This window comes from Ranitomeya imitator, chromosome 3, assembly GCF_032444005.1.
Source record: "Ranitomeya imitator isolate aRanImi1 chromosome 3, aRanImi1.pri, whole genome shotgun sequence".
Taxonomy (NCBI): domain Eukaryota; kingdom Metazoa; phylum Chordata; class Amphibia; order Anura; family Dendrobatidae; genus Ranitomeya; species Ranitomeya imitator.
In genome coordinates this window covers 78,515,617-78,587,705 of record NC_091284.1, presented here as the reverse complement: position 1 = coordinate 78,587,705, position 72,089 = coordinate 78,515,617, and positions in this window count along the sequence as shown.

The following is a 72,089-nucleotide window of genomic DNA, read 5'->3' as shown; positions in this document are numbered from 1 at the left end:
AGAAACCAAAAAAAATAAAATGATTTTTTCAGGGAGAATTTAGAAACCAAATAAAAAAAAAAATAGGCTTTCTATGGCCCACTGAGTGAGAGATGGCACACACAGGAGTCAGGAGTGGCACACAAGCCCAGAGGCCAATATTTATCTCCCACTGATTGATTTATTGATTTTTTCAGGTAGAATTTAGAACCCAAATCAAACAAAAAAATAAATAGGCTTTCTATGGCCCACTGAGTGAGAGGTGGCACACACAGGAGTCAGGAGTGGCACACAAGCACAGAGGCCAATATTTATCTCCCACTGATTGATTTAGTGTTTTTTTCAGGTAGAATTTAGAACCCAAATCAACCAAAAAAATAAATAGGCTTTCTATGGCCCACTATTTGAGAGAGAGATGGCACACCCAGGAGTCAAGACTGGCACACAAGCAGAAAGGGCAATATTAATCTCCCACTGATTTTTTTTTTCAGGGAGACTTTAGAAACAAAATAAAATAAAATGATTTTTTCAGGAAGAAGTTAGAAACCCAAAAAAATAAAATGATTTTTTCAGGGAGAATTTAGAAACCAAATAAAAAAAAAATAGGCTTTCTATGGCCCACCGAGTGAGAGATGGCACACACAGGAGTCAGGAGTGGCACACAAGCCCAGAGGCCAATATTTATCTCCCACTGATTGATTTATTGATTTTTTCAGGTAGAATTTATAACCCAAATCAAACAAAAAAATAAATAGGCTTTCTATGGCCCACTGAGTGAGAGATGGCACACACAGGAGTCAGGAGTGGCACACAAGCCCAGAGGCCAATATTTATCTCCCACTGATTGATTCAGTGATTTTTTCAGGTAGAATTTAGAACCCAAATCAACCAAAAAATTAAATAGGCTTTCTATGGCCCACTATTTGAGAGAGAGAGAGATGGCACACCCAGGAGTCAAGACTGGCACACAAGCAGAAAGGGCAATATTAATCTCCCACTGATTTTTTTTTCAGGGAGACTTTAGAAACAAAATAAAATAAAATGAATTTTTCAGGAAGAATTTAGAAACCAAATAAAATAAAATGATTTTTTCAGGGAGAATTTAGAAACCAAATAAAAAAAAAATAGGCTTTCTATGGCCCACTGAGTGAGAGATGGCACACACAGGAGTCAGGAGTGGCACACAAGCCCAGAGGCCAATATTTATCTCCCACTGATTGATTTATTGATTTTTTCAGGTAGAATTTAGAATCCAAATCAAACAAAAAAATAAATAGGCTTTCTATGGCCCACTGAGTGAGAGATGGCACACACAGGAGTCAGGAGTGGCACACAAGCCCAGAGGCCAATATTTATCTCCCACTGATTGATTTATTGATTTTTTCAGGTAGAATTTAGAACCCAAATCAACCAAAAAAATAAATAGGCTTTCTATGGCCCACTGAGTGAGAGATGGCACACACAGGAGTCAGGAGTGGCACACAAGCCCAGAGGCCAAAATTTATCTCCCACTGATTGATTTATTGATTTTTTCAGGTAGAATTTAGAACCCAAATCAACCAAAAAAATAAATAGGCTTTCTATGGCCCACTATTTGAGAGAGAGAGATGGCACACCCAGGAGTCAAGACTGGCACACAAGCAGAAAGGGCAATATTATTCTCCCACTGATTTTTTTTTTCAGGGAGACTTTAGAAACAAAATAAAATAAAATGATTTTTTCAGGAAGAATTTAGAAACCAAATAAAATAAAATGATTTTTTCAGGGAGAATTTAGAAACCAAATAAAAAAATAAATAGGCTTTCTATGGCCCACTGAGTGAGAGATGGCACACACAGGAGTCAGGAGTGGCACACAAGCCCAGAGGCCAATATTTATCTCCCACTGATTGATTTATTGATTTTTTCAGGTAGAATTTAGAACCCAAATCAACCAAAAAAATAAATAGGCTTTCTATGGCCCACTATTTGAAAGAGAGAGATGGCACACCCAGAAGTCAAGACTGGCACACAAGCAGAAAGGGCAATATTAATCTCCCACTGATTTTTTTTTTTCAGGGAGACTTTAGAAACAAAATAAAATAAAATTATTTTTTCAGGAAGAATTTAGAAACCAAATAAAATAAATTGATTTTTTTCAGGGAGAATTTAGAAACCAAATAAAAAAAAATAGGCTTTCTATGGCCCACTGAGTGAGAGATGGCACACACAGGAGTCAGGAGTGGCACACAAGCCCAGAGGCCAATATTTATCTTCCACTGATTGATTTAGTGATTTTTTCAGGTAGAATTTAGAACCCAAATCAACCAAAAAAATAAATAGGCTTTCTATGGCCCACTGAGTGAGAGATGGCACACACAGGAGTCAGGAGTGGCACACAAGCCCAGAGGCCAATATTTATCTCCCACTGATTGATTTATTGGTTTTTTTCAGGTAGAATTAGAACCCAAATCAACCAAAAAAATAAATAGGCTTTCTATGGCCCACTGAGTGAGAGATGGCACACACAGGAGTCAGGAGTGGCACACAAGCACAGAGGCCAATATTTATCTCCCACTGATTGATTTAGTGATTTTTTCAGGTAGAATTTAGAACCCAAATCAACCAAAAAAATAAATAGGCTTTCTATGGCCCACTATTTGAGAGAGAGAGATGGCACACCCAGGAGTCAAGACTGGCACACAAGCAGAAAGGGCAATATTAATCTCCCACTGATTTTTTTTTTCAGGGAGACTTTAGAAACAAAATAAAATAAAATGATTTTTTCAGGAAGAAGTTAGAAACCAAAAAAAATAAAATGATTTTTTCAGGGAGAATTTAGAAACCAAATAAAAAAAAAAATAGGCTTTCTATGGCCCACTGAGTGAGAGATGGCACACACAGGAGTCAGGAGTGGCACACAAGCCCAGAGGCCAATATTTATCTTCCACTGATTGATTTAGTGATTTTTTCAGGTAGAATTTAGAACCCAAATCAACCAAAAAAATAAATAGGCTTTCTATGGCCCACTGAGTGAGAGATGGCACACACAGGAGTCAGGAGTGGCACACAAGCCCAGAGGCCAATATGTATCTCCCACTGATTGATTTATTAATTTTTTCAGGTAGAATTTAGAACCCAAATCAACCAAAAAAATAAATAGGCTTTCTATGGCCCACTGAGTGAGAGATGGCACACACAGGAGTCAGGAGTGGCACACAAGCCCAGAGGCCAATATTTATCTCCCACTGATTGATTTATTGATTTTTTCAGGTAGAATTTAGAACCCAAATCAACCAAAAAAATAAATAGGCTTTCTATGGCCCACTGAGTGAGAGATGACACACACAGGAGTCAGGAGTGGCACACAAGCCCAGAGGCCAATATTTATCTCCCACTGATTGATTTAGTGATTTTTTCAGGTAGAATTTAGAACCCAAATCAACAAAAAAATAAATAGGCTTTCTATGACCCACTGAGTGAGAGATGGCACACACAGGAGTCAGGAGTGGCACACAAGCCCAGAGGCCAATATTTATCTCCCACTGATTGATTTATTGATTTTTTCAGGTAGAATTTAGAACCCAAATCAACCAAAAAAATAAATAGGCTTTCTATGGCCCACTGAGTGAGAGATGACACACACAGGAGTCAGGAGTGACACACAAGCCCAGAGGCCAATATTTATCTCCCACTGATTGATTTATTGATTTTTTCAAGTAGAATTTAGAACCCAAATCAACCAAAAGAATAAATAGGCTTTCTATGGCCCACTGAGTGAGAGATGGCACACACAGGAGTCAGGAGTGGCACACAAGCCCAGAGGCCAATATTTATCTCCCACTGATTGATTTATTGATTTTTTCAGGTAGAATTTAGAACCCAAATCAACCAAAAAAATAAATAGGCTTTCTATGGCCCACTATTTGAGAGAGAGAGATGGCACACCCAGGAGTCAAGACTGGCACACAAGCAGAAAGGGCAATATTAATTTCCCACTGATTTTTTTTTTCAGGGAGACTTTAGAAACAAAATAAAATAAAATTATTTTTTCAGGAAGAATTTAGAAACCAAATAAAATAAAATGATTTTTTCAGGGAGAATTTAGAAACCAAATAAAAAAAAAATAGGCTTTCTATGGCCCACTGAGAGAGAGATGGCACACACAGGAGTCAGGAGTGGCACACAAGCCCAGAGGCCAATATTTATCTCCCACTGATTGATTTAGTGATTTTTTCAGGTAGAATTTAGAACCCAAATCAACCAAAAAAATAAATAGGCTTTCTATGGCCCACTATTTGAGAGAGAGAGATGGCACACCCAGGAGTCAAGACTGGCACACAAGCAGAAAAGGCAATATTAATCTCCCACTGATTTTTTTTTTCAGGGAGACTTTAGAAACAAAATAAAATAAAATGATTTTTTCAGGAAGAATTTAGAAACCAAATAAAATAAAATGATTTTTTCAGGGAGAATTTAGAAACCAAATAAAAAAAAATAGGCTTTCTATGGCCCACTGAGTGAGAGATGGCACACACAGGAGTCAGGAGTGGCACACAAGCCCAGAGGCCAATATTTATCTCCCACTGATTGATTTATTGATTTTTTCAGGTAGAATTTAGAACCCAAATAAAACAAAAAAATAAATAGGCTTTCTATGGCCCACTGAGTGAGAGATGGCACACACAGGAGTCAGGAGTGGCACACAAGCCCAGAGGCCAATATTTATCTCCCACTGATTGATTTATTGATTTTTTCAGGTAGAATTTAGAACCCAAATCAACCAAAAAAATAAATAGGCTTTCTATGGCCCACTATTTGAAAGAGAGAGATGGCACACCCAGAAGTCAAGACTGGCACACAAGCAGAAAGGGCAATATTAATCTCCCACTGATTTTTTTTTTTCAGGGAGACTTTAGAAACAAAATAAAATAAAATTATTTTTTCAGGAAGAATTTAGAAACCAAATAAAATAAATTGATTTTTTTCAGGGAGAATTTAGAAACCAAATAAAAAAAAAATAGGCTTTCTATGGCCCACTGAGTGAGAGATGGCACACACAGGAGTCAGGAGTGGCACACAAGCCCAGAGGCCAATATTTATCTTCCACTGATTGATTTAGTGATTTTTTCAGGTAGAATTTAGAACCCAAATCAACCAAAAAAATAAATAGGCTTTCTATGGCCCACTGAGTGAGAGATGGCACACACAGGAGTCAGGAGTGGCACACAAGCCCAGAGGCCAATATTTATCTCCCACTGATTGATTTATTGGTTTTTTTCAGGTAGAATTAGAACCCAAATCAACCAAAAAAATAAATAGGCTTTCTATGGCCCACTGAGTGAGAGATGGCACACACAGGAGTCAGGAGTGGCACACAAGCCCAGAGGCCAATATTTATCTCCCACTGATTGATTTAGTGATTTTTTCAGGTAGAATTTAGAACCCAAATCAACCAAAAAAATAAATAGGCTTTCTATGGCCCACTATTTGAGAGAGAGAGATGGCACACCCAGGAGTCAAGACTGGCACACAAGCAGAAAGGGCAATAATAATCTCCCACTGATTTTTTTTTTCAGGGAGACTTTAGAAACAAAATAAAATAAAATGATTTTTTCAGGAAGAAGTTAGAAACCAAAAAAAATAAAATGATTTTTTCAGGGAGAATTTAGAAACCAAATAAAAAAAAAAATAGGCTTTCTATGGCCCACTGAGTGAGAGATGGCACACACAGGAGTCAGGAGTGGCACACAAGCCCAGAGGCCAATATTTATCTCCCACTGATTGATTTATTGATTTTTTCAGGTAGAATTTAGAACCCAAATCAAACAAAAAAATAAATAGGCTTTCTATGGCCCACTGAGTGAGAGGTGGCACACACAGGAGTCAGGAGTGGCACACAAGCACAGAGGCCAATATTTATCTCCCACTGATTGATTTAGTGTTTTTTTCAGGTAGAATTTAGAACCCAAATCAACCAAAAAAATAAATAGGCTTTCTATGGCCCACTATTTGAGAGAGAGATGGCACACCCAGGAGTCAAGACTGGCACACAAGCAGAAAGGGCAATATTAATCTCCCACTGATTTTTTTTTCAGGGAGACTTTAGAAACAAAATAAAATAAAATGATTTTTTCAGGAAGAAGTTAGAAACCCAAAAAAATAAAATGATTTTTTCAGGGAGAATTTAGAAACCAAATAAAAAAAAAATAGGCTTTCTATGGCCCACCGAGTGAGAGATGGCACACACAGGAGTCAGGAGTGGCACACAAGCCCAGAGGCCAATATTTATCTCCCACTGATTGATTTATTGATTTTTTCAGGTAGAATTTATAACCCAAATCAAACAAAAAAATAAATAGGCTTTCTATGGCCCACTGAGTGAGAGATGGCACACACAGGAGTCAGGAGTGGCACACAAGCCCAGAGGCCAATATTTATCTTCCACTGATTGATTTAGTGATTTTTTCAGGTAGAATTTAGAACCCAAATCAACCAAAAAAATAAATAGGCTTTCTATGGCCCACTGAGTGAGAGATGGCACACACAGGAGTCAGGAGTGGCACACAAGCCCAGAGGCCAATATTTATCTCCCACTGATTGATTTATTGATTTTTTCAGGTAGAATTTAGAACCCAAATCAACCAAAAAAATAAATAGGCTTTCTATTGCCCACTATTTGAAAGAGAGAGATGGCACACCCAGAAGTCAAGACTGGCACACAAGCAGAAAGGGCAATATTAATCTCCCACTGATTTTTTTTTTTCAGGGAGACTTTAGAAACAAAATAAAATAAAATTATTTTTTCAGGAAGAATTTAGAAACCAAATAAAATAAATTGATTTTTTTCAGGGAGAATTTAGAAACCAAATAAAAAAAAAATAGGCTTTCTATGGCCCACTGAGTGAGAGATGGCACACACAGGAGTCAGGAGTGGCACACAAGCCCAGAGGCCAATATTTATCTTCCACTGATTGATTTAGTGATTTTTTCAGGTAGAATTTAGAACCCAAATCAACCAAAAAAATAAATAGGCTTTCTATGGCCCACTGAGTGAGAGATGGCACACACAGGAGTCAGGAGTGGCACACAAGCCCAGAGGCCAATATTTATCTCCCACTGATTGATTTATTGGTTTTTTTCAGGTAGAATTAGAACCCAAATCAACCAAAAAAATAAATAGGCTTTCTATGGCCCACTGAGTGAGAGATGGCACACACAGGAGTCAGGAGTGGCACACAAGCCCAGAGGCCAATATTTATCTCCCACTGATTGATTTAGTGATTTTTTCAGGTAGAATTTAGAACCCAAATCAACCAAAAAAATAAATAGGCTTTCTATGGCCCACTATTTGAGAGAGAGAGATGGCACACCCAGGAGTCAAGACTGGCACACAAGCAGAAAGGGCAATAATAATCTCCCACTGATTTTTTTTTTCAGGGAGACTTTAGAAACAAAATAAAATAAAATGATTTTTTCAGGAAGAAGTTAGAAACCAAAAAAAATAAAATGATTTTTTCAGGGAGAATTTAGAAACCAAATAAAAAAAAAAATAGGCTTTCTATGGCCCACTGAGTGAGAGATGGCACACACAGGAGTCAGGAGTGGCACACAAGCCCAGAGGCCAATATTTATCTCCCACTGATTGATTTATTGATTTTTTCAGGTAGAATTTAGAACCCAAATCAAACAAAAAAATAAATAGGCTTTCTATGGCCCACTGAGTGAGAGGTGGCACACACAGGAGTCAGGAGTGGCACACAAGCACAGAGGCCAATATTTATCTCCCACTGATTGATTTAGTGTTTTTTTCAGGTAGAATTTAGAACCCAAATCAACCAAAAAAATAAATAGGCTTTCTATGGCCCACTATTTGAGAGAGAGATGGCACACCCAGGAGTCAAGACTGGCACACAAGCAGAAAGGGCAATATTAATCTCCCACTGATTTTTTTTTCAGGGAGACTTTAGAAACAAAATAAAATAAAATGATTTTTTCAGGAAGAAGTTAGAAACCCAAAAAAATAAAATGATTTTTTCAGGGAGAATTTAGAAACCAAATAAAAAAAAAATAGGCTTTCTATGGCCCACCGAGTGAGAGATGGCACACACAGGAGTCAGGAGTGGCACACAAGCCCAGAGGCCAATATTTATCTCCCACTGATTGATTTATTGATTTTTTCAGGTAGAATTTATAACCTAAATCAAACAAAAAAATAAATAGGCTTTCTATGGCCCACTGAGTGAGAGATGGCACACACAGGAGTCAGGAGTGGCACACAAGCCCAGAGGCCAATATTTATCTCCCACTGATTGATTCAGTGATTTTTTCAGGTAGAATTTAGAACTCAAATCAACCAAAAAATTAAATAGGCTTTCTATGGCCCACTATTTGAGAGAGAGAGAGAGATGGCACACCCAGGAGTCAAGACTGGCACACAAGCAGAAAGGGCAATATTAATCTCCCACTGATTTTTTTTTTTCAGGGAGACTTTAGAAACAAAATAAAATAAAATGATTTTTTCAGGAAGAATTTAGAAACCAAATAAAATAAAATGATTTTTTCAGGGAGAATTTAGAAACCAAATAAAAAAAAAAAAAAGGCTTTCTATGGCCCACTGAGTGAGAGATGGCACACACAGGAGTCAGGAGTGGCACACAAGCCCAGAGGCCAATATTTATCTCCCACTGATTGATTTATTGATTTTTTCAGGTAGAATTTAGAATCCAAATCAAACAAAAAAATAAATAGGCTTTCTATGGCCCACTGAGTGAGAGATGGCACACACAGGAGTCAGGAGTGGCACACAAGCCCAGAGGCCAATATTTATCTCCCACTGATTGATTTATTGATTTTTTCAGGTAGAATTTAGAACCCAAATCAACCAAAAAAATAAATAGGCTTTCTATGGCCCACTGAGTGAGAGATGGCACACACAGGAGTCAGGAGTGGCACACAAGCCCAGAGGCCAATATTTATCTCCCACTGATTGATTTATTGATTTTTTCAGGTAGAATTTAGAACCCAAATCAACCAAAAAAATAAATAGGCTTTCTATGGCCCACTATTTGAGAGAGAGAGATGGCACACCCAGGAGTCAAGACTGGCACACAAGCAGAAAGGGCAATATTATTCTCCCACTGATTTTTTTTTTCAGGGAGACTTTAGAAACAAAATAAAATAAAATTATTTTTTCAGGAAGAATTTAGAAACCAAATAAAATAAAATGATTTTTTCAGGGAGAATTTAGAAACCAAATAAAAAAAAATAGGCTTTCTATGGCCCACTGAGTGAGAGATGGCACACACAGGAGTCAGGAGTGGCACACAAGCCCAGAGGCCAATATTTATCTTCCACTGATTGATTTAGTGATTTTTGCAGGTAGAATTTAGAACCCAAATCAACCAAAAAAATAAATAGGCTTTCTATGGCCCACTGAGTGAGAGATGGCACACACAGGAGTCAGGAGTGGCACACAAGCCCAGAGGCCAATATGTATCTCCCACTGATTGATTTATTAATTTTTTCAGGTAGAATTTAGAACCCAAATCAACCAAAAAAATAAATAGGCTTTCTATGGCCCACTGAGTGAGAGATGGCACACACAGGAGTCAGGAGTGGCACACAAGCCCAGAGGCCAATATTTATCTCCCACTGATTGATTTATTGATTTTTTCAGGTAGAATTTAGAACCCAAATCAACCAAAAAAATAAATAGGCTTTCTATGGCCCACTGAGTGAGAGATGACACACACAGGAGTCAGGAGTGGCACACAAGCCCAGAGGCCAATATTTATCTCCCACTGATTGATTTAGTGTTTTTTTCAGGTAGAATTTAGAACCCAAATCAACCAAAAAAATAAATAGGCTTTCTATGGCCCACTATTTGAGAGAGAGATGGCACACCCAGGAGTCAAGACTGGCACACAAGCAGAAAGGGCAATATTAATCTCCCACTGATTTTTTTTTCAGGGAGACTTTAGAAACAAAATAAAATAAAATGATTTTTTCAGGAAGAAGTTAGAAACCCAAAAAAATAAAATGATTTTTTCAGGGAGAATTTAGAAACCAAATAAAAAAAAAATAGGCTTTCTATGGCCCACCGAGTGAGAGATGGCACACACAGGAGTCAGGAGTGGCACACAAGCCCAGAGGCCAATATTTATCTCCCACTGATTGATTTATTGATTTTTTCAGGTAGAATTTATAACCCAAATCAAACAAAAAAATAAATAGGCTTTCTATGGCCCACTGAGTGAGAGATGGCACACACAGGAGTCAGGAGTGGCACACAAGCCCAGAGGCCAATATTTATCTTCCACTGATTGATTTAGTGATTTTTTCAGGTAGAATTTAGAACCCAAATCAACCAAAAAAATAAATAGGCTTTCTATGGCCCACTGAGTGAGAGATGGCACACACAGGAGTCAGGAGTGGCACACAAGCCCAGAGGCCAATATTTATCTCCCACTGATTGATTTATTGATTTTTTCAGGTAGAATTTAGAACCCAAATCAACCAAAAAAATAAATAGGCTTTCTATTGCCCACTATTTGAAAGAGAGAGATGGCACACCCAGAAGTCAAGACTGGCACACAAGCAGAAAGGGCAATATTAATCTCCCACTGATTTTTTTTTTTCAGGGAGACTTTAGAAACAAAATAAAATAAAATTATTTTTTCAGGAAGAATTTAGAAACCAAATAAAATAAATTGATTTTTTTCAGGGAGAATTTAGAAACCAAATAAAAAAAAAATAGGCTTTCTATGGCCCACTGAGTGAGAGATGGCACACACAGGAGTCAGGAGTGGCACACAAGCCCAGAGGCCAATATTTATCTTCCACTGATTGATTTAGTGATTTTTTCAGGTAGAATTTAGAACCCAAATCAACCAAAAAAATAAATAGGCTTTCTATGGCCCACTGAGTGAGAGATGGCACACACAGGAGTCAGGAGTGGCACACAAGCCCAGAGGCCAATATTTATCTCCCACTGATTGATTTATTGGTTTTTTTCAGGTAGAATTAGAACCCAAATCAACCAAAAAAATAAATAGGCTTTCTATGGCCCACTGAGTGAGAGATGGCACACACAGGAGTCAGGAGTGGCACACAAGCCCAGAGGCCAATATTTATCTCCCACTGATTGATTTAGTGATTTTTTCAGGTAGAATTTAGAACCCAAATCAACCAAAAAAATAAATAGGCTTTCTATGGCCCACTATTTGAGAGAGAGAGATGGCACACCCAGGAGTCAAGACTGGCACACAAGCAGAAAGGGCAATAATAATCTCCCACTGATTTTTTTTTTCAGGGAGACTTTAGAAACAAAATAAAATAAAATGATTTTTTCAGGAAGAAGTTAGAAACCAAAAAAAATAAAATGATTTTTTCAGGGAGAATTTAGAAACCAAATAAAAAAAAAAATAGGCTTTCTATGGCCCACTGAGTGAGAGATGGCACACACAGGAGTCAGGAGTGGCACACAAGCCCAGAGGCCAATATTTATCTCCCACTGATTGATTTATTGGTTTTTTTCAGGTAGAATTAGAACGCAAATCAACCAAAAAAATAAATAGGCTTTCTATGGCCCACTGAGTGAGAGATGGCACACACAGGAGTCAGGAGTGGCACACAAGCCCAGAGGCCAATATTTATCTCCCACTGATTGATTTAGTGATTTTTTCAGGTAGAATTTAGAACCCAAATCAACCAAAAAAATAAATAGGCTTTCTATGGCCCACTATTTGAGAGAGAGAGATGGCACACCCAGGAGTCAAGACTGGCACACAAGCAGAAAGGGCAATAATAATCTCCCACTGATTTTTTTTTTCAGGGAGACTTTAGAAACAAAATAAAATAAAATGATTTTTTCAGGAAGAAGTTAGAAACCAAAAAAAATAAAATGATTTTTTCAGGGAGAATTTAGAAACCAAATAAAAAAAAAATAGGCTTTCTATGGCCCACTGAGTGAGAGATGGCACACACAGGAGTCAGGAGTGGCACACAAGCCCAGAGGCCAATATTTATCTTCCACTGATTGATTTAGTGATTTTTTCAGGTAGAATTTAGAACCCAAATCAACCAAAAAAATAAATAGGCTTTCTATGGCCCACTGAGTGAGAGATGGCACACACAGGAGTCAGGAGTGGCACACAAGCCCAGAGGCCAATATTTATCTCCCACTGATTGATTTATTGGTTTTTTTCAGGTAGAATTAGAACCCAAATCAACCAAAAAAATAAATAGGCTTTCTATGGCCCACTGAGTGAGAGATGGCACACACAGGAGTCAGGAGTGGCACACAAGCCCAGAGGCCAATATTTATCTCCCACTGATTGATTTATTGATTTTTTCAGGTAGAATTTATAACCCAAATCAAACAAAAAAATAAATAGGCTTTCTATGGCCCACTGAGTGAGAGATGGCACACACAGGAGTCAGGAGTGGCACACAAGCCCAGAGGCCAATATTTATCTTCCACTGATTGATTTAGTGATTTTTTCAGGTAGAATTTAGAACCCAAATCAACCAAAAAAATAAATAGGCTTTCTATGGCCCACTGAGTGAGAGATGGCACACACAGGAGTCAGGAGTGGCACACAAGCCCAGAGGCCAATATTTATCTCCCACTGATTGATTTATTGATTTTTTCAGGTAGAATTTAGAACCCAAATCAACCAAAAAAATAAATAGGCTTTCTATTGCCCACTATTTGAAAGAGAGAGATGGCACACCCAGAAGTCAAGACTGGCACACAAGCAGAAAGGGCAATATTAATCTCCCACTGATTTTTTTTTTTCAGGGAGACTTTAGAAACAAAATAAAATAAAATTATTTTTTCAGGAAGAATTTAGAAACCAAATAAAATAAATTGATTTTTTTCAGGGAGAATTTTGAAACCAAATAAAAAAAAAATAGGCTTTCTATGGCCCACTGAGTGAGAGATGGCACACACAGGAGTCAGGAGTGGCACACAAGCCCAGAGGCCAATATTTATCTTCCACTGATTGATTTAGTGATTTTTTCAGGTAGAATTTAGAACCCAAATCAACCAAAAAAATAAATAGGCTTTCTATGGCCCACTGAGTGAGAGATGGCACACACAGGAGTCAGGAGTGGCACACAAGCCCAGAGGCCAATATTTATCTCCCACTGATTGATTTATTGGTTTTTTTCAGGTAGAATTAGAACCCAAATCAACCAAAAAAATAAATAGGCTTTCTATGGCCCACTGAGTGAGAGATGGCACACACAGGAGTCAGGAGTGGCACACAAGCCCAGAGGCCAATATTTATCTCCCACTGATTGATTTAGTGATTTTTTCAGGTAGAATTTAGAACCCAAATCAACCAAAAAAATAAATAGGCTTTCTATGGCCCACTATTTGAGAGAGAGAGATGGCACACCCAGGAGTCAAGACTGGCACACAAGCAGAAAGGGCAATAATAATCTCCCACTGATTTTTTTTTTCAGGGAGACTTTAGAAACAAAATAAAATAAAATGATTTTTTCAGGAAGAAGTTAGAAACCAAAAAAAATAAAATGATTTTTTCAGGGAGAATTTAGAAACCAAATAAAAAAAAAAATAGGCTTTCTATGGCCCACTGAGTGAGAGATGGCACACACAGGAGTCAGGAGTGGCACACAAGCCCAGAGGCCAATATTTATCTCCCACTGATTGATTTATTGATTTTTTCAGGTAGAATTTAGAACCCAAATCAAACAAAAAAATAAATAGGCTTTCTATGGCCCACTGAGTGAGAGGTGGCACACACAGGAGTCAGGAGTGGCACACAAGCACAGAGGCCAATATTTATCTCCCACTGATTGATTTAGTGTTTTTTTCAGGTAGAATTTAGAACCCAAATCAACCAAAAAAATAAATAGGCTTTCTATGGCCCACTATTTGAGAGAGAGATGGCACACCCAGGAGTCAAGACTGGCACACAAGCAGAAAGGGCAATATTAATCTCCCACTGATTTTTTTTTCAGGGAGACTTTAGAAACAAAATAAAATAAAATGATTTTTTCAGGAAGAAGTTAGAAACCCAAAAAAATAAAATGATTTTTTCAGGGAGAATTTAGAAACCAAATAAAAAAAAAATAGGCTTTCTATGGCCCACCGAGTGAGAGATGGCACACACAGGAGTCAGGAGTGGCACACAAGCCCAGAGGCCAATATTTATCTCCCACTGATTGATTTATTGATTTTTTCAGGTAGAATTTATAACCTAAATCAAACAAAAAAATAAATAGGCTTTCTATGGCCCACTGAGTGAGAGATGGCACACACAGGAGTCAGGAGTGGCACACAAGCCCAGAGGCCAATATTTATCTCCCACTGATTGATTCAGTGATTTTTTCAGGTAGAATTTAGAACTCAAATCAACCAAAAAATTAAATAGGCTTTCTATGGCCCACTATTTGAGAGAGAGAGAGAGATGGCACACCCAGGAGTCAAGACTGGCACACAAGCAGAAAGGGCAATATTAATCTCCCACTGATTTTTTTTTTTCAGGGAGACTTTAGAAACAAAATAAAATAAAATGATTTTTTCAGGAAGAATTTAGAAACCAAATAAAATAAAATGATTTTTTCAGGGAGAATTTAGAAACCAAATAAAAAAAAAAAAAAGGCTTTCTATGGCCCACTGAGTGAGAGATGGCACACACAGGAGTCAGGAGTGGCACACAAGCCCAGAGGCCAATATTTATCTCCCACTGATTGATTTATTGATTTTTTCAGGTAGAATTTAGAATCCAAATCAAACAAAAAAATAAATAGGCTTTCTATGGCCCACTGAGTGAGAGATGGCACACACAGGAGTCAGGAGTGGCACACAAGCCCAGAGGCCAATATTTATCTCCCACTGATTGATTTATTGATTTTTTCAGGTAGAATTTAGAACCCAAATCAACCAAAAAAATAAATAGGCTTTCTATGGCCCACTGAGTGAGAGATGGCACACACAGGAGTCAGGAGTGGCACACAAGCCCAGAGGCCAATATTTATCTCCCACTGATTGATTTATTGATTTTTTCAGGTAGAATTTAGAACCCAAATCAACCAAAAAAATAAATAGGCTTTCTATGGCCCACTATTTGAGAGAGAGAGATGGCACACCCAGGAGTCAAGACTGGCACACAAGCAGAAAGGGCAATATTATTCTCCCACTGATTTTTTTTTTCAGGGAGACTTTAGAAACAAAATAAAATAAAATTATTTTTTCAGGAAGAATTTAGAAACCAAATAAAATAAAATGATTTTTTCAGGGAGAATTTAGAAACCAAATAAAAAAAAATAGGCTTTCTATGGCCCACTGAGTGAGAGATGGCACACACAGGAGTCAGGAGTGGCACACAAGCCCAGAGGCCAATATTTATCTTCCACTGATTGATTTAGTGATTTTTGCAGGTAGAATTTAGAACCCAAATCAACCAAAAAAATAAATAGGCTTTCTATGGCCCACTGAGTGAGAGATGGCACACACAGGAGTCAGGAGTGGCACACAAGCCCAGAGGCCAATATGTATCTCCCACTGATTGATTTATTAATTTTTTCAGGTAGAATTTAGAACCCAAATCAACCAAAAAAATAAATAGGCTTTCTATGGCCCACTGAGTGAGAGATGGCACACACAGGAGTCAGGAGTGGCACACAAGCCCAGAGGCCAATATTTATCTCCCACTGATTGATTTATTGATTTTTTCAGGTAGAATTTAGAACCCAAATCAACCAAAAAAATAAATAGGCTTTCTATGGCCCACTGAGTGAGAGATGACACACACAGGAGTCAGGAGTGGCACACAAGCCCAGAGGCCAATATTTATCTCCCACTGATTGATTTATTGATTTTTTCAGGTAGAATTTAGAACCCAAATCAACCAAAAAAATAAATAGGCTTTCTATGGCCCACTGAGTGAGAGATGACACACACAGGAGTCAGGAGTGACACACAAGCCCAGAGGCCAATATTTATCTCCCACTGATTGATTTTATTGATTTTTTCAAGTAGAATTTAGAACCCAAATCAACCAAAAGAATTAATAGGCTTTCTATGGCCCACTGAGTGAGAGATGGCACACACAGGAGTCAGGAGTGGCACACAAGCCCAGAGGCCAATATTTATCTCCCACTGATTGATTTATTGATTTTTTCAGGTAGAATTTAGAACCCAAATCAACCAAAAAAAATAAATAGGCTTTCTATGGCCCACTATTTGAGAGAGAGAGATGGCACACCCAGGAGTCAAGACTGGCACACAAGCAGAAAGGGCAATATTAATTTCCCACTGATTTTTTTTTTTTCAGGGAGACTTTAGAAACAAAATAAAATAAAATTATTTTTTCAGGAAGAATTTAGAATCCAAATAAAATAAAATGATTTTTTCAGGGAGAATTTAGAAACCAAATTAAAAAAAAATAGGCTTTCTATGGCCCACTGAGTGAGAGATGGCACACACAGGAGTCAGGAGTGGCACACAAGCCCAGAGACCAATATTTATCTTCCACTGATTGATTTAGTGATTTTTTCAGGTAGAATTTAGAACCCAAATCAAACAAAAAAATAAATAGGCTTTCTATGGCCCACTGAGTGAGAGATGGCACACACAGGAGTCAGGAGTGGCACACAAGCCCAGAGGCCAATATTTATCTCCCACTGATTGATTTATTGATTTTTTCAGGTAGAATTTAGAACCCAAATCAAACATAAAAATAAATAGGCTTTCTATGGCCCACTGAGTGAGAGATGGCACACATAGGAGTCAGGAGTGGCACACAAGCCCAGAGGCCAATATTTATCTCCCACTGATTGATTTATTGATTTTTTCAGGTAGAATTTAGAACCCAAATCAACCCAAAAAATAAATAGGCTTTCTATGGCCCACTGAGTGAGAGATGGCACACACAGGAGTCAGGAGTGGCACACAAGCCCAGAGGCCAATATTTATCTCCCACTGATTGATTTAGTGATTTTTTCAGGTAGAATTTAGAACCCAAATCAACCAAAAAAATAAATAGGCTTTCTATGGCCCACTATTTGAGAGAGAGAGATGGCACACCCAGGAGTCAAGACTGGCACACAAGCAGAAAGGGCAATATTATTCTCCCACTGATTTTTTTTTTTTCAGGGAGACTTTAGAAACAAAATAAAATAAAATTATTTTTTCAGGAAGAATTTAGAAACCAAATAAAATAAAATGATTTTTTCAGGGAGAATTTAGAAACCAAATTAAAAAAAAATAGGCTTTCTATGTCCCACTGAGTGAGAGATGGCACACACAGGAGTCAGGAGTGGCACACAAGCCCAGAGGCCAATATTTATCTCCCACTGATTGATTTATTGATTTTTTCAGGTAGAATTTAGAACCCAAATCAACCAAAAAAATAAATAGGCTTTCTATGGCCCATTGAGTGAGAGATGGCACACACAGGAGTCAGGAGTGGCACACAAGCCCAGAGGCCAATATTTATCTCCCACTGAATGATTTATTGATTTTTTCAGGTAGAATTTAGAACCCAAATCAACCAAAAAAATAAATAGGCTTTCTATGGCCCACTATTTGACAGAGAGAGATGGCACACCCAGGAGTCAAGACTGGCACACAAGCAGAAAGGGCAATATTATTCTCCCACTGATTTTTTTTTTTCAGGGAGACTTTAGAAACAAAATAAAATAAAATTATTTTTTCAGGAAGAATTTAGAAACCAAATAAAATAAAATGATTTTTTCAGGAAGAATTTAGAAACCAAATAAAAAAAAATAGGCTTTCTATAGCCCACTGAGTGAGAGATGGCACACACAGGAGTCAGGAGTGGCACACAAGCCCAGAGGCCAATATTTATCTTCCACTGATTGATTTAGTGATTTTTTCAGGTAGAATTTAGAACCCAAATCAACCAAAAAAATAAATAGGCTTTCTATGGCCCACTGAGTGAGAGATGGCACACACAGGAGTCAGGAGTGGCACACAAGCCCAGAGGCCAATATGTATCTCCCACTGATTGATTTATTAATTTTTTCAGGTAGAATTTAGAACCCAAATCAACCAAAAAAATAAATAGGCTTTCTATGGCCCACTGAGTGAGAGATGGCACACACAGGAGTCAGGAGTGGCACACAAGCCCAGAGGCTTTTTCAGGTAGAATTTAGAACCCAAATCAACCAAAAAAATAAATAGGCTTTCTATGGCCCACTGAGTGAGAGATGACACACACAGGAGTCAGGAGTGGCACACAAGCCCAGAGGCCAATATTTATCTTCCACTGATTGATTTAGTGATTTTTTCAGGTAGAATTTAGAACCCAAATCAACCAAAAAAATAAATCGGCTTTCTATGGCCCACTGAGTGAGAGATGGCACACACAGGAGTCAGGAGTGGCACACAAGCCCAGAGGCCAATATTTATCTCCCACTGATTGATTTATTGATTTTTTCAGGTAGAATTTAGAACCCAAATCAACCAAAAAAATAAATAGGCTTTCTATGGCCCACTGAGTGAGAGATGACACACACAGGAGTCAGGAGTGACACACAAGCCCAGAAGCCAATATTTATCTCCCACTGATTGATTTATTGATTTTTTCAAGTAGAATTTAGAACCCAAATCAACCAAAAGAATAAATAGGCTTTCTATGGCCCACTGAGTGAGAGATGGCACACACAGGAGTCAGGAGTGGCACACAAGCCCAGAGGCCAATATTTATCTCCCACTGATTGATTTATTGATTTTTTCAGGTAGAATTTAGAACCCAAATCAACCAAAAAAATAAATAGGCTTTCTATGGCCCACTATTTGAGAGAGAGAGATGGCACACCCAGGAGTCAAGACTGGCACACAAGCAGAAAGGGCAATATTAATTTCCCACTGATTTTTTTTTTTTCAGGGAGACTTTAGAAACAAAATAAAATAAAATTATTTTTTCAGGAAGAATTTAGAATCCAAATAAAATAAAATGATTTTTTCAGGGAGAATTTAGAAACCAAATAAAAAAAAAATAGGCTTTCTATGGCCCACTGAGTGAGAAATGACACACACAGGAGTCAGGAGTGGCACACAAGCCCAGAGACCAATATTTATCTTCCACTGATTGATTTAGTGATTTTTTCAGGTAGAATTTAGAACCCAAATCAAACAAAAAAATAAATAGGCTTTCTATGGCCCACTGAGTGAGAGATGGCACACACAGGAGTCAGGAGTGGCACACAAGCCCAGAGGCCAATATTTATCTCCCACTGATTGATTTATTGATTTTTTCAGGTAGAATTTAGAACCCAAATCAAACATAAAAATAAATAGGCTTTCTATGGCCCACTGAGTGAGAGATGGCACACACAGGAGTCAGGAGTGGCACACAAGCCCAGAGGCCAATATTTATCTCCCACTGATTGATTTATTGATTTTTTCAGGTAGAATTTAGAACCCAAATCAACCCAAAAAATAAATAGGCTTTCTATGGCCCACTGAGTGAGAGATGGCACACACAGGAGTCAGGAGTGGCACACAAGCCCAGAGGCCAATATTTATCTCCCACTGATTGATTTAGTGATTTTTTCAGGTAGAATTTAGAACCCAAATCAACCAAAAAAATAAATAGGCTTTCTATGGCCCACTATTTGAGAGAGAGAGATGGCACACCCAGGAGTCAAGACTGGCACACAAGCAGAAAGGGCAATATTATTCTCCCACTGATTTTTTTTTTCAGGGAGACTTTAGAAACAAAATAAAATAAAATTATTTTTTCAGGAAGAATTTAGAAACCAAATAAAATAAAATGATTTTTTCAGGGAGAATTTAGAAACCAAATTAAAATAAAATAGGCTTTCTATGGCCCACTGAGTGAGAGATGGCACACACAGGAGTCAGGAGTGGCACACAAGCCCAGAGGCCAATATTTATCTCCCACTGATTGATTTATTGATTTTTTCAGGTAGAATTTAGAACCCAAATCAACCAAAAAAATAAATAGGCTTTCTATGGCCCATTGAGTGAGAGATGGCACACACAGGAGTCAGGAGTGGCACACAAGCCCAGAGGCCAATATTTATCTCCCACTGAATGATTTATTGATTTTTTCAGGTAGAATTTAGAACCCAAATCAACCAAAAAAATAAATAGGCTTTCTATGGCCCACTATTTGAGAGAGAGAGATGGCACACCCAGGAGTCAAGACTGGCACACAAGCAGAAAGGGCAATATTATTCTCCCACTGATTTTTTTATTTTCAGGGAGACTTTAGAAACAAAATAAAATAAAATTATTTTTTCAGGAAGAATTTAGAAACCAAATAAAATAAAATGATTTTTTCAGGGAGAATTTAGAAACCAAATAAAAAAAAATAGGCTTTCTATGGCCCACTGAGTGATACATGGCACACACAGGAGTCAGGAGTGGCACACAAGCCCAGAGGCCAATATTTATCTCCCACTGATTGATTTATTGATTTTTTCAGGTAGAATTTAGAATCCAAATCAAACAAAAAAATAAATAGGCTTTCTATGGCCCACTGAGTGAGAGATGGCACACACAGGAGTCAGGAGTGGCACACAAGCCCAGAGGCCAATATTTATCTCCCACTGATTGATTTATTGATTTTTTCAGGTAGAATTTAGAACCCAAATCAACCAAAAAAATAAATAGGCTTTCTATGGCCCACTGAGTGAGAGATGGCACACACAGGAGTCAGGAGTGGCACACAAGCCCAGAGGCCAATATTTATCTCCCACTGATTGATTTATTGATTTTTTCAGGTAGAATTTAGAACCCAAATCAACCAAAAAAATAAATAGGCTTTCTATGGCCCACTATTTGAGAGAGAGAGATGGCACACCCAGGAGTCAAGACTGGCACACAAGCAGAAAGGGCAATATTATTCTCCCACTGATTTTTTTTTTTTCAGGGAGACTTTAGAAACATAATAAAATAAAATTATTTTTTCAGGAAGAATTTAGAAACCAAATAAAATAAAATGATTTTTTCAGGGAGAATTTAGAAACCAAATAAAAAAAAATAGGCTTTCTATAGCCCACTGAGTGAGAGATGGCACACACAGGAGTCAGGAGTGGCACACAAGCCCAGAGGCCAATATTTATCTTCCACTGATTGATTTAGTGATTTTTTCAGGTAGAATTTATAACCCAAATCAAACAAAAAAAATAAATAGGCTTTCTATGGCCCACTGAGTGAGAGATGGCACACACAGGAGTCAGGAGTGGCACACAAGCCCAGAGGCCAATATGTATCTCCCACTGATTGATTTATTAATTTTTTCAGGTAGAATTTAGAACCCAAATCAACCAAAAAAAATAAATAGGCTTTCTATGGCCCACTGAGTGAGAGATGGCACACACAGGAGTCAGGAGTGGCACACAAGCCCAGAGGCCAATATTTATCTCCCACTGATTGATTTATTGATTTTTTCAGGTAGAATTTAGAACCCAAATCAACCAAAAAAATAAATAGGCTTTCTATGGCCCACTGAGTGAGAGATGACACACACAGGAGTCAGGAGTGGCACACAAGCCCAGAGGCCAATATTTATCTCCCACTGATTGATTTAGTGATTTTTTTCAGGTAGAATTTAGAACCCAAATCAACCAAAAAAATAAATAGGCTTTCTATGACCCACTGAGTGAGAGATGGCACACACAGGAGTCAGGAGTGGCACACAAGCCCAGAGGCCAATATTTATCTCCCACTGATTGATTTATTGATTTTTTCAGGTAGAATTTAGAACCCAAATCAACCAAAAAAATAAATAGGCTTTCTATGGCCCACTATTTGAGAGAGAGAGATGGCACACCCAGGAGTCAAGACTGGCACACAAGCAGAAAGGGCAATATTATTCTCCCACTGATTTTTTTTTTTTCAGGGAGACTTTAGAAACAAAATAAAATAAAATTATTTTTTCAGGAAGAATTTAGAAACCAAATAAAATAAAATGATTTTTTCAGGAAGAATTTAGAAACCAAATAAAAAAAAAATAGGCTTTCTATAGCCCACTGAGTGAGAGATGGCACACACAGGAGTCAGGAGTGGCACACAAGCCCAGAGGCCAATATTTATCTTCCACTGATTGATTTAGTGATTTTTTCAGGTAGAATTTAGAACCCAAATCAACCAAAAAAATAAATAGGCTTTCTATGGCCCACTGAGTGAGAGATGGCACACACAGGAGTCAGGAGTGGCACACAAGCCCAGAGGCCAATATTTATCTCCCACTGATTGATTTATTAATTTTTTCAGGTAGAATTTAGAACCCAAATCAACCAAAAAAATAAATAGGCTTTCTATGGCCCACTGAGTGAGAGATGACACACACAGGAGTCAGGAGTGACACACAAGCCCAGAAGCCAATATTTATCTCCCACTGATTGATTTATTGATTTTTTCAAGTAGAATTTAGAACCCAAATCAACCAAAAGAATAAATAGGCTTTCTATGGCCCACTGAGTGAGAGATGGCACACACAGGAGTCAGGAGTGGCACACAAGCCCAGAGGCCAATATTTATCTCCCACTGATTGATTTATTGATTTTTTCAGGTAGAATTTAGAACCCAAATCAACCAAAAAAATAAATAGGCTTTCTATGGCCCACTATTTGAGAGAGAGAGATGGCACACCCAGGAGTCAAGACTGGCACACAAGCAGAAAGGGCAATATTAATTTCCCACTGATTTTTTTTTTTTTTCAGGGAGACTTTAGAAACAAAATAAAATAAAATTATTTTTTCAGGAAGAATTTAGAATCCAAATAAAATAAAATGATTTTTTCAGGGAGAATTTAGAAACCAAATAAAAAAAAAATAGGCTTTCTATGGCCCACTGAGTGAGAGATGACACACACAGGAGTCAGGAGTGGCACACAAGCCCAGAGACCAATATTTATCTTCCACTGATTGATTTAGTGATTTTTTCAGGTAGAATTTAGAACCCAAATCAAACAAAAAAATAAATAGGCTTTCTATGGCCCACTGAGTGAGAGATGGCACACACAGGAGTCAGGAGTGGCACACAAGCCCAGAGGCCAATATTTATCTCCCACTGATTGATTTATTGATTTTTTCAGGTAGAATTTAGAACCCAAATCAAACATAAAAATAAATAGGCTTTCTATGGCCCACTGAGTGAGAGATGGCACACACAGGAGTCAGGAGTGGCACACAAGCCCAGAGGCCAATATTTATCTCCCACTGATTGATTTATTGATTTTTTCAGGTAGAATTTAGAACCCAAATCAACCCAAAAAATAAATAGGCTTTCTATGGCCCACTGAGTGAGAGATGGCACACACAGGAGTCAGGAGTGGCACACAAGCCCAGAGGCCAATATTTATCTCCCACTGATTGATTTAGTGATTTTTTCAGGTAGAATTTAGAACCCAAATCAACCAAAAAAATAAATAGGCTTTCTATGGCCCACTATTTGAGAGAGAGAGATGGCACACCCAGGAGTCAAGACTGGCACACAAGCAGAAAGGGCAATATTATTCTCCCACTGATTTTTTTTTTTTCAGGGAGACTTTAGAAACAAAATAAAATAAAATTATTTTTTCAGGAAGAATTTAGAAACCAAATAAAATAAAATGATTTTTTCAGGGAGAATTTAGAAACCAAATTAAAATAAAATAGGCTTTCTATGGCCCACTGAGTGAGAGATGGCACACACAGGAGTCAGGAGTGGCACACAAGCCCAGAGGCCAATATTTATCTCCCACTGATTGATTTATTGATTTTTTCAGGTAGAATTTAGAACCCAAATCAACCAAAAAAATAAATAGGCTTTCTATGGCCCATTGAGTGAGAGATGGCACACACAGGAGTCAGGAGTGGCACACAAGCCCAGAGGCCAATATTTATCTCCCACTGAATGATTTATTGATTTTTTCAGGTAGAATTTAGAACCCAAATCAACCAAAAAAATAAATAGGCTTTCTATGGCCCACTATTTGAGAGAGAGAGATGGCACACCCAGGAGTCAAGACTGGCACACAAGCAGAAAGGGCAATATTATTCTCCCACTGATTTTTTTTTTTTCAGGGAGACTTTAGAAACAAAATAAAATAAAATTATTTTTTCAGGAAGAATTTAGAAACCAAATAAAATAAAATGATTTTTTCAGGGAGAATTTAGAAACCAAATAAAAAAAAAAAATAGGCTTTCTATGGCCCACTGAGTGAGAGATGGCACACACAGGAGTCAGGAGTGGCACACAAGCCCAGAGGCCAATATTTATCTCCCACTGATTGATTTATTGATTTTTTCAGGTAGAATTTAGAATCCAAATCAAACAAAAAAATAAATAGGCTTTCTATGGCCCACTGAGTGAGAGATGGCACACACAGGAGTCAGGAGTGGCACACAAGCCCAGAGGCCAATATTTATCTCCCACTGATTGATTTATTGATTTTTTTCAGGTAGAATTTAGAACCCAAATCAACCAAAAAAATAAATAGGCTTTCTATGGCCCACTGAGTGAGAGATGGCACACACAGGAGTCAGGAGTGGCACACAAGCCCAGAGGCCAATATTTATCTCCCACTGATTGATTTATTGATTTTTTCAGGTAGAATTTAGAACCCAAATCAACCAAAAAAATAAATAGGCTTTCTATGGCCCACTATTTGAGAGAGAGAGAGATGGCACACCCAGGAGTCAAGACTGGCACACAAGCAGAAAGGGCAATATTATTCTCCCACTGAATTTTTTTTTTCAGGGAGACTTTAGAAACAAAATAAAATAAAATTATTTTTTCAGGAAGAATTTAGAAACCAAATAAAATAAAATGATTTTTTCAGGGAGAATTTAGAAACCAAATAAAAAAAAAATAGGCTTTCTATAGCCCACTGAGTGAGAGATGGCACACACAGGAGTCAGGAGTGGCACACAAGCCCAGAGGCCAATATTTATCTTCCACTGATTGATTTAGTGATTTTTTCAGGTAGAATTTAGAACCCAAATCAACCAAAAAAATAAATAGGCTTTCTATGGCCCACTGAGTGAGAGATGGCACACACAGGAGTCAGGAGTGGCACACAAGCCCAGAGGCCAATATGTATCTCCCACTGATTGATTTATTAATTTTTTCAGGTAGAATTTAGAACCCAAATCAACCACAAAAAATAAATAGGCTTTCTATGGCCCACTGAGTGAGAGATGGCACACACAGGAGTCAGGAGTGGCACACAAGCCCAGAGGCCAATATTTATCTCCCACTGATTGATTTATTGATTTTTTCAGGTAGAATTTAGAACCCAAATCAACCAAAAAAATAAATAGGCTTTCTATGGCCCACTGAGTGAGAGATGACACACACAGGAGTCAGGAGTGGCACACAAGCCCAGAGGCCAATATTAATCTCCCACTGATTGATTTAGTGATTTTTTCAGGTAGAATTTAGAACCCAAATCAACCAAAAAAATAAATAGGCTTTCTATGACCCACTGAGTGAGAGATGGCACACACAGAAGTCAGGAGTGGCACACAAGCCCAGAGGCCAATATTTATCTCCCACTGATTGATTTATTGATTTTTTCAGGTAGAATTTAGAACCCAAATCAACCCAAAAAATAAATAGGCTTTCTATGGCCCACTGAGTGAGAGATGACACACACAGGAGTCAGGAGTGGCACACAAGCCCAGAGGCCAATATTTATCTCCCACTGACTGATTTATTGATTTTTTCAGGTAGAATTTAGAACCCAAATCAACCAAAAAAATAAATAGGCTTTCTATGGCCCACTGAGTGAGAGATGACACACACAGGAGTCAGGAGTGGCACACAAGCCCAGAGGCCAATATTTATCTCCCACTGATTGATTTAGTGATTTTTTCAGGTAGAATTTAGAACCCAAATCAACCAAAAAAATAAATAGGCTTTCTATGGCCCACTGAGTGAGAGATGGCACACACAGGAGTCAGGAGTGGCACACAAGCCCAGAGGCCAATATTTATCTCCCACTGATTGATTTATTGATTTTTTCAGGTAGAATTTAGAACCCAAATCAACCAAAAAAATAAATAGGCTTTCTATGGCCCACTGAGTGAGAGATGACACACACAGGAGTCAGGAGTGGCACACAAGCCCAGAGGCCAATATGTATCTCCCACTGATTGATTTATTAATTTTTTCAGGTAGAATTTAGAACCCAAATCAACCACAAAAAATAAATAGGCTTTCTATGGCCCACTGAGTGAGAGATGGCACACACAGGAGTCAGGAGTGGCACACAAGCCCAGAGGCCAATATTTATCTCCCACTGATTGATTTATTGATTTTTTCAGGTAGAATTTAGAACCCAAATCAACCAAAAAAATAAATAGGCTTTCTATGGCCCACTGAGTGAGAGATGACACACACAGGAGTCAGGAGTGGCACACAAGCCCAGAGGCCAATATTTATCTCCCACTGATTGATTTATTGATTTTTTCAGGTAGAATTTAGAACCCAAATCAACCAAAAAAATAAATAGGCTTTCTATGGCCCACTATTTGAGAGAGAGAGAGATGGCACACCCAGGAGTCAAGACTGGCACACAAGCAGAAAGGGCAATATTATTCTCCCACTGAATTTTTTTTTTCAGGGAGACTTTAGAAACAAAATAAAATAAAATTATTTTTTCAGGAAGAATTTAGAAACCAAATAAAATAAAATGATTTTTTCAGGGAGAATTTAGAAACCAAATAAAAAAAAAATAGGCTTTCTATAGCCCACTGAGTGAGAGATGGCACACACAGGAGTCAGGAGTGGCACACAAGCCCAGAGGCCAATATTTATCTTCCACTGATTGATTTAGTGATTTTTTCAGGTAGAATTTAGAACCCAAATCAACCAAAAAAATAAATAGGCTTTCTATGGCCCACTGAGTGAGAGATGGCACACACAGGAGTCAGGAGTGGCACACAAGCCCAGAGGCCAATATGTATCTCCCACTGATTGATTTATTAATTTTTTCAGGTAGAATTTAGAACCCAAATCAACCACAAAAAATAAATAGGCTTTCTATGGCCCACTGAGTGAGAGATGGCACACACAGGAGTCAGGAGTGGCACACAAGCCCAGAGGCCAATATTTATCTCCCACTGATTGATTTATTGATTTTTTCAGGTAGAATTTAGAACCCAAATCAACCAAAAAAATAAATAGGCTTTCTATGGCCCACTGAGTGAGAGATGACACACACAGGAGTCAGGAGTGGCACACAAGCCCAGAGGCCAATATTAATCTCCCACTGATTGATTTAGTGATTTTTTCAGGTAGAATTTAGAACCCAAATCAACCAAAAAAATAAATAGGCTTTCTATGACCCACTGAGTGAGAGATGGCACACACAGAAGTCAGGAGTGGCACACAAGCCCAGAGGCCAATATTTATCTCCCACTGATTGATTTATTGATTTTTTCAGGTAGAATTTAGAACCCAAATCAACCCAAAAAATAAATAGGCTTTCTATGGCCCACTGAGTGAGAGATGACACACACAGGAGTCAGGAGTGGCACACAAGCCCAGAGGCCAATATTTATCTCCCACTGACTGATTTATTGATTTTTTCAGGTAGAATTTAGAACCCAAATCAACCAAAAAAATAAATAGGCTTTCTATGGCCCACTGAGTGAGAGATGACACACACAGGAGTCAGGAGTGGCACACAAGCCCAGAGGCCAATATTTATCTCCCACTGATTGATTTAGTGATTTTTTCAGGTAGAATTTAGAACCCAAATCAACCAAAAAAATAAATAGGCTTTCTATGGCCCACTGAGTGAGAGATGGCACACACAGGAGTCAGGAGTGGCACACAAGCCCAGAGGCCAATATTTATCTCCCACTGATTGATTTATTGATTTTTTCAGGTAGAATTTAGAACCCAAATCAACCAAAAAAATAAATAGGCTTTCTATGGCCCACTGAGTGAGAGATGACACACACAGGAGTCAGGAGTGGCACACAAGCCCAGAGGCCAATATGTATCTCCCACTGATTGATTTATTAATTTTTTCAGGTAGAATTTAGAACCCAAATCAACCACAAAAAATAAATAGGCTTTCTATGGCCCACTGAGTGAGAGATGGCACATACAGGAGTCAGGAGTGGCACACAAGCCCAGAGGCCAATATTTATCTCCCACTGATTGATTTATTGATTTTTTCAGGTAGAATTTAGAACCCAAATCAACCAAAAAAATAAATAGGCTTTCTATGGCCCACTGAGTGAGAGATGACACACACAGGAGTCAGGAGTGGCACACAAGCCCAGAGGCCAATATGTATCTCCCACTGATTGATTTATTAATTTTTTCAGGTAGAATTTAGAACCCAAATCAACCACAAAAAATAAATAGGCTTTCTATGGCCCACTGAGTGAGAGATGGCACACACAGGAGTCAGGAGTGGCACACAAGCCCAGAGGCCAATATTTATCTCCCACTGATTGATTTATTGATTTTTTCAGGTAGAATTTAGAACCCAAATCAACCAAAAAAATAAATAGGCTTTCTATGGCCCACTGAGTGAGAGATGACACACACAGGAGTCAGGAGTGGCACACAAGCCCAGAGGCCAATATTAATCTCCCACTGATTGATTTAGTGATTTTTTCAGGTAGAATTTAGAACCCAAATCAACCAAAAAAATAAATAGGCTTTCTATGACCCACTGAGTGAGAGATGGCACACACAGAAGTCAGGAGTGGCACACAAGCCCAGAGGCCAATATTTATCTCCCACTGATTGATTTATTGATTTTTTCAGGTAGAATTTAGAACCCAAATCAACCAAAAAAATAAATAGGCTTTCTATGGCCCACTGAGTGAGAGATGACACACACAGGAGTCAGGAGTGGCACACAAGCCCAGAGGCCAATATTTATCTCCCACTGATTGATTTATTGATTTTTTCAGGTAGAATTTAGAACCCAAATCAACCAAAAAAATAAATAGGCTTTCTATGGCCCACTGAGTGAGAGATGACACACACAGGAGTCAGGAGTGGCACACAAGCCCAGAGGCCAATATTAATCTCCCACTGATTGATTTAGTGATTTTTTCAGGTAGAATTTAGAACCCAAATCAACCAAAAAAATAAATAGGCTTTCTATGACCCACTGAGTGAGAGATGGCACACACAGAAGTCAGGAGTGGCACACAAGCCCAGAGGCCAATATTTATCTCCCACTGATTGATTTATTGATTTTTTCAGGTAGAATTTAGAACCCAAATCAACCCAAAAAATAAATAGGCTTTCTATGGCCCACTGAGTGAGAGATGACACACACAGGAGTCAGGAGTGGCACACAAGCCCAGAGGCCAATATTTATCTCCCACTGACTGATTTATTGATTTTTTCAGGTAGAATTTAGAACCCAAATCAACCAAAAAAATAAATAGGCTTTCTATGGCCCACTGAGTGAGAGATGACACACACAGGAGTCAGGAGTGGCACACAAGCCCAGAGGCCAATATTTATCTCCCACTGATTGATTTAGTGATTTTTTCAGGTAGAATTTAGAACCCAAATCAACCAAAAAAATAAATAGGCTTTCTATGGCCCACTGAGTGAGAGATGGCACACACAGGAGTCAGGAGTGGCACACAAGCCCAGAGGCCAATATTTATCTCCCACTGATTGATTTATTGATTTTTTCAGGTAGAATTTAGAACCCAAATCAACCAAAAAAATAAATAGGCTTTCTATGGCCCACTGAGTGAGAGATGACACACACAGGAGTCAGGAGTGGCACACAAGCCCAGAGGCCAATATGTATCTCCCACTGATTGATTTATTAATTTTTTCAGGTAGAATTTAGAACCCAAATCAACCACAAAAAATAAATAGGCTTTCTATGGCCCACTGAGTGAGAGATGGCACACACAGGAGTCAGGAGTGGCACACAAGCCCAGAGGCCAATATTTATCTCCCACTGATTGATTTATTGATTTTTTCAGGTAGAATTTAGAACCCAAATCAACCAAAAAAATAAATAGGCTTTCTATGGCCCACTGAGTGAGAGATGACACACACAGGAGTCAGGAGTGGCACACAAGCCCAGAGGCCAATATTTATCTCCCACTGATTGATTTATTGATTTTTTCAGGTAGAATTTAGAACCCAAATCAACCAAAAAAATAAATAGGCTTTCTATGGCCCACTATTTGAGAGAGAGAGAGATGGCACACCCAGGAGTCAAGACTGGCACACAAGCAGAAAGGGCAATATTATTCTCCCACTGAATTTTTTTTTTCAGGGAGACTTTAGAAACAAAATAAAATAAAATTATTTTTTCAGGAAGAATTTAGAAACCAAATAAAATAAAATGATTTTTTCAGGGAGAATTTAGAAACCAAATAAAAAAAAAATAGGCTTTCTATAGCCCACTGAGTGAGAGATGGCACACACAGGAGTCAGGAGTGGCACACAAGCCCAGAGGCCAATATTTATCTTCCACTGATTGATTTAGTGATTTTTTCAGGTAGAATTTAGAACCCAAATCAACCAAAAAAATAAATAGGCTTTCTATGGCCCACTGAGTGAGAGATGGCACACACAGGAGTCAGGAGTGGCACACAAGCCCAGAGGCCAATATGTATCTCCCACTGATTGATTTATTAATTTTTTCAGGTAGAATTTAGAACCCAAATCAACCACAAAAAATAAATAGGCTTTCTATGGCCCACTGAGTGAGAGATGGCACACACAGGAGTCAGGAGTGGCACACAAGCCCAGAGGCCAATATTTATCTCCCACTGATTGATTTATTGATTTTTTCAGGTAGAATTTAGAACCCAAATCAACCAAAAAAATAAATAGGCTTTCTATGGCCCACTGAGTGAGAGATGACACACACAGGAGTCAGGAGTGGCACACAAGCCCAGAGGCCAATATTAATCTCCCACTGATTGATTTAGTGATTTTTTCAGGTAGAATTTAGAACCCAAATCAACCAAAAAAATAAATAGGCTTTCTATGACCCACTGAGTGAGAGATGGCACACACAGAAGTCAGGAGTGGCACACAAGCCCAGAGGCCAATATTTATCTCCCACTGATTGATTTATTGATTTTTTCAGGTAGAATTTAGAACCCAAATCAACCCAAAAAATAAATAGGCTTTCTATGGCCCACTGAGTGAGAGATGACACACACAGGAGTCAGGAGTGGCACACAAGCCCAGAGGCCAATATTTATCTCCCACTGACTGATTTATTGATTTTTTCAGGTAGAATTTAGAACCCAAATCAACCAAAAAAATAAATAGGCTTTCTATGGCCCACTGAGTGAGAGATGACACACACAGGAGTCAGGAGTGGCACACAAGCCCAGAGGCCAATATTTATCTCCCACTGATTGATTTAGTGATTTTTTCAGGTAGAATTTAGAACCCAAATCAACCAAAAAAATAAATAGGCTTTCTATGGCCCACTGAGTGAGAGATGGCACACACAGGAGTCAGGAGTGGCACACAAGCCCAGAGGCCAATATTTATCTCCCACTGATTGATTTATTGATTTTTTCAGGTAGAATTTAGAACCCAAATCAACCAAAAAAATAAATAGGCTTTCTATGGCCCACTGAGTGAGAGATGACACACACAGGAGTCAGGAGTGGTACACAAGCCCAGAGGCCAATATGTATCTCCCACTGATTGATTTATTAATTTTTTCAGGTAGAATTTAGAACCCAAATCAACCACAAAAAATAAATAGGCTTTCTATGGCCCACTGAGTGAGAGATGGCACATACAGGAGTCAGGAGTGGCACACAAGCCCAGAGGCCAATATTTATCTCCCACTGATTGATTTATTGATTTTTTCAGGTAGAATTTAGAACCCAAATCAACCAAAAAAATAAATAGGCTTTCTATGGCCCACTGAGTGAGAGATGACACACACAGGAGTCAGGAGTGGCACACAAGCCCAGAGGCCAATATGTATCTCCCACTGATTGATTTATTAATTTTTTCAGGTAGAATTTAGAACCCAAATCAACCACAAAAAATAAATAGGCTTTCTATGGCCCACTGAGTGAGAGATGGCACACACAGGAGTCAGGAGTGGCACACAAGCCCAGAGGCCAATATTTATCTCCCACTGATTGATTTATTGATTTTTTCAGGTAGAATTTAGAACCCAAATCAACCAAAAAAATAAATAGGCTTTCTATGGCCCACTGAGTGAGAGATGACACACACAGGAGTCAGGAGTGGCACACAAGCCCAGAGGCCAATATTAATCTCCCACTGATTGATTTAGTGATTTTTTCAGGTAGAATTTAGAACCCAAATCAACCAAAAAAATAAATAGGCTTTCTATGACCCACTGAGTGAGAGATGGCACACACAGAAGTCAGGAGTGGCACACAAGCCCAGAGGCCAATATTTATCTCCCACTGATTGATTTATTGATTTTTTCAGGTAGAATTTAGAACCCAAATCAACCCAAAAAATAAATAGGCTTTCTATGGCCCACTGAGTGAGAGATGACACACACAGGAGTCAGGAGTGGCACACAAGCCCAGAGGCCAATATTTATCTCCCACTGACTGATTTATTGATTTTTTCAGGTAGAATTTAGAACCCAAATCAACCAAAAAAATAAATAGGCTTTCTATGGCCCACTGAGTGAGAGATGACACACACAGGAGTCAGGAGTGGCACACAAGCCCAGAGGCCAATATTTATCTCCCACTGATTGATTTAGTGATTTTTTCAGGTAGAATTTAGAACCCAAATCAACCAAAAAAATAAATAGGCTTTCTATGGCTCACTGAGTGAGAGATGGCACACACAGGAGTCAGGAGTGGCACACAAGCCCAGAGGCCAATATTTATCTCCCACTGATTGATTTATTGATTTTTTCAGGTAGAATTTAGAACCCAAATCAACCAAAAAAATAAATAGGCTTTCTATGGCCCACTGAGTGAGAGATGACACACACAGGAGTCAGGAGTGGCACACAAGCCCAGAGGCCAATATTTATCTCCCACTGACTGATTTATTGATTTTTTCAGGTAGAATTTAGAACCCAAATCAACCAAAAAAATAAATAGGCTTTCTATGGCCCACTGAGTGAGAGATGACACACACAGGAGTCAGGAGTGGCACACAAGCCCAGAGGCCAATATTTATCTCCCACTGATTGATTTAGTGATTTTTTCAGGTAGATTTTAGAACCCAAATCAACCAAAAAAATAAATAGGCTTTCTATGACCCACTGAGTGAGAGATGGCACACACAGGAGTCAGGAGTGGCACACAAGCCCAGAGGCCAATATTTATATCCCACTGATTGATTTATTGATTTTTTCAGGTAGAATTTAGAACCCAAATCAACCAAAAAAATAAATAGGCTTTCTATGGCCCACTGAGTGAGAGATGACACACACAGGAGTCAGGAGTGGCACACAAGCCCAGAGGCCAATATTTATCTCCCACTGACTGATTTATTGATTTTTTCAGGTAGAATTTAGAACAGAAATCAACCAAAAAAATAAATAGGCTTTCTATGGCCCACTGAGTGAGAGATGGCACACACAGGAGTCAGGAGTGGCACACAAGCCCAGAGGCCAATATTTATCTCCCACTGATTGATTTATTGATTTTTTCAGGTAGAATTTAGAACCCAAATCAACCAAAAAAATAAATAGGCTTTCTATGGCCCACTGAGTGAGAGATGACACACACAGGAGTCAGGAGTGGCACACAAGCCCAGAGGCCAATATTTATCTCCCACTGACTGATTTATTGATTTTTTCAGGTAGAATTTAGAACCCAAATCAACCAAAAAAATAAATAGGCTTTCTATGGCCCACTGAGTGAGAGATGACACACACAGGAGTCAGGAGTGGCACACAAGCCCAGAGGCCAATATTTATCTCCCACTGATTGATTTAGTGATTTTTTCAGGTAGAATTTAGAACCCAAATCAACCAAAAAAATAAATAGGCTTTCTATGACCCACTGAGTGAGAGATGGCACACACAGGAGTCAGGAGTGGCACACAAGCCCAGAGGCCAATATTTATATCCCACTGATTGATTTATTGATTTTTTCAGGTAGAATTTAGAACCCAAATCAACCAAAAAAATAAATAGGCTTTCTATGGCCCACTGAGTGAGAGATGACACACACAGGAGTCAGGAGTGGCACACAAGCCCAGAGGCCAATATTTATCTCCCACTGACTGATTTATTGATTTTTTCAGGTAGAATTTAGAACCCAAATCAACCAAAAAAATAAATAGGCTTTCTATGGCCCACTGAGTGAGAGATGGCACACACAGGAGTCAGGAGTGGCACACAAGCCCAGAGGCCAATATTTATCTCCCACTGATTGATTTATTGATTTTTTCAGGTAGAATTTAGAACCCAAATCAACCAAAAAAATAAATAGGCTTTCTATGGCCCACTATTTGAGAGAGAGAGATGGCACACCCAGGAGTCAAGACTGGCACACAAGCAGAAAGGGCAATATTAATTTCCCACTGATTTTTTTTTTTTCAGGGAGACTTTAGAAACAAAATAAAATAAAATTATTTTTTCAGGAAGAATTTAGAAACCAAATAAAATAAAATGATTTTTTCAGGGAGAATTTAGAAACCAAATAAAAAAAAATAGGCTTTCTATGGCCCACTGAGTGAGAGATGGCACACACAGGAGTCAGGAGTGGCACACAAGCCCAGAGGCCAATATTTATCTTCCACTGATTGATTTAGTGATTTTTGCAGGTAGAATTTAGAACCCAAATCAAACAAAAAAATAAATAGGCTTTCCATGGCCCACTAAGGGAGAGATGGCACACACAGGAGTCAGGAGTGGCACACAAGCCCAGAGGCCAATATTTATCTCCCACTGATTGATTTATTGATTTTTTCAGGTAGAATTTAGAACCCAAATCAACCCAAAAAATAAATAGGCTTTCTATGGCCCACTGAGTGAGAGATGGCACACACAGGAGTCAGGAGTGGCACACAAGCCCAGAGGCCAATATTTATCTCCCACTGATTGATTTATTGATTTTTTCAGGTAGAATTTAGAACCCAAATCAACCCAAAAAATAAATAGGCTTTCTATGGCCCACTGAGTGAGAGATGACACACACAGGAGTCAGGAGTGGCACACAAGCCCAGAGGCCAATATTTATCTCCCACTGATTGATTTAGTGATTTTTTCAGGTAGAATTTAGAACCCAAATCAACCAAAAAAATAAATAGGCTTTCTATGACCCACTGAGTGAGAGATGGCACACACAGGAGTCAGGAGTGGCACACAAGCCCAGAGGCCAATATTTATCTCCCACTGATTGATTTATTGATTTTTTCAGGTAGAATTTAGAACCCAAATCAACCAAAAAAATAAATAGGCTTTCTATGGCCCACTGAGTGAGAGATGACACACACAGGAGTCAGGAGTGACACACAAGCCCAGAAGCCAATATTTATCTCCCACTGATTGATTTATTGATTTTTTCAAGTAGAATTTAGAACCCAAATCAACCAAAAGAATAAATAGGCTTTCTATGGCCCACTGAGTGAGAGATGGCACACACAGGAGTCAGGAGTGGCACACAAGCCCAGAGGCCAATATTTATCTCCCACTGATTGATTTATTGATTTTTTCAGGTAGAATTTAGAACCCAAATCAACCAAAAAAATAAATAGGCTTTCTATGGCCCACTATTTGAGAGAGAGAGATGGCACACCCAGGAGTCAAGACTGGCACACAAGCAGAAAGGGCAATATTAATTTCCCACTGATTTTTTTTTTTTTCAGGGAGACTTTAGAAACAAAATAAAATAAAATTATTTTTTCAGGAAGAATTTAGAATCCAAATAAAATAAAATGATTTTTTCAGGGAGAATTTAGAAACCAAATAAAAAAAAAATAGGCTTTCTATGGCCCACTGAGTGAGAGATGACACACACAGGAGTCAGGAGTGGCACACAAGCCCAGAGACCAATATTTATCTTCCACTGATTGATTTAGTGATTTTTTCAGGTAGAATTTAGAACCCAAATCAAACAAAAAAATAAATAGGCTTTCTATGGCCCACTGAGTGAGAGATGGCACACACAGGAGTCAGGAGTGGCACACAAGCCCAGAGGCCAATATTTATCTCCCACTGATTGATTTATTGATTTTTTCAGGTAGAATTTAGAACCCAAATCAAACATAAAAATAAATAGGCTTTCTATGGCCCACTGAGTGAGAGATGGCACACACAGGAGTCAGGAGTGGCACACAAGCCCAGAGGCCAATATTTATCTCCCACTGATTGATTTATTGATTTTTTCAGGTAGAATTTAGAACCCAAATCAACCCAAAAAATAAATAGGCTTTCTATGGCCCACTGAGTGAGAGATGGCACACACAGGAGTCAGGAGTGGCACACAAGCCCAGAGGCCAATATTTATCTCCCACTGATTGATTTAGTGATTTTTTCAGGTAGAATTTAGAACCCAAATCAACCAAAAAAATAAATAGGCTTTCTATGGCCCACTATTTGAGAGAGAGAGATGGCACACCCAGGAGTCAAGACTGGCACACAAGCAGAAAGGGCAATATTATTCTCCCACTGATTTTTTTTTTTTTCAGGGAGACTTTAGAAACAAAATAAAATAAAATTATTTTTTCAGGAAGAATTTAGAAACCAAATAAAATAAAATGATTTTTTCAGGGAGAATTTAGAAACCAAATTAAAATAAAATAGGCTTTCTATGGCCCACTGAGTGAGAGATGGCACACACAGGAGTCAGGAGTGGCACACAAGCCCAGAGGCCAATATTTATCTCCCACTGATTGATTTATTGATTTTTTCAGGTAGAATTTAGAACCCAAATCAACCAAAAAAATAAATAGGCTTTCTATGGCCCATTGAGTGAGAGATGGCACACACAGGAGTCAGGAGTGGCACACAAGCCCAGAGGCCAATATTTATCTCCCACTGAATGATTTATTGATTTTTTCAGGTAGAATTTAGAACCCAAATCAACCAAAAAAATAAATAGGCTTTCTATGGCCCACTATTTGAGAGAGAGAGATGGCACACCCAGGAGTCAAGACTGGCACACAAGCAGAAAGGGCAATATTATTCTCCCACTGATTTTTTTTTTTTCAGGGAGACTTTAGAAACAAAATAAAATAAAATTATTTTTTCAGGAAGAATTTAGAATCCAAATAAAATAAAATGATTTTTTCAGGGAGAATTTAGAAACCAAATAAAAAAAAAATAGGCTTTCTATGGCCCACTGAGTGAGAGATGACACACACAGGAGTCAGGAGTGGCACACAAGCCCAGAGACCAATATTTATCTTCCACTGATTGATTTAGTGATTTTTTCAGGTAGAATTTAGAACCCAAATCAAACAAAAAAATAAATAGGCTTTCTATGGCCCACTGAGTGAGAGATGGCACACACAGGAGTCAGGAGTGGCACACAAGCCCAGAGGCCAATATTTATCTCCCACTGATTGATTTATTGATTTTTTCAGGTAGAATTTAGAACCCAAATCAAACATAAAAATAAATAGGCTTTCTATGGCCCACTGAGTGAGAGATGGCACACACAGGAGTCAGGAGTGGCACACAAGCCCAGAGGCCAATATTTATCTCCCACTGATTGATTTATTGATTTTTTCAGGTAGAATTTAGAACCCAAATCAACCCAAAAAATAAATAGGCTTTCTATGGCCCACTGAGTGAGAGATGGCACACACAGGAGTCAGGAGTGGCACACAAGCCCAGAGGCCAATATTTATCTCCCACTGATTGATTTAGTGATTTTTTCAGGTAGAATTTAGAACCCAAATCAACCAAAAAAATAAATAGGCTTTCTATGGCCCACTATTTGAGAGAGAGAGATGGCACACCCAGGAGTCAAAACTGGCACACAAGCAGAAAGGGCAATATTATTCTCCCACTGATTTTTTTTTTTTTTCAGGGAGACTTTAGAAACAAAATAAAATAAAATTATTTTTTCAGGAAGAATTTAGAAACCAAATAAAATAAAATGATTTTTTCAGGGAGAATTTAGAAACCAAATAAAAAAAAAAAATAGGCTTTCTATGGCCCACTGAGTGAGAGATGGCACACACAGGAGTCAGGAGTGGCACACAAGCCCAGAGGCCAATATTTATCTCCCACTGATTGATTTATTGATTTTTTCAGGTAGAATTTAGAACCCAAATCAAACAAAAAAATAAATAGGCTTTCTATGGCCCACTGAGTGAGAGATGGCACACACAGGAGTCAGGAGTGGCACACAAGCCCAGAGGCCAATATTTATCTCCCACTGATTGATTTATTGATTTTTTCAGGTAGAATTTAGAACCCAAATCAAACATAAAAATAAATAGGCTTTCTATGGCCCACTGAGTGAGAGATGGCACACACAGGAGTCAGGAGTGGCACACAAGCCCAGAGGCCAATATTTATCTCCCACTGATTGATTTATTGATTTTTTCAGGTAGAATTTAGAACCCAAATCAACCCAAAAAATAAATAGGCTTTCTATGGCCCACTGAGTGAGAGATGGCACACACAGGAGTCAGGAGTGGCACACAAGCCCAGAGGCCAATATTTATCTCCCACTGATTGATTTAGTGATTTTTTCAGGTAGAATTTAGAACCCAAATCAACCAAAAAAATAAATAGGCTTTCTATGGCCCACTATTTGAGAGAGAGAGATGGCACACCCAGGAGTCAAGACTGGCACACAAGCAGAAAGGGCAATATTATTCTCCCACTGATTTTTTTTTTTTTCAGGGAGACTTTAGAAACAAAATAAAATAAAATTATTTTTTCAGGAAGAATTTAGAAACCAAATAAAATAAAATGATTTTTTCAGGGAGAATTTAGAAACCAAATTAAAATAAAATAGGCTTTCTATGGCCCACTGAGTGAGAGATGGCACACACAGGAGTCAGGAGTGGCACACAAGCCCAGAGGCCAATATTTATCTCCCACTGATTGATTTATTGATTTTTTCAGGTAGAATTTAGAACCCAAATCAACCAAAAAAATAAATAGGCTTTCTATGGCCCATTGAGTGAGAGATGGCACACACAGGAGTCAGGAGTGGCACACAAGCCCAGAGGCCAATATTTATCTCCCACTGAATGATTTATTGATTTTTTCAGGTAGAATTTAGAACCCAAATCAACCAAAAAAATAAATAGGCTTTCTATGGCCCACTATTTGAGAGAGAGAGATGGCACACCCAGGAGTCAAGACTGGCACACAAGCAGAACGGGCAATATTATTCTCCCACTGATTTTTTTTTTTTCAGGGAGACTTTAGAAACAAAATAAAATAAAATTATTTTTTCAGGAAGAATTTAGAAACCAAATAAAATAAAATGATTTTTTCAGGGAGAATTTAGAAACCAAATAAAAAAAAAAAATAGGCTTTCTATGGCCCACTGAGTGAGAGATGGCACACACAGGAGTCAGGAGTGGCACACAAGCCCAGAGGCCAATATTTATCTCCCACTGATTGATTTATTGATTTTTTCAGGTAGAATTTAGAATCCAAATCAAACAAAAAAATAAATAGGCTTTCTATGGCCCACTGAGTGAGAGATGGCACACACAGGAGTCAGGAGTGGCACACAAGCCCAGAGGCCAATATTTATCTCCCACTGATTGATTTATTGATTTTTTTCAGGTAGAATTTAGAACCCAAATCAACCAAAAAAATAAATAGGCTTTCTATGGCCCACTGAGTGAGAGATGGCACACACAGGAGTCAGGAGTGGCACACAAGCCCAGAGGCCAATATTTATCTCCCACTGATTGATTTATTGATTTTTTCAGGTAGAATTTAGAACCCAAATCAACCAAAAAAATAAATAGGCTTTCTATGGCCCACTATTTGAGAGAGAGAGAGAGATGGCACACCCAGGAGTCAAGACTGGCACACAAGCAGAAAGGGCAATATTATTCTCCCACTGAATTTTTTTTTTTCAGGGAGACTTTAGAAACAAAATAAAATAAAATTATTTTTTCAGGAAGAATTTAGAAACCAAATAAAATAAAATGATTTTTTCAGGGAGAATTTAGAAACCAAATAAAAAAAAAATAGGCTTTCTATAGCCCACTGAGTGAGAGATGGCACACACAGGAGTCAGGAGTGGCACACAAGCCCAGAGGCCAATATTTATCTTCCACTGATTGATTTAGTGATTTTTTCAGGTAGAATTTAGAACCCAAATCAACCAAAAAAATAAATAGGCTTTCTATGGCCCACTGAGTGAGAGATGGCACACACAGGAGTCAGGAGTGGCACACAAGCCCAGAGGCCAATATGTATCTCCCACTGATTGATTTATTAATTTTTTCAGGTAGAATTTAGAACCCAAATCAACCAAAAAAAATAAATAGGCTTTCTATGGCCCACTGAGTGAGAGATGGCACACACAGGAGTCAGGAGTGGCACACAAGCCCAGAGGCCAATATTTATCTCCCACTGATTGATTTATTGATTTTTTCAGGTAGAATTTAGAACCCAAATCAACCAAAAAAATAAATAGGCTTTCTATGGCCCACTGAGTGAGAGATGACACACACAGGAGTCAGGAGTGGCACACAAGCCCAGAGGCCAATATTAATCTCCCACTGATTGATTTAGTGATTTTTTCAGGTAGAATTTAGAACCCAAATCAACCAAAAAAATAAATAGGCTTTCTATGACCCACTGAGTGAGAGATGGCACACACAGGAGTCAGGAGTGGCACACAAGCCCAGAGGCCAATATTTATCTCCCACTGATTGATTTATTGATTTTTTCAGATAGAATTTAGAACCCAAATCAACCCAAAAAATAAATAGGCTTTCTATGGCCCACTGAGTGAGAGATGGCACACACAGGAGTCAGGAGTGGCACACAAGCCCAGAGGCCAATATTTATCTCCCACTGACTGATTTATTGATTTTTTCAGGTAGAATTTAGAACCCAAATCAACCAAAAAAATAAATAGGCTTTCTATGGCCCACTGAGTGAGAGATGACACACACAGGAGTCAGGAGTGGCACACAAGCCCAGAGGCCAATATTTATCTCCCACTGATTGATTTAGTGATTTTTTCAGGTAGAATTTAGAACCCAAATCAACCAAAAAAATAAATAGGCTTTCTATGGCCCACTGAGTGAGAGATGGCACACACAGGAGTCAGGAGTGGCACACAAGCCCAGAGGCCAATATTTATCTCCCACTGATTGATTTATTGATTTTTTCAGGTAGAATTTAGAACCCAAATCAACCAAAAAAATAAATAGGCTTTCTATGGCCCACTGAGTGAGAGATGACACACACAGGAGTCAGGAGTGGCACACAAGCCCAGAGGCCAATATTTATCTCCCACTGACTGATTTATTGATTTTTTCAGGTAGAATTTAGAACCCAAATCAACCAAAAAAATAAATAGGCTTTCTATGGCCCACTGAGTGAGAGATGACACACACAGGAGTCAGGAGTGGCACACAAGCCCAGAGGCCAATATTTATCTCCCACTGATTGATTTAGTGATTTTTTCAGGTAGAATTTAGAACCCAAATCAACCAAAAAAATAAATAGGCTTTCTATGACCCACTGAGTGAGAGATGGCACACACAGGAGTCAGGAGTGGCACACAAGCCCAGAGGCCAATATTTATCTCCCACTGATTGATTTATTGATTTTTTCAGGTAGAATTTAGAACCCAAATCAACCAAAAAAATAAATAGGCTTTCTATGGCCCACTGAGTGAGAGATGACACACACAGGAGTCAGGAGTGGCACACAAGCCCAGAGGCCAATATTTATCTCCCACTGACTGATTTATTGATTTTTTCAGGTAGAATTTAGAACCCAAATCAACCAAAAAAATAAATAGGCTTTCTATGGCCCACTGAGTGAGAGATGACACACACAGGAGTCAGGAGTGGCACACAAGCCCAGAGGCCAATATGTATCTCCCACTGATTGATTTATTAATTTTTTCAGGTAGAATTTAGAACCCAAATCAACCACAAAAAATAAATAGGCTTTCTATGGCCCACTGAGTGAGAGATGGCACACACAGGAGTCAGGAGTGGCACACAAGCCCAGAGGCCAATATTTATCTCCCACTGATTGATTTATTGATTTTTTCAGGTAGAATTTAGAACCCAAATCAACCAAAAAAATAAATAGGCTTTCTATGGCCCACTATTTGAGAGAGAGAGATGGCACACCCAGGAGTCAAGACGGCACACAAGCAGAAAGGGCAATATTAATTTCCCACTGATTTTTTTTTTTTCAGGGAGACTTTAGAAACAAAATAAAATAAAATTATTTTTTCAGGAAGAATTTAGAAACCAAATAAAATAAAATGATTTTTTCAGGGAGAATTTAGAAACCAAATAAAAAAAATAGGCTTTCTATGGCCCACTGAGTGAGAGATGGCACACACAGGAGTCAGGAGTGGCACACAAGCCCAGAGGCCAATATTTATCTTCCACTGATTGATTTAGTGATTTTTTCAGGTAGAATTTAGAACCCAAATCAAACAAAAAAATAAATAGGCTTTCCATGGCCCACTGAGGGAGAGATGGCACACACAGGAGTCAGGAGTGGCACACAAGCCCAGAGGCCAATATTTATCTCCCACTGATTGATTTATTGATTTTTTCAGGTAGAATTTAGAACCCAAATCAAACATAAAAATAAATAGGCTTTCTATGGCCCACTGAGTGAGAGATGGCACACACAGGAGTCAGGAGTGGCACACAAGCCCAGAGGCCAATATTTATCTCCCACTGATTGATTTATTGATTTTTTCAGGTAGAATTTAGAACCCAAATCAACCCAAAAAATAAATAGGCTTTCTATGGCCCACTGAGTGAGAGATGGCACACACAGGAGTCAGGAGTGGCACACAAGCCCAGAGGCCAATATTTATCTCCCACTGATTGATTTAGTGATTTTTTCAGGTAGAATTTAGAACCCAAATCAACCAAAAAAATAAATAGGCTTTCTATGGCCCACTATTTGAGAGAGAGAGATGGCACACCCAGGAGTCAAGACTGGCACACAAGCAGAAAGGGCAATATTATTCTCCCACTGATTTTTTTTTTTTCAGGGAGACTTTAGAAACAAAATAAAATAAAATTATTTTTTCAGGAAGAATTTAGAAACCAAATAAAATAAAATGATTTTTTCAGGGAGAATTTAGAAACCAAATAAAAAAAAATAGGCTTTCTATGGCCCACTGAGTGAGAGATGGCACACACAGGAGTCAGGAGTGGCACACAAGCCCAGAGGCCAATATTTATCTCCCACTGATTGATTTATTGATTTTTTTCAGGTAGAATTTAGAACCCAAATCAACCAAAAAAATAAATAGGCTTTCTATGGCCCATTGAGTGAGAGATGGCACACACAGGAGTCAGGAGTGGCACACAAGCCCAGAGGCCAATATTTATCTCCCACTGAATGATTTATTGATTTTTTCAGGTAGAATTTAGAACCCAAATCAACCAAAAAAATAAATAGGCTTTCTATGGCCCACTATTTGAGAGAGAGAGATGGCACACCCAGGAGTCAAGACTGGCACACAAGCAGAAAGGGCAATATTATTCTCCCACAGATTTTTTTTTTTTCAGGGAGACTTTAGAAACAAAATAAAATAAAATTATTTTTTCAGGAAGAATTTAGAAACCAAATAAAATAAAATGATTTTTTCAGGGAGAATTTAGAAACCAAATAAAAAAAAAATAGGCTTTCTATGGCCCACTGAGTGAGAGATGCCACACACAGGAGTCAGGAGTGGCACACAAGCCCAGAGGCCAATATTTATCTTCCACTGATTGATTTAGTGATTTTTTCAGGTAGAATTTAGAACCCAAATCAACCAAAAAAATAAATAGGCTTTCTATGGCCCACTGAGTGAGAGATGGCACACACAGGAGTCAGGAGTGGCACACAAGCCCAGAGGCCAATATTTATCTCCCACTGATTGATTTATTGATTTTTTCAGGTAGAATTTAGAACCCAAATCAACCAAAAAAATAAATAGGCTTTCTATGGCCCACTGAGTGAGAGATGGCACACACAGGAGTCAGGAGTGGCACACAAGCCCAGAGGCCAATATTTATCTCCCACTGATTGATTTAGTGATTTTTTTCAGGTAGAATTTAGAACCCAAATCAACCAAAAAAATAAATAGGCTTTCTATGGCCCACTGAGTGAGAGATGGCACACACAGGAGTCAGGAGTGGCACACAAGCCCAGAGGCCAATATTTATCTCCCACTGATTGATTTAGTGATTTTTTCAGGTAGAATTTAGAACCCAAATCAACCAAAAAAATTAATAGGCTTTCTATGACCCACTGAGTGAGAGATGGCACACACAGGAGTCAGGAGTGGCACACAAGCCCAGAGGCCAATATTTATCTCCCACTGATTGATTTAGTGATTTTTTCAGGTAGAATTTAGAACCCAAATCAACCAAAAAAATTAATAGGCTTTCTATGGCCCACTGAGTGAGAGATGGCAAACACAGGGATGGCACTCTAGCAGAAATGCCAATCTTAATCTCCCACAAAAAAAAAAAAAAAACAGGGACTGTCCTACAATCACTATCTCCCTGCAGTAATCTCAGCCATGTATGGCAGGCAGCAATAAGGAGTGGACTGATGCACAAATTAAATAAAAAGTGTGGACAAACAAAAAAGATAGCTGTGCAGAAAGGAAGGAACAACTGGATTTGTGCTTCGAAAAATGCAGTTGGTTTGCACAGCGGCGTACACACAGCAATGCAGCTATCAGGGAGCCTTCTAGGGCAGCCCAATGACCTACAGCGCTGAGAAAAAAAAAATGTAGCTTCCACTATCCCTGCACACCGAAGGTGGTGTTGGACAGTGGAAATCGCTACAGCACAAGCGGTTTGGGGGTTAACGGACCCTGCCTAACGCTATCCCTGCTTCTGACGAAGCGGCAGCAACCTCTCCCTAAGCTCAGATCAGCAGCAGTAAGATGGCGGTCGGCGGGAACGCCTCTTTATAGCCCCTGTGACGCCGCAGACAGCAAGCCAATCACTGCAATGCCCTTCTCTAAGATGGTGGGGACCAGGACCTATGTCATCACGCTGCCCACACTCTGCGTTCACCTTCATTGGCTGAGAAATGGCGCTTTTCGCGTCATTGAAACGCGGCTTTGGAGCGAAAGTCGCGTACCGCATGGCCGACCCCGCACAGGGTCGGGTTTCATGAAACCCGACTTTGCCAAAAGTCGGCGACTTTTGAAAATGAACGACCCGTTTCGCTCAACCCTAGTCAGGACCACAACACGGTGTTTAGCTCCCTCAAGCCAATGTCGCCACTCCTCAAACGCCCACTTCATAACCAACAACCCCTGATTGCCGACATCATAATTGCGTTCCGCAGACGAAATCTTTCTGGAAAAAAAAGCACACGGTTTCATCAAAGAACCATCAGACTCCCTCTGAGACAAAACGGCCCCTGCCCCAATCTCAGAAGCGTCGACCTCAACCTGAAAAGGAAGAGAAACATCCGGTTGACGCAACACAGGGGCAGAAGTAAATCGACGTTTAAGCTCCTGAAAGGCCTCAACAGCCTCAGAGGACCAATTCGTCACATCAGCGCCTTTCTTTCGTCAAATCAGTAAGTGGCTTAACCACACTGGAAAAGTTGGCAATGAAACGGTGATAGAATTTAGCAAAACCCAAAAATTTTTGAAGACCCTTCACAGATGTGGGTTGGATCCAGTCATGAATAGCTTGGACCTTAACAGGATCCATTTCTATAGACGAGGGAGAAAAAATAAAACCCAAAAAAGAGACCTTCTGAACTCCGAATAGGCACTTAGACCCCTTCACAAATAAAGCATTATCACGAAGGATCTGGAACACCATCCTGACCTGCTTCACATGAGACTCCCAATCATCGGAAAAAATCAAAATATCATCCAAATATACGACCATGAATTTATCAAGATAATGGCGGAAAATATCATGCATGAAAGACTGGAACACAGATGGAGCATTAGAGAGCCCAAATGGCATCACAAGGTATTCAAAATGGCCTTCGGGCGTATTTAATGCAGTTTTCCATTCGTCACCCTGTTTAATACGAACAAGATTATATGCCCCTCGGAGGTCAATCTTAGTAAACCAACTAGCCCCCTTAATCTGAGCAAACAAATCAGTAAGCAAAGGCAAGGGGTATTGGAATTTGACCGTGATCTTATTAAGAAGACGATAATCAATAGAGGGTCTCAAGGCTTGCAAACGCCAGAAGCCTGACAAACAAGATGGAAGAACTAGAAGCAGAAATATCTACAGGTAACTTTGACATAGTGGGAATAACCGAGACATGGTTAGATGAAAGCTATGACTGGGCAGTTAACTTACAGGGTTACAGTCTGTTTAGAAAGGATCGTAAAAATCGGAGAGGAGGAGGGGTTTGTCTCTATGTAAAGTCTTGTCTAAAGTCCACTTTAAGGGAGGATATTAGCGAAGGAAATGAGGATGTCGAGTCCATATGGGTCGAAATTCATGGAGGGAAAAATGGTAACAAAATTCTCATTGGGGTCTGTTACAAACCCCCAAATATAACAGAAACCATGGAAAGTCTACTTCTAAAGCAGATAGATGAAGCTGCAACCCATAATGAGGTCCTGGTTATGGGGGACTTTAACTACCCGGATATTAACTGGGAAAGTGAAACCTGTGAAACCCATAAAGGCAACAGGTTTCTGCTAATAACCAAGAAAAATTATCTTTCACAATTGGTGCAGAATCCAACCAGAGGAGCAGCACTTTTAGACCTAATACTATCTAATAGACCTGACAGAATAACAAATCTGCAGGTGGTTGGGCATCTAGGAAATAGCGACCACAATATTGTACAGTTTCACCTGTCTTTCACTAGGGGCACTTGTCAGGGAGTCACAAAAACACTGAACTTTAGGAAGGCAAAGTTTGACCAGCTTAGAGATGCCCTTAATCTGGTAGACTGGGACAATATCCTCAGAAATAAGAATACAGATAATAAATGGGAAATGTTTAAGAACATCCTAAATAGGCAGTGTAAGCGGTTTATACCTTGTGGGAATAAAAGGACTAGAAATAGGAAAAACCCAATGTGGCTAAACAAAGAAGTAAGACAGGCAATTAACAGTAAAAAGAAAGCATTTGCACTACTAAAGCAGGATGGCACCATTGAAGCTCTAAAAAACTATAGGGAGAAATATACTTTATCTAAAAAACTAATTAAAGCTGCCAAAAAGGAAACAGAGAAGCACATTGCTAAGGAGAGTAAAACTAATCCCAAACTGTTCTTCAACTATATCAATAGTAAAAGAATAAAAACTGAAAATGTAGGCCCCTTAAAAAATAGTGAGGAAAGAATGGTTGTAGATGACGAGGAAAAAGCTAACATATTAAACACCTTCTTCTCCACGGTATTCACGGTGGAAAATGAAATGCTAGGTGAAATCCCAAGAAACAATGAAAACCCTATATTAAGGGTCACCAATCTAACCCAAGAAGAGGTGCGAAATTGGCTAAATAAGATTAAAATAGATAAATCTCCAGGTCCGGATGGCATACACCCACGAGTACTAAGGGAACTAAGTAATGTAATAGATAAACCATTATTTCTTATTTTTAGGGACTCTATAGCGACAGGTTCTGTTCCGCAGGACTGGCGCATAGCAAATGTGGTGCCAATATTCAAAAAGGGCTCTAAAAGTGAACCTGGAAATTATAGGCCAGTAAGTCTAACCTCTATTGTTGGTAAAATATTTGAAGGGTTTCTGAGGGATGTTATTCTGGATTATCTCAATGAGAATAACTGTTTAACTCCATATCAGCATGGGTTTATGAGAAATCGCTCCTGTCAAACCAATCTAATCAGTTTTTATGAAGAGGTAAGCTATAGGCTGGACCACGGTGAGTCATTGGACGTGGTATATCTCGATTTTTCCAAAGCGTTTAATACCGTGCCGCACAAGAGGTTGGTACACAAAATGAGAATGCTTGGTCTGGGGGAAAATGTGTGTAAATGGGTTAGTAACTGGCTTAGTGATAGAAAGCAGAGGGTGGTTATAAATGGTATAGTCTCTAACTGGGTCGCTGTGACCAGTGGGGTACCGCAGGGGTCGGTATTGGGACCTGTTCTCTTCAACATATTCATTAATGATCTGGTAGAAGGTTTACACAGTAAAATATCGATATTTGCAGATGATACAAAACTATGTAAAGCAGTTAATACAAGAGAAGATAGTATTCTGCTACAGATGGATCTGGATAAGTTGGAAACTTGGGCTGAAAGGTGGCAGATGAGGTTTAACAATGATAAATGTAAGGTTATACACATGGGAAGAAGGAATCAATATCACCATTACACACTGAATGGGAAACCACTGGGTAAATCTGACAGGGAGAAGGACTTGGGGATCCTAGTTAATGATAAACTTACCTGGAGCAGCCAGTGCCAGGCAGCAGCTGCCAAGGCAAACAGGATCATGGGGTGCATTAAAAGAGGTCTGGATACACATGATGAGAGCATTATACTGCCTCTGTACAAATCCCTAGTTGGACCGCACATGGAGTACTGTGTCCAGTTTTGGGCACCGGTGCTCATGAAGGATATAATGGAACTAGAGAGAGTACAAAGGAGGGCAACAAAATTAATAAAGGGGATGGGAGAACTACAATACCCAGATAGATTAGCGAAATTAGGATTATTTAGTCTAGAAAAAAGACGACTGAGGGGCGATCTAATAACCATGTATAAGTATATAAGGGGACAATACAAATATCTCGCTGAGGATCTGTTTACACCAAGGAAGGTGACGGGCACAAGGGGGCATTCTTTGCGTCTGGAGGAGAGAAGGTTTTTCCACCAACATAGAAGAGGATTCTTTACTGTTAGGGCAGTGAGAATCTGGAATTGCTTGCCTGAGGAGGTGGTGATGGCGAACTCAGTCGAGGGGTTCAAGAGAGGCCTGGATGTCTTCCTGGAGCAGAACAATATTGTATCATACAATTATTAGGTTCTGTAGAAGGACGTAGATCTGGGGATTTATTATGATGGAATATAGGCTGAACTGGATGGACAAATGTCTTTTTTCGGCCTTACTAACTATGTTACTATGTTACTATGTAAGGAGCCATCCTTCTTAGCAACAAAAAAGAAACCCGCTCCCAATGGTGACGAAGACGGCTGAATATGCCCTTTCTCCAAAGATTCCTTAACATAGCTCCGCATGGCGGCATGCTCTGGCACAGGCAGATTGAAAAGTCGGCCCTTGGGGAACTTACAACCAGGAATCAAGTTAATAGCACAATCACAGTCCCTGTGCGGCGGAAGGGACCTGGACTTGGGCTCATCAAATACATCCTGGAAATCCGACAAAAACTCAGGGACCTCAGAAGAGGGGGAAGAAGAAATTGACATCAAAGGAACGTCACTATGTACCCCTTGACAACCCCAACTAGTCACAGACATAGTTTTCCAATCCAGCACCGGATTATGTTCCTGTAACCATGGAAATCCCAGTACAACAACATCATGCAGGTTATGCAACACCAGAAAACGGCAATCTTCCTGATGTGCAGGAGCCATGTACATAGTCATCTGTGTCCAGTACTGAGGCTTATCCTTGGCCAAGGGTGTAGCATCAATGCCCTTTAAAGGAATAGGGCTCTGCAAAGGCTGCAAGGAAAAACCACAGCGCCTGGCGAATTCTAAGTCCATTAAGTTCAGGGCAGCGCCTGAATCCACAAATGCCATGACAGAAAAGGACGCCAATGAGCAAATCAGGGTCACAGATAAGAGAAATTTAGGCTGTATAGTACTAATGGTAACAGACCTAGCGACTCTCTTAGTACGCTTAGGGCAATCAGAGATAACATGAGCCGAATCACCACAGTAAAAACACAGCCTATTCTGACGTCTGAATTCCTGCCGTTCTAGTCTAGTCAAAATCCTATCACATTGCATAGTTTCAGGACTTTGCTCAGAGGATACTGCCATATGGTGCACATATTTGCGCTCGCGCAGACGCCGATCAATCTGAATGGCTAGAGACATAGATTCGCTCAAACCGGGAGGCATAGGAAAGCCCACCATAACATCTTTAAGGGCTTCAGAAAGACCTTTTCTGAAAATAGCAGCCAGAGCCTCTTCATTCCATTTAGTGAGCACAGACCATTTTCTAAATTTCTGGCAGTATAACTCTGACGCTTCCTGACCTTGACACAAGGCCAACAGGGTTTTTTCCGCATGATCCACAGAATTAGGTTCGTCATACAATAACCCGAGCGCTTGAAAAAATGCATCTACATTCAATAATGCCGGATCCCCTGTTTCAAGAGAAAAAGCCCAGTCTTGAGGGTCACCACGCAGCAAGGATATGATGATTTTTACTTGCTGAATGGGATCACCAGAAGAACGGGGTTTCAAAGCAAAAAACAATTTGCAGTTATTTTTAAAGTTCAAAAACTTGGATCTGTCCCCAAAAAACAAATCAGGAGTAGGAATTCTGGGCTCTAAAGCCGGAGTCTGGACAACATAGTCCTGGATACTCTGTACTCTTGCAGCAAGTTGATCCACACGAGAAAACAAACCCTGAACATCCATGCCAAAGCATATATCCTGAACCACCCAGATATCAAGAGGAAAAGAAAAAAACAAAAACAAACTAGAGCACAGAAAAAAATGGTTCAGAACTTTCTTTTCCTTCTTTTGAGATACATTTAATTCATTTTTGGCCACTTGTACTGTTATGATACGGTGGTCTAGGAGCAACATGGAACGAGCTCTGAAGGAAGTGGAAACTATACTGACCGCAGTCCCTAAGCTCAACACAACACTAGAAGTAGCCGTGGAATGCTCCTAACTCTCCCTAGGCATCTCGTCACAGCCTAAGAGCTAACTACCCCTAAAGATAGAAGCAGGAAAGCTATCTTGCCTCAGAGAAAATCCCCAAAGGATAGATTAGCCCCCCACAAATAATGACTGTGAGTGGAGAGGGAAAAGACATACACAGAATGAAACCAGGATGAGCACAGGAGGCCAGTCTAGCTAAATAGATAGGACAGGATGGAATACTGTGCGGTCAGTATAAAACACTACAAAAATCCACGCAGAGTTTACAAAAAATCTCCACACCTGAATAAAGGTGTGGAGGGCAAATCTGCCTCCCAGAGCTTCCAGCAAGACAGAATTAATTCACACCGATAAGCTGGACAAACATAGAAAGCACAGAATGGATAAGTCCACAATCTATGGACAGAAAAGGGCAAGCAAAAACTTAGCTTAGCTGAACTGGTCAGGATAACAGGGAACTCCCAAAAGATGTGAATCCAACCAGGAACCATTTACAAGTGGCACTGGCTGAAGATAGAGCCAGACTTAAATAGCCGAGCAGAAGAGACGAAAAAAAAAATGGAGGCAGCTGATGACAGCTAACTCTAAGGAGCAGCCATACCACTAGAAACCACAAGAGGGAGCCCAAGAGCAGAACTCACAAAAGTGCCACTTACAACCACCGGAGGGAGCCCAAGAGCGGAATTCACAACATTTCAGCTCCTTAACATGTGCCACCCTGTTTTTAAAGGGACCAAAAGTAATCGGACAGATTCAATAATTTTAAATAAAATGTTCATTTTTAGTACTTGGTTGAAAACCCTTTGTTGGCAATGACTGCCTGAGTCTTGAACTCATAGACATCACCAGACGCTGTGTTTCCTCCTTTTTGAAGCTCTGCCAGGCCTTCACTGCGGTGGTTTTCAGTTGCTATTTCTTTGTGGGCCTTTCTGTCTTAAGTTTAGTCTTTAACAAGTGAAATGCATGCTCAATTGGGTTGAAATCAGGTGATTGACATGGCCATTCAAGAATATTCCACTTCTTTGCTTTAATAAACTCCTGGGTTGCTTTGGCTTTATGTTTTGGGTCATTGTCCATCTGTAGTATGAAACGACGACCAATCAGTTTGGCTGCATTTGGCTGGAACTGAGCACACAGTATGTCTCTGAATACCTCAGAATTCATTGGGCTGCTTCTGTCCTGTGTCACATCATCAATAAACACTAGTGACCCAGTGCCACTGGCAGCCATGCATGCCCAAGCCATCACACTGCCTCCGCCGTGTTTTACAAATGGTGTGGTATGCTTTGGATCATGAGCTGTACCACGCCTTCGCCATACTTTTCTCTTTCCATCATTCTGGTAGAGGTTGATCTTGGTTTCATCTGTCCAAAGAATGTTATTCCTGAACTGTGCTGGCTTTTTTAGATATTTTTTAGCAACGTCCAGTCTACCCTTTTTATTCTTGATGCTTATGAGTGGCTTGCACTGTTCTATATGATGAGTTGTATATATGGCAAAATTTAAAAATTATTGAAAATAATATAATTTGAGCAAATGAAAATTATTTAAAAAAAAAAAAAAGGAAATTTCAGTTGAAAAATATAAAAAAATATAAAATATAACAAAGCATTAAAAAGCACTCGAAAACATTATATAAAAAGCAAGTAACCTAATTAACCTTATAGGTGCAGAAATGCTGCAGAAAATCTGCAACATCAAAAACTCACCAAATACTCATTGCGGGAACATAGCCTAACAGATGCCTGCACATATTTTTTTTACACAAGCACAGTATATATATATATATGATTGAGAATAACGTAACACCTGCTGTTGTGCTTCGTTAGCAGCAGACCACCCTCTCACCCTCTGCCTCCCTTGTAACTGACTTGCCAGCATGTTAGACACTATTGATCGGCTGTTAGTGGTGAGGGATTCTCTAAGCCGCCAGTGGTCTTCCAAGATTATTCCATCATGATGTGAAACATAAATAGCATAAGTACAGTCGACTGGTTATCTTATTGTCGAAATGTGAAAGGAAGAAAAAAAACAACTCGCACTTTCTGTATTTATGCAAACATGATGAAATGGAGTTTTCGGTCACCCGTACTCTATCAATACAATAAAGCTCCTTTTATTATTTGCAGTACTAATGGATACGATGTTTTGTGTTCCAGAGAACATTTCTGAAAACCTATTGAAACAAGTCAATACCTGAGCTGTCATTGTAGTCATTGTGCTTTAACTGTGTTCATGCAAACTCTTCAGTGAAGAGTTTCGGGTACATCTTCTTTTGAGTAGGTGTTTAATAATTGTTGTGTGCTCCATGGCCCCATTCATTTTATAATACATTAAAGTTTCATTAAAATTCACATTTTTTATCTCTAACATGCCAAGTTTTTCTGGCAGATATTTCACTGATTTATGAGCAAGCTATACAGATGAAAAGACCAGATCAATAATATTAGAAAGAATGTCCCTTAAGGACTTGCCCATTTTGGTGCTTTAAAACAGAACAAATATTGAAGATTTTTTTCATTGTTACATTCCAGGAGCCATAATATTTAAATTTTATTGTCAACTTAACTGTATAAATGCTTGCTTTTTCCAGTTGTATCTGTAAAGCCTTGTTCACACTTTCAGAATTTGTTCAGTTTTTTTACATCAGTATTTTTATGGCAAAATCAGGAGTGAAACAGTTAGAGGAAAAAAATAATTGAAACACATCACCACTTTTGCAATTTTCACCAACTCCTGGTTTTGGCTTCCAAATACTGATGTAGAATACTAACCAAATACTGAAAGTGTGAACATGGCCTCACTGGCAGCATTTTGTGGCGCTTAAAAACATCATCTAACTTTTATTAACGTTATATATAACTAAAGTGTTAGCTAAATTCCATGGACAATTATGGTGATATGAAGTTTATATAGTTTTATTTAAGTTATACTACTTTTGTAGAATAAGGGTATGTGCACACGCTGTGGATTTCGCTGCGGATATGCAGCGGATTTGGCCCTGCAGATCCGCAGCAGTTTTCCATGTGGTGTACAGTATCATGTAAATCTATGGAAACCCAAATCTGCTGTGCACATGCTGCAGAAAATTCCACGTGGAAACACAGCTCTTTATTTTCTGCAGCATGTCAATTCTTTGTGCGGAATCTGAAGCGTTTTACACCTATTCCTTTATAGGAATCCGCAGGTGTAAAAACGCAGGTGAAATCCAAACAAAATCTACAGAAAACCAGCAGGGAATCCGGCAGCTCATTTTACCTGCGCTTTCTGCAGAATCCACACGGAAAAATCCGCAATGGAATCCGCAGCGTGTGCACATACCCTAAATGCGCTGAAACATTTTACTGCTCTCATGCAAAAATATATATATATATATATATATATATATATATATATATATATATATATATATATATACGCTTTTTAATTTTTTTATCTCTTTTTTCTTTTTTGGTGAGAGGGTTCACCATATTCCAAGACACATGCATTTTTCTTTTTTCAGTAGACAAATCTGTACCAGAGCTTAATTTTTGTGGGACAAACTAGTTTTAACAGGTCCCATTTTGGGGTACCAACAGTTTTCTATTTACAGAGCTATATGAGGTCTTGTTTTTTGTCTAAAAAGATTAAGTGTTTATTGATAATACTAGATGGTGACCCGATTCTAACGCATCGGGTATTCTAGAATGCACAGCCACGTAATATATAACACAGCCCACGTAGTATATAGCACAGCCACGTAGTATATAACACAGCCCACGTAGTATATAGCATATCCACGTAGTATATTGCACAGCCACATAGTATATAACACAGCCACGTAGTATATAGCACAGCCCACGTAGTATATAGTACAGCCGCGTAGTATATAACACAGCCCACATAGTATATAGTATAGCCATGTGGTATATTGCACAGCCAGGTAGTATATAACACAGCCCATGCAGTATATAACACAGCCCACATAATATATTGCACAACCCACATAGTATGTAGCACAGACACATAATATATAGCACAACCTACGCAGTATATAACACAGGCATGTAGTATATTGCACAGGCACGTAGTATATAGCACAGCCCACATAGTATATAACACAACCCACGCAGTATATAACACAGCCCACGCAGTATATAACAAAGCCCATGCAGTATATAACACAGGCCATGTAGTATATAGCAATGTGGGCACCATATTCCTGTTAAAAAAAATTAAAATAAAAAATAGTTATATACTCACCTTCCATCGGGCCCCGGATCCAGCCGAGGCCTTTACTGATGCACCTCGCGACGCTCCATTCCCAGTAATGCCTAGCAGCAATAACCCGTGATAATGTAGCGGTCTCGCGAGACCACCACATGATCTCGGGGCATTGCCGCAATACATTCTTGAGACCGGGGCGCGAGGAGCGGGAAAGGCTGCAGCGGACATCGGAAGGTTGAGAATATAATGTTTTTTGTTTTTTTTAATAATTTTTGACATTCTATGTTTTTACTATTGATGCTGCATAGGCAGCATCAATAGTAAAAAGTGAAGCGGTGTTTAATCCCACCCCAATATCGCTGATTGGTCGCGGCTGGCCGCGATCAATCAGTGACCCAGGATTTACGTTACAGACAGATGGAAGTTAAAAACAGACGGAAGTACCCCTTAGGTAATTATATATATACTAGATGGTGGCCCAATTCTAATGCATCGGGTATTCTAGAATATGCATGTCCACATAGTATATTGCACAGCCCACATAGTATATTGCACAGCCCACGTAGTATATTGCCCAGTCACGTAGTATATTGCCCAGCCACGTAGTATATTGCCCAGCGACGTAGTATATTGCTCAGCCATGTAGTATATTGCCCAGCCATGTAGTATATTGCCCAGCCACGTAGTATATTGCCCAGCCACGTAGTATATTGCCCAGTGACGTAATATATTGGCCAGCCACGTAGTATATTGCCCAGTGACGTAGTAAATTGCCCTGGCACGTAGTATATTGCCCAGTGACGTAGTGTTATGACCTGGTGGTCAGGACAATAATGGACCTGGTGGTTAAGAGCACACGGAATGACCTGATAGTTACTGATAATAAAGGACGAGCTCTGGGACGTGGGAACTCTGCTGACCGCAATCCCTAATCCTATCAAACACACTAGAAATAGCCGTGGATTGCGCCTAACGCTCCCTATGCAACTCGGCACAGCCTAAGGAACTAGCTAGCCCTGAAGATAGAAAAATAAAGCCTACCTTGCCTCAGAGAAATTCCCCAAAGGAAAAGTCAGCCCCCCACATATAATGACTGTGAGTAAAGATGAAAATACAAACACAGAGATGAAATAGATTTAGCAAAGTGAGGCCCGACTTACTGAACAGACCGAGGATAGGAAAGGTTACTTTGCGGTCAGCACAAAAACCAAAAACCTACAAAAAGACCACGCAGAGGGCGCAAAAAAGACCCTCCGCACCGACTCACGGTGCGGAGGCGCTCCCTCTGCGTCCCAGAGCTTCCAGCAAGCAAGACAACAATAAAAATAGCAAGCTGGACAGAAAAATAGCAAACCAAAGAAATACAAGCAGGAACTTAGCTTCTGCTGGGAAGACAGGTCACAAGAACGATCCAGGAGTGAACTAGACCAATACTGGAACATTGACAGGTGGCATGGAGCAAAGATCTAAGTGGAGTTAAATAGAGCAGCCAGCTAACGAATTAACCTCGTCACCTGTGGAAGGAAACTCAGAAACACCCACCAGAGGAAGTCCATGGACAGAACCAGCCGAAGTACCATTCATGACCACAGGAGGGAGCCCGACAACAGAATTCACAACAACGTAGTATATTGCCCTGGCACGTAATATATTGCCCAGTTACGTAGTATATTGCCTAGTGACGTAGTATATTGCCCAGCCACATAGTATATTGCCCAGCCACGCAGTATATTGCCCAGTTACACAGTATATTGCGCAGCCATGTAGTATATTGCCCAGCCACATAGTATATTGCCCAGCCACGTAGTATATTGCCCAGTTACGTAATATATTGCCTAGTGACGTAGTATATTGCGCAGCCACATAGTATATTGCCCAGCCACATAGTATATTGCCCAGCCATGTAGTATATTGCCCAGTTACGTAGTATATTGCGCAGCCACGTAGTATATTGCCCAGTGACGTAGTATATTGCCCAGTGACGTAGTATACAGCACAGAGCCACATAGTATATTGCCCAGTTACGTAGTATATTGTCCAGTGAAGTAGTATATTGCCCAGCCATGTAGTATATTGCACAATGAAGTAGTATACAGCACAGAGCCACGTAGCATATTGGCCAGTCATGTAGTATATTGCTCAGCTACGTAGTATATTGCCCAGCCAGGCTTGTCACAGGTGAAAAAATAAAAAATAAACATATACTCACCTTTCCAAGGGAGCCCTTGTAGTCCACGGCAGGTTCCAGTCCCAGGGTTGGTATTAGCGCAGGACCTGTGATGACATCGCGGTCACATGACCGTGACGTCTGCCACCGAACCTGCAACGAAAGATGGCGGCCGACGTGAGCTGCAATGAAGGGTGAGTATAGCAGGTTTTTTTTTTTATTATTATTATTTTTAACTAGGGTTGAGCGACCTTGACCTTTTTAGAGTCGAGTCGTGTTTCGCGAAACCCGACTATCTTAGAAGTCGAGTCGAGTGGAATCGGCCGATTATCGCGAAAAGTCGGGTATCGCCCGAAACACGAAACCCAATGCAAGTCAATGGGGGAGCATAGTCGGCAGTGAGTGGAGGCCAGGAAAACACCTACACTGCCCATTTTAATGGCAAAAACATCCATTCTTGTTACAGAAGCTTGTCAATCGTAATTTACCTTATAATAATTGGAAGGCATTTGAAATTGGGGGTCATTTGGCTAAAGTTGTGGGGGGTAGGGCTGGTTCAAGTAATTAGTGGGCCCAGTAAATCTGGACCACGTCATGGCAGTGGAGCAGGGAGAGGTAAGTATTTCAACTTTGCAAGTGCTGTGATCCTGAGCAAGCAGGGGGGGCCCACTCGTTGGCATTGGCACTGGCACAGGGCCCCTCAAAGTACAGCGGTGTGTTTGCACGGCGGGGGCGCCTCCCACCGGCAGCAACACTTTTGCGTACTATGAGAGGCCCTGTGCCAGTGACGTCGCCAACTAGTATTCCTCCCCCCACCTGATGAAGGAACCTGCACTTTCATCTGCACCTTCCTCTTTGTCCCCGTGTAAGGTGGTATGGTATGCGGGAAGAGGAACCTGACTTTCAGCAGGGTCACAATATTGCTGTGTAGCGTGCACGGGGAATTTTGCGTTATGGGTCAATGTACCAGCAGACTCATCTATCACTGGCTGGGCAATGGGCAGGATGAGGAGGAAACACAGATATAGGCCCAAAGAATAAAGTTGGCTAAATGCAGTTCAAAATTGGTAACACAGGACTAACCAGGGGGCATTGCAGTGGAGGACAACTGGAATGAGAGGCTGACACAGAGAGTAGGCCCAAATCAGTAAGTAGTCGAAATGCAGTTCAAAATTGGCAACCGTAGTAAACAGGCGGCACAGCTTTGTTCAGTGGAGGAGAACAGCAAGGAGTGGCAAACACCGATAGTAGGCCCCAACCCAACTAGTAGGTCAAATGCAGTCTAACATTAACAACTACTTAACGAGAGCCTGAAAATGGAATTTCAGGACAGGAAACCAGGAGAACAGCAAGGAGCGGCAGACACTGTTAGTAGGCCCCAAACCAGCTAGTACGCCAAATGCAGTTGTTCCATTTAACCACTATTTAACAAGAGCCTGAAGATAGAAGCTCACGAAAGGCAACCTAGAGAACACCTTGGAGTGGAACACACCGTCTCTACACCCCATACCCAATTTGTAGGCCTAATGCAGTGTAGTTTCCAACAACTACTAAACGAGAGCATTAAGATCGAAGCAATGGCGAGGAAACCTGGAGAACACCTTGGAGTGGAACACACCGTCTCTACACCCCATACCCAATTTGTAGGCCTAATGCAGTGTAGTTTCCAACAACTACTAAACGAGAGCATTATGATCGAAGCAATGGAGAGGAAACCTGGGGAACACCTTGGAGTGGAACACACCATCTCTCTACACCCCATACCCAATTTGTAGGCCTAATGCAGTGTAGTTTCCAACAACTACTAAACGAGAGCCAGAAGATCGAAGCAATGGAGAGGAAACCTGGGGAACACCTTGGAGTGTAACACACCATCTCTCTACACCCCATACCCAATTTGTAGGCCTAATGCAGTGTAGTTTTCTACAACTACTAAACGAGAGTCGGAAGACCGAAGCAATGTGGACGAAACCTGGGGAACACCTTGGAGTGGAACACACCATCTCTCTACACCCCATACCCATTTTGTAGGCCTAATGCAGTGTAGTTTCCAACAACTACTAAACGAGAGCCTGAAGATAGAAGCTCAGGAAAGGCAACCTGGAGAACACCTTGGAGTGGAACACACCGTCTCTACACCCCATACCCAATTTGTAGGCCTAATGCAGTGTAGTTTCCAACAACTACTAAACGAGAGCATTAAGATCGAAGCAATGGAGAGGAAACCTGGGGAACACCTTGGAGTGGAACACACCATCTCTCTACACCCCATACCCAATTTGTAGGCCTAATGCAGTGTAGTTTCCAACAACTACTAAACGAGAGCCAGAAGATCGAAGCAATGGAGAGGAAACCTGGGGAACACCTTGGAGTGTAACACACCATCGCTCTACACCCCATACCCAATTTGTAGGCCTAATGCAGAGTAGTTTTCTACAACTACTAAACGAGAGTCGGAAGACCGAAGCAATGTGGACGAAACCTGGGGAACACCTTGGAGTGGAACACACCATGTCTCTACACCCCATACCCATTTTGTAGGCCTAATGCAGCGTAGTTTCCAACAACTACTAAACGAGAGCATTAAGATCGAAGCAATGGCGAGGAAACCTGGGGAACACCTTGGAGTGGAACACACCATCTCTCTACACTCCATACCCATTTTGTAGGCCTAATGCAGTGTAGTTTCTAACAACTACTAAACGAGAGCCTGAAGATAGAAGCTCAGGAAAGGCAACCTGGAGAACACCTTGGAGTGGAACACACTGTCTCTACACCCCATACCCAATTTGTAGGCCTAATGCAGTGTAGTTTCCAACAACTACTAAACGAGAGCATTAAGATCGAAGCAATGGCAAGGAAACCTGGGGAACACCTTGGAGTGGAACACACCATCTCTCTACACCCCATACCCATTTTGTAGGCCTAATGCAGTGTAGTTTCCAACAACTACTAAACGAGAGCCTGAAGATAGAAGCTCAGGAAAGGCAACCTGGAGAACACCTTGGAGTGGAACACACCGTCTCTACACCCCATACCCAATTTGTAGGCCTAATGCAGTGTAGTTTCCAACAACTACTAAACGAGAGCATTAAGATCGAAGCAATGGAGAGGAAACCTGGGGAACACCTTGGAGTGGAACACACCATCTCTCTACACCCCATACCCAATTTGTAGGCCTAATGCAGTGTAGTTTCCAACAACTACTAAACGAGAGCCAGAAGATCGAAGCAATGGAGAGGAAACCTGGGGAACACCTTGGAGTGTAACACACCATCTCTCTACGCCCCATACCCAATTTGTAGGCCTAATGCAGTGTAGTTTTCTACAACTACTAAACGAGAGTCAGAAGACCGAAGCAATGTGGACGAAACCTGGGGAACACCTTGGAGTGGAACACACCATGTCTCTACACCCCATACCCATTTTGTAGGCCTAATGCAGCGTAGTTTCCAACAACTAGTAAACGAGAGCATTAAGATCGAAGCAATGGAGAGGAAACCTGGGGAACACCTTGGAGTGTAACACACCATCTCTCTACGCCCCATACCCAATTTGTAGGCCTAATGCAGTGTAGTTTTCTACAACTACTAAACGAGAGTCGGAAGACCGAAGCAATGTGGACGAAACCTGGGGAACACCTTGGAGTGGAACACATCATCTCTCTACACCCCATACCCATTTTGTAGGCCTAATGCAGTGTAGTTTCCAACAACTACTAAACGAGTGCCTGAAGATAGAAGCTCAGGAAAGGCAACCTGGAGAACACCTTGGAGTGGAACACACCGTCTCTACACCCCACACCCAATTTGTAGGCCTAATGCAGTATAGTTTCCAACAACTACTAAACGAGAGCATTAAGATCGAAGCAATCGAGAGGAAACCTGGGGAACACCTTGGAGTGGAACACACCATCTCTCTACACCCCATACCCAATTTGTAGGCCTAATGCAGTGTAGTTTCCAACAACTACTAAACGAGAGCCAGAAGATCGAAGCAATGGACAGGAAACCTGGGGAACACCTTGGAGTGTAACACACCATCTCTCTACACCCCATACCCAATTTGTAGGCCTAATGCAGTGTAGTTTTCTACAACTACTAAACGAGAGTCTGAAGACCGAAGCAATGTGGACGAAACCTGGGGAACACCTTGGAGTGGAACACACCATCTCTCTACACCCCATACCCATTTTGTAGGCCTAATGCAGCGTAGTTTCCAACAACTACTAAACGAGAGCATTAAGATCGCAGCAATGGCGAGGAAACCTGGGGAACACCTTGGAGTGGAACACACCATCTCTCTACACCCCATACCCATTTTGTAGGCCTAATGCAGTGTAGTTTCCAACAACTACTAAATGAGAGCCTGAAGATAGAAGCTCAGGAAAGGCAACCTGGAGAACACCTTGTAGTGGAACACACCGTCTCTACACCCCATACCCAATTTGTAGGCCTAATGCAGTGTAGTTTCCAACAACTACTAAACGAGAGCCAGAAGATTGAAGCAATGGAGAGGAAACCTGTGGAAGACCTTGGAGTGTAACACACCATCTCTCTACACCCCATACCCAATTTGTAGGCCTAATGCAGTGTAGTTTTCTACAACTACTAAATGAGAGTCGGAAGACCGAAGCAATGTGGACGAAACCTGGGGAACACCTTGGAGTGGAACACACCATCTCTCTACACCCCATACCCATTTTGCAGGCCTAATGCAGTGTAGTTTCCAACAACTACTAAACGAGAGCCTGAAGATAGAAGCTCAGGAAAGGCAACCTGGAGAACACCTTGTAGTGGAACACACCGTCTCTACACCCCATACCCAATTTGTAGGCCTAATGCAGTGTAGTTTCCAACAACTACTAAACGAGAGCCTGAAGATAGAAGCTCAGGAAAGGCAACCTGGAGAACACCTTGGAGTGGAACACACCGTCTCTACACCCCATACACAATTTGTAGGCCTAATGCAGTGTAGTTTTCTACAACTACTAAACGAGAGTCGGAAGACCGAAGCAATGTGGACGAAACCAGGGGAACACCTTGGAGTGGAACACACCATCTCTAAACACCCGATACCCAATTTGTAGGCCTAATGCAGTGTAGTTTCCAACAACTACTAAACGAGAGCAGTATGATCGAAGCAATGGCGAGGAAACCTCGGGAACACCTTGGAGTGGAACACACCATCTCTCTACACCCCATACCCATTTTGTAGGCCTAATGCAGTGTAGTTTCCAACAACTACTAAACGAGAGCATTAAGATCGAAGCAATGGCGAGGAAACCTGGGGAACACCTTGGAGTGGAACACATCATCTCTCTACACCCCATACCCATTTTGTAGGCCTAATGCAGTGTAGTTTCCAACAACTACTAAACGAGAGCATTAAGATCAAAGCAATGGCGAGGAAACCTGGGGAACACCTTGGAGTGGAACACACCATCTCTCTACACCCCATACCTATTTTGTAGGCCTAATGCAGTATAGTTTCCAACAACTACTAAACGAGAGCCTGAAGATAGAAGCTCAGGAAAGGCAACCTGGAGAACACCTTGGAGTGGAACACACCGTCTCTACACCCCATACCCAATTTGTAGGCCTAATGCAGTGTAGTTTCCAACAACTACTAAACAAGAGCATTAAGATCAAAGCAATGGCGAGGAAACCTGGGGAACACCTTGGAGTGGAACACACCATCTCTCTACACCCCATACCCATTTTGTAGGCCTAATGCAGTGTAGTTTCCAACAACTACTAAACGAGAGCATTAAGATCGAAGCAATGGCGAGGAAACCTGGGGAACACCTTGGAGTGGAACACACCATCTCTCTACACCCCATACCCATTTTGTAGGCCTAATGCAGTGTAGTTTCCAACAACTACTAAACGAGAGCCTGAAGATAGAAGCTCAGGAAAGGCAACCTGGAGAAAACCTTGGAGTGGAACACACCGTCTCTACACCCCATACCCAATTTGTAGGCCTAATGCAGTGTAGTTTCCAACAACTACTAAACGAGAGCATTAAGATCGAAGCAATGGCGAGGAAACCTGGGGAACAGCTTGGAGTGGAACACACCATCTCTTTACACCCCATACCCATTTTGTAGGCCTAATGCAGTGTAGTTTCCAACAACTACTAAACGAGAGCCTGAAGATAGAAGCTCAGGAAAGGCAACCTGGAGAACACCTTGGAGTGGAACACACCGTCTCTACACCCCATACCCAATTTGTAGGCCTAATGCAGTGTAGTTTCCAACAACTACTAAACGAGAGCATTAAGATCGAAGCAATGGCGAGGAAACCTGGGGAACACCTTGGAGTGGAACACACCATCTCTCTACACCCCATACCCATTTTGTAGGCCTAATGCAGTGTAGTTTCCAACAACTACTAAACGAGAGCCTGAAGATAGAAGCTCAGGAAAGGCAACCTGGAGAACACCTTGGAGTTGAACACACCGTCTCTACACCCCATACCCAATTTGTAGGCCTAATGCAGTGTAGTTTCCAACAACTACGAAACGAGAGCATTAAGATCGAAGCAATGGAGAGGAAACCTGGGGAACACCTTGGAGTGGAACACACCATCTCTCTACACCCCATACCCAATTTGTAGGCCTAATGCAGTGTAGTTTTCTACAACTACTAAATGAGAGCCAGAAGATCGAAGCAATGGAGAGGAAACCTGGGTAACACCTTGGAGTGTAACACACCATCTCTCTTCACCCCATACCCAATTTGTAGGCCTAATGCAGTGTAGTTTTCTACAACTACTAAACGAGAGTCGGAAGACTGAAGCAATGTGGACGAAACCTGGGGAACACCTTGGAGTGGAACACACCATCTCTCTACACCCCATACCCATTTTGTAGGCCTAATGCAGTGTAGTTTCCAACAACTAGTAAACGAGAGCCTGAAGATGGAAGCTCAGGAAAGGCAACCTGGAGAACACCTTGGAGTGGAACACACCGTCTCTACACCCCATACCTAATTTGTAGGCCTAATGCAGTGTAGTTTCCAACAACTACTAAACGAGAGCATTAAGATCGAAGCAATCGAGAGGAAACCTGGGGAACACCTTGGAGTGGAACACACCATCTCTCTACACCCCATACCCAATTTGTAGGCCTAATGCAGTGTAGTTTCCAACAACTACTAAACGAGAGCCAGAAGATCGAAGCAATGGAGAGGAAACCTGGGGAACACCTTGGAGTGTAACACACCATCTCTCTACACCCCATACCCAATTTGTAGGCCTAATGCAGTGTAGTTTTGTACAACTACTAAACGAGAGTCGGAAGACCGAAGCAATGTGGACGAAACCTGGGGAACACCTTGGAGTGGAACACACCATCTCTCTACACGCCATACCCATTTTGTAGGCCTAATGCAGTGTAGTTTCCAACAACTAACTTTAAGAGAGCCTGAAGATAGAAGCTCAGGAAAGGCAACCTGGAGAACACCTTGGAGTGGAACACACCGTCTCTACACCCCATACCCAATTTGTAGGCCTAATGCAGTGTAGTTTCCAACAACTACTAAACAAGAGCATTAAGATCAAAGCAATGGCGAGGAAACCTGGGGAACACCTTGGAGTGGAACACACCATCTCTCTACAACCCATACCCATTTTGTAGGCCTAATGCAGTGTAGTTTCCAACAACTACTAAACGAGAGCATTAAGATCGAAGCAATGGCGAGGAAACCTGGGGAACACCTTGGAGTGGAACACACCATCTCTCTACACCCCATACCTATTTTGTAGGCCTAATGCAGTGTAGTTTCCAACAACTACTAAACGAGAGCCTGAAGATAGAAGCTCAGGAAAGGCAACCTGGAGAAAACCTTGGAGTGGAACACACCGTCTCTACACCCCATACCCAATTTGTAGGCCTAATGCAGTGTAGTTTCCAACAACTACTAAACGAGAGCATTAAGATCGAAGCAATGGCGAGGAAACCTGGGGAACAGCTTGGAGTGGAACACACCATCTCTCTACACCCCATACCCATTTTGTAGGCCTAATGCAGTGTAGTTTCCAACAACTACTAAACGAGAGCCTGAAGATAGAAGCTCAGGAAAGGCAACCTGGAGAACACCTTGGAGTGGAACACACCGTCTCTACACCCCATACCCAATTTGTAGGCCTAATGCAGTGTAGTTTCCAACAACTACTAAACGAGAGCCAGAAGATCGAAGCAATGGACAGGAAACCTGGGGAACACCTTGGAGTGGAACACACCATCTCTCTACACCCCATACCCAATTTGTAGGCCTAATGCAGTGTAGTCTCCAACAACTACTAAACGAGAGCCAGAAGATCGAAGCAATGGAGAGGAAACCTGGGGAACACCTTGGAGTGTAACACACCATCGCTCTACACCCCATACCCAATTTGTAGGCCTAATGCAGAGTAGTTTTCTACAACTACTAAACGAGAGTCGGAAGACCGAAGCAATGTGGACGAAACCTGGGGAACACCTTGGAGTGGAACACACCATGTCTCTACACCCCATACCCATTTTGTAGGCCTAATGCAGTGTAGTTTCCAACAACTACTAAACGAGAGCCTGAAGATAGAAGCTCAGGAAAGGCAACCTGGAGAACACCTTGGAGTTGAACACACTGTCTCTACACCCCATACCCAATTTGTAGGCCTAATGCAGTGTAGTTTCCAACAACTACTAAACGAGAGCATTAAGATCGAAGCAATGGCAAGGAAACCTGGGGAACACCTTGGAGTGGAACACACCATCTCTCTACACCCCATACCCATTTTGTAGGCCTAATGCAGTGTAGTTTCCAACAACTACTAAACGAGAGCCTGAAGATAGAAGCTCAGGAAAGGCAACCTGGAGAACACCTTGGAGTGGAACACACCGTCTCTACACCCCATACCCAATTTGTAGGCCTAATGCAGTGTAGTTTCCAACAACTACTAAACGAGAGCATTAAGATCGAAGCAATGGAGAGGAAACCTGGGGAACACCTTGGAGTGGAACACACCATCTCTCTACACCCCATACCCAATTTGTAGGCCTAATGCAGTGTAGTTTCCAACAACTACTAAACGAGAGCCAGAAGATCGAAGCAATGGAGAGGAAACCTGGGGAACACCTTGGAGTGTAACACACCATCTCTCTACGCCCCATACCCAATTTGTAGGCCTAATGCAGTGTAGTTTTCTACAACTACTAAACGAGAGTCAGAAGACCGAAGCAATGTGGACGAAACCTGGGGAACACCTTGGAGTGGAACACACCATGTCTCTACACCCCATACCCATTTTGTAGGCCTAATGCAGCGTAGTTTCCAACAACTAGTAAACGAGAGCATTAAGATCGAAGCAATGGAGAGGAAACCTGGGGAACACCTTGGAGTGGAACACACCATCTCTCTACACTACATACCCATTTTGTAGGCCTAATGCAGTGTAGTTTCCAACAACTACTAAACGAGAGCCTGAAGATAGAAGCTCAGGAAAGGCAAACTGGAGAACACCTTGGAGTGGAACACACTGTCTCTACACCACATACCCAATTTGTAGGCCTAATGCAGTGTAGTTTCCAACAACTACTAAACGAGAGCATTAAGATCGAAGCAATGGCAAGGAAACCTGGGGAACACCTTGGAGTGGAACACACCATCTCTCTACACCCCATACCCATTTTGTAGGCCTAATGCAGTGTAGTTTCCAACAACTACTAAACGAGAGCCTGAAGATAGAAGCTCAGGAAAGGCAACCTGGAGAACACCTTGGAGTGGAACACACCGTCTCTACACCCCATACCCAATTTGTAGGCCTAATGCAGTGTAGTTTCCAACAACTACTAAACGAGAGCCAGAAGATCGAAGCAATGGAGAGGAAACCTGGGGAACACCTTGGAGTGTAACACACCATCTCTCTACGCCCCATACCCAATTTGTAGGCCTAATGCAGTGTAGTTTTCTACAACTACTAAACGAGAGTCGGAAGACCGAAGCAATGTGGACGAAACCTGGGGAACACCTTGGAGTGGAACACACCATCTCTCTACACCCCATACCCATTTTGTAGGCCTAATGCAGTGTAGTTTCCAACAACTACTAAACGAGAGCCTGAAGATAGAAGCTCAGGAAAGGCAACCTGGAGAACACCTTGGAGTGGAACACACCGTCTCTACACCCCACACCCAATTTGTAGGCCTAATGCAGTATAGTTTCCAACAACTACTAAACGAGAGCATTAAGATCGAAGCAATGGAGAGGAAACCTGGGGAACACCTTGGAGTGGAACACACCATCTCTCTACACCCCATACCCAATTTGTAGGCCTAATGCAGTGTAGTTTCCAACAACTACTAAACGAGAGCCAGAAGATCGAAGCAATGGACAGGAAACCTGGGGAACACCTTGGAGTGTAACACACCATCTCTCTACACCCCATACCCAATTTGTAGGCCTAATGCAGTGTAGTTTTCTACAACTACTAAACGAGAGTTGGAAGACCGAAGCAATGTGGACGAAACCTGGGGAACACCTTGGAGTGGAACACACCATCTCTAAACACCCGATACCCAATTTGTAGGCCTAATGCAGTGTAGTTTCCAACAACTACTAAACGAGAGCAGTATGATCGAAGCAATGGCGAGGAAACCTCGGGAACACCTTGGAGTGGAACACACCATCTCTCTACACCCCATACCCATTTTGTAGTCCTAATGCAGTGTAGTTTCCAACAACTACTAAACGAGAGCATTAAGATCGCAGCAATGGCGAGGAAACCTGGGGAACACCTTGGAGTGGAACACACCATCTCTCTACACCCCATACCCATTTTGTAGGCCTAATGCAGTGTAGTTTCCAACAACTACTAAACGAGAGCCTGAAGATAGAAGCTCAGGAAAGGCAACCTGGAGAACACCTTGGAGTGGAACACACCGTCTCTACACCCCATACCCAATTTGTAGGCCTAATGCAGTGTAGTTTCCAACAACTACTAAACGAGAGCATTAAGATCGAAGCAATGGAGAGGAAACCTGGGGAACACCTTGGAGTGGAACACACCATCTCTCTACACCCCATACCCAATTTGTAGGCCTAATGCAGTGTAGTTTCCAACAACTACTAAACGAGAGCCAGAAGATCGAAGCAATGGAGAGGAAACCTGGGGAACACCTTGGAGTGTAACACACCATCTCTCTACACCCCATACCCAATTTGTAGGCCTAATGCAGTGTAGTTTTCTACAACTACTAAACGAGAGCCTGAAGATAGAAGCTCAGGAAAGGCAACCTGGAGAACACCTTGTAGTGGAACACACCGTCTCTACACCCCATACCCAATTTGTAGGCCTAATGCAGTGTAGTTTCCAACAACTACTGAACGAGAGCCAGAAGATTGAAGCAATGGAGAGGAAACCTGTGGAAGACCTTGGAGTGTAACACACCATCTCTCTACACCCCATACCCAATTTGTAGGCCTAATGCAGTGTAGTTTTCTACAACTACTAAATGAGAGTCGGAAGACCGAAGCAATGTGGACGAAACCTGGGGAACACCTTGGAGTGGAACACACCATCTCTCTACACCCCATACCCATTTTGTAGGCCTAATGCAGTGTAGTTTCCAACAACTACTAAACGAGAGCCTGAAGATAGAAGCTCAGGAAAGGCAACCTGGAGAACACCTTGTAGTGGAACACACCGTCTCTACACCCCATACCCAATTTGTAGGCCTAATGCAGTGTAGTTTCCAACAACTACTAAACGAGAGCCTGAAGATAGAAGCTCAGGAAAGGCAACCTGGAGAACACCTTGGAGTGGAACACACCGTCTCTACACCCCATACACAATTTGTAGGCCTAATGCAGTGTAGTTTTCTACAACTACTAAACGAGAGTCGGAAGACCGAAGCAATGTGGACGAAACCAGGGGAACACCTTGGAGTGGAACACACCATCTCTAAACACCCGATACCCAATTTGTAGGCCTAATGCAGTGTAGTTTCCAACAACTACTAAACGAGAGCATTAAGATCGAAGCAATGGCGAGGAAACCTGGGGAACAGCTTGGAGTGGAACACACCATCTCTTTACACCCCATACCCATTTTGTAGGCCTAATGCAGTGTAGTTTCCAACAACTACTAAACGAGAGCCTGAAGATAGAAGCTCAGGAAAGGCAACCTGGAGAACACCTTGGAGTGGAACACACCATCTCTACACCCCATACCCAATTTGTAGGCCTAATGCAGTGTAGTTTCCAACAACTACTAAACGAGAGCATTAAGATCGAAGCAATGGCGAGGAAACCTGGGGAACACCTTGGAGTGGAACACACCATCTCTCTACACCCCATACCCATTTTGTAGGCCTAATGCAGTGTAGTTTCCAACAACTACTAAACGAGAGCCTGAAGATAGAAGCTCAGGAAAGGCAACCTGGAGAACACCTTGGAGTGGAACACACCGTCTCTACACCCCATACCCAATTTGTAGGCCTAATGCAGTGTAGTTTCCAACAACTACTAAACGAGAGCATTAAGATCGAAGCAATGGAGAGGAAACCTGGGGAACACCTTGGAGTGGAACACACCATCTCTCTACACCCCATACCCAATTTGTAGGCCTAATGCAGTGTAGTTTTCTACAACTACTAAATGAGAGCCAGAAGATCGAAGCAATGGAGAGGAAACCTGGGGAACACCTTGGAGTGTAACACACCATCTCTCTTCACCCCATACCCAATTTGTAGGCCTAATGCAGTGTAGTTTTCTACAACTACTAAACGAGAGTCGGAAGACTGAAGCAATGTGGACGAAACCTGGGGAACACCTTGGAGTGGAACACACCATCTCTCTACACCCCATACCCATTTTGTAGGCCTAATGCAGTGTAGTTTCCAACAACTACTAAACGAGAGCCTGAAGATAGAAGCAATGGAGAGGAAACCTGGGGAACACCTTGGAGTGGAACACACCGTCTCTACACCCCATACCTAATTTGTAGGCCTAATGCAGTGTAGTTTCCAACAACTACTAAACGAGAGCATTAAGATCGAAGCAATCGAGAGGAAACCTGGGGAACACCTTGGAGTGGAACACACCATCTCTCTACACCCCATACCCAATTTGTAGGCCTAATGCAGTGTAGTTTCCAACAACTACTAAACGAGAGCCAGAAGATCGAAGCAATGGAGAGGAAACCTGGGGAACACCTTGTAGTGTAACACACCATCTCTCTACACCCCATACCCAATTTGTAGGCCTAATGCAGTGTAGTTTTGTACAACTACTAAACGAGAGTCGGAAGACCGAAGCAATGTGGACGAAACCTGGGGAACACCTTGGAGTGGAACACACCATCTCTCTACACGCCATACCCATTTTGTAGGCCTAATGCAGTGTAGTTTCCAACAACTAACTTTAAGAGAGCCTGAAGATAGAAGCTCAGGAAAGGCAACCTGGAGAACACCTTGGAGTGGAACACACCGTCTCTACACCCCATACCCAATTTGTAGGCCTAATGCAGTGTAGTTTCCAACAACTACTAAACAAGAGCATTAAGATCAAAGCAATGGCGAGGAAACCTGGGGAACACCTTGGAGTGGAACACACCATCTCTCTACAACCCATACCCATTTTGTAGGCCTAATGCAGTGTAGTTTCCAACAACTACTAAACGAGAGCATTAAGATCGAAGCAATGGCGAGGAAACCTGGGGAACACCTTGGAGTGGAACACACCATCTCTCTACACCCCATACCCATTTTGTAGGCCTAATGCAGTGTAGTTTCCAACAACTACTAAACGAGAGCCTGAAGATAGAAGCTCAGGAAAGGCAACCTGGAGAAATCCTTGGAGTGGAACACACCGTCTCTACACCCCATACCCAATTTGTAGGCCTAATGCAGTGTAGTTTCCAACAACTACTAAACGAGAGCATTAAGATCGAAGCAATGGCGAGGAAACCTGGGGAACAGCTTGGAGTGGAACACACCATCTCTTTACACCCCATACCCATTTTGTAGGCCTAATGCAGTGTAGTTTCCAACAACTACTAAACGAGAGCCTGAAGATAGAAGCTCAGGAAAGGCAACCTGGAGAACACCTTGGAGTGGAACACACCGTCTCTACACCCCATACCCAATTTGTAGGCCTAATGCAGTGTAGTTTTCTACAACTACTAAACGAGAGTCGGAAGACTGAAGCAATGTGGACGAAACCTGGGGAACACCTTGGAGTGGAACACACCATCTCTCTACACCCCATACCCATTTTGTAGGCCTAATGCAGTGTAGTTTCCAACAACTACTAAACGAGAGCCTGAAGATAGAAGCTCAGGAAAGGCAACCTGGAGAACACCTTGGAGTGGAACACACCGTCTCTACACCCCATACCTAATTTGTAGGCCTAATGCAGTGTAGTTTCCAACAACTACTAAACGAGAGCATTAAGATCGAAGCAATCGAGAGGAAACCTGGGGAACACCTTGGAGTGGAACACACCATCTCTCTACACCCCATACCCAATTTGTAGGCCTAATGCAGTGTAGTTTCCAACAACTACTAAACGAGAGCCAGAAGATCGAAGCAATGGAGAGGAAACCTGGGGAACACCTTGGAGTGTAACACACCATCTCTCTACACCCCATACCCAATTTGTAGGCCTAATGCAGTGTAGTTTTGTACAACTACTAAACGAGAGTCGGAAGACCGAAGCAATGTGGACGAAACCTGGGGAACACCTTGGAGTGGAACACACCGTCTCTACACCCCATACCCAATTTGTAGGCCTAATGCAGTGTAGTTTCCAACAACTACTAAACGAGAGCCTGAAGATAGAAGCTCAGGAAAGGCAACCTGGAGAACACCTTGGAGTGGAACACACCGTCTCTACACCCCATACACAATTTGTAG